This window comes from Grammomys surdaster, unplaced genomic scaffold (assembly GCF_004785775.1).
Source record: "Grammomys surdaster isolate TR1022 unplaced genomic scaffold, NIH_TR_1.0 170, whole genome shotgun sequence".
NCBI classification, from domain to species: Eukaryota; Metazoa; Chordata; class Mammalia; order Rodentia; family Muridae; genus Grammomys; species Grammomys surdaster.
In genome coordinates this window covers 23,484,569-23,555,652 of record NW_021604618.1, presented here as the reverse complement: position 1 = coordinate 23,555,652, position 71,084 = coordinate 23,484,569, and the positions used below count along the sequence as shown (strand labels likewise).

At 42.2% G+C, this 71,084-nt stretch overlaps 4 protein-coding genes across 13 annotated transcripts in view; 2 read left to right on the top strand and 2 right to left on the bottom strand.

Annotated features, from left to right (window-relative positions):
* Positions 1–15,956, bottom strand: part of Tubgcp4 (tubulin gamma complex associated protein 4) — a 31,090-nt gene extending 15,134 nt beyond the window's left edge. For 3 of the 4 annotated variants that reach the window (XR_003711355.1, XM_028766930.1, XM_028766931.1), the window contains exons 1-9: positions 15,654–15,880; positions 13,612–13,740; positions 11,827–11,949; positions 11,471–11,524; positions 10,782–10,838; positions 8,614–8,693; positions 3,250–3,451; positions 2,382–2,547; positions 2,051–2,175 (exon numbers count right to left, since the gene is read on the bottom strand). Coding sequence is in view for 2 of the 4 variants with exons in the window: in XM_028766930.1 (XP_028622763.1) it covers positions 2,051–2,175; positions 2,382–2,547; positions 3,250–3,451; positions 8,614–8,693; positions 10,782–10,838; positions 11,471–11,524; positions 11,827–11,949; positions 13,612–13,740; positions 15,654–15,731 (1,014 nt within the window). In the remaining 2 variants the exon portion in view is untranslated. Of the gene's footprint in view, positions 1–2,050; positions 2,176–2,381; positions 2,548–3,249; positions 3,452–8,613; positions 8,694–10,781; positions 10,839–11,470; positions 11,525–11,826; positions 11,950–13,611; positions 13,741–15,653 lie in introns of all 4 variants that reach the window. The other variant, XR_003711354.1, reaches the window with a different exon arrangement.
* Positions 15,957–17,176: 1,220 nt separating this feature from the next.
* Zscan29 (zinc finger and SCAN domain containing 29) lies at positions 17,177–24,495 on the top strand. Its single transcript, XM_028766846.1, is given in 8 exon segments — positions 17,177–17,223; positions 18,188–18,373; positions 18,375–18,899; positions 20,128–20,249; positions 20,764–21,236; positions 23,193–23,250; positions 23,655–24,203; positions 24,206–24,495. Coding segments are annotated over 8 exon segments (2,250 nt in total).
* A 4,452-nt stretch (positions 24,496–28,947) lies between these two features.
* On the bottom strand, positions 28,948–47,309 carry Adal (adenosine deaminase like). 7 transcript variants are annotated; one of them, XM_028766949.1, is made up of 11 exons: positions 47,121–47,309; positions 45,517–45,732; positions 45,168–45,298; positions 44,608–44,668; positions 41,050–41,137; positions 37,234–37,315; positions 35,146–35,272; positions 34,282–34,362; positions 32,700–32,838; positions 30,399–30,499; positions 28,948–29,900 (listed from the first exon to the last, which is right to left on the bottom strand). In XM_028766949.1, exons 2-11 carry the CDS (start codon positions 45,574–45,576, stop codon positions 29,694–29,696), a joined length of 1,077 nt encoding a protein of 358 aa, XP_028622782.1. In that variant the 5' UTR covers positions 45,577–45,732; positions 47,121–47,309; the 3' UTR covers positions 28,948–29,693. The 7 variants fall into 7 exon arrangements, with proteins under 7 accessions (XP_028622782.1, XP_028622783.1, XP_028622784.1 ...); XM_028766950.1 differs by having other exon boundaries at positions 47,177–47,309; XM_028766951.1 differs by lacking the exon at positions 47,121–47,309 and adding an exon at positions 46,906–46,989.
* Lcmt2 (leucine carboxyl methyltransferase 2) lies at positions 47,141–49,390 on the top strand. The gene has a single exon (XM_028766948.1). It carries the CDS (start codon positions 47,186–47,188, stop codon positions 49,244–49,246), a length of 2,061 nt encoding a protein of 686 aa, XP_028622781.1. The 5' UTR covers positions 47,141–47,185; the 3' UTR covers positions 49,247–49,390.
* The last annotated feature ends 21,694 nt before the right edge of the window (positions 49,391–71,084 follow it).

The window sequence follows — 71,084 nt, the reverse complement described above, 5'->3', positions numbered from 1 at the left end:
GTGAGCTCTTGGTTCAGAAAGATGCTGTCCTAACAAGTAAGGTAGAGAGTGAAAACAGAAGATATCTGAAACTAATCTCTGGTGGTATGCACGGGCACACACAAACACCACACACAATTAATTAATTAATTAATTAATTAATTTCTAGGCAGGGTTTCTCTGTGTAGCCCTGGCTATTGTTCTATAGACCAAGGTGGCCTCAAACGCAAAGATCTACTTGCCTCTGCCTCCCGAATGCTACCACTGACAGGCCACAAAATAATTTTTAAAAGACAAAATTTGAGTAAACAAAATATATTTATAGATAAGCAAGTATTTAAAAAAAATTAAATCTATCTGAAATAGGCAAGTTCCAAAGCTACATTTATCAAAATTGTTACAAGAAGAAATTTTATGGTAGTTTAGTTTTAAAACATACTCAACCCGTAAAGTTTTGCTTCCTAAGAAAGTCTAGCTTAGATCATTTCAGATAAGTTCAAACTTTCAGTAACAATTACTAATACAGACTATTTTTGACAATCAAAAAGAAAAGAAACAAAAGCAGCTACCTAACCCATTCTATAAAGCTTATGTAAAAACTAGCCAAGAATAAGACAGAGGCAATCGTCTTTCTTAACTAGTACATACAGATACAGAAACTTTATGAACTGGAGTCAAGGCAAGAGTGCTCTCCTTCACTAACGGGGCAACTGGCAAAACTGACATAGGACACAAACTCGGTTAACTCGGAAGAGAATACTTTATTAAACTTGCTTCTAGAAGCCTACAGGAAACGTCATAGTAATGCATGAATTCTCTGCATCTCTAAGAGTCAGGAATCAGAGATGTCCAATATTATCTCTGCTGTTTGACACAATTTATGCAAACAAAGCCCACCTGCCCACTGTATCAATAAAGATCCTAGAACAATGTATGGGGGGTGTTAAACATTAGAAGAAATGTTGTAAAACACTTGTCATTTTCAGTTGATGTCATCTTTAGTACATAAAAATTTTATAGTATCAAACCTCAGAATTAAGTTAGTTTCCCAGGGACTGGAGAGATGGCTCAGAGGTTAAGAGCACTGACGGCTCTTTTAGTGGTCCTGAGTTCAATTCCTAGCACCCACATGGTGGCTCACAACCATCTGTAATGGGATCTGATGCCCTCTTATGGGGTGTCTGAAGAGAGCAACAGTGTACTCACATACATAAAATAAATAAACCTTTAAAAAAAAAAAAAGGTTAGCTACACAGAGTTAAGGGGAATGTATAAGATTAGCCAGCAATAAATTAGCATTACCTTGTCTCTGTATAAATAATAAAAAACTTTAGATACAAGAGGTTTTCTCTTACAGATCCAAAATTTTAAAACCTTATTGTCAAAGTAGTGACTATTACACAGAAAAACAAATAAATCACAAACTTACACCTTGAAGTTCACAGTGAATATACCAATCAATATAAGCACCCTCAGCTTAAGATGTACCAGTACCTAGAATCCCTACTCAGACCTTCCCACTTGTTTCAAGGGTCCGGACCACCATCCTATGTGCTTGACTTTCCTCCTAAGACTACTGTGTACAAGTGAAATACATGGTCGATACTAAAACACATACAGACACAAAGCTTTTCCTCACCCAAATTCATGAGTGTTAGAAATTAAACTGAGACTTCCGCTTTAATCTATGATTAAAACACACCAGTGGAAGTTCCATTTCTACCTGAAAAATGGACGTTCTTTTATTTATTTATTTTCATATGTGAGGGTGTTTGCCTGAATGATTATCTGTATCAGTATGTCTGCCTAGTGCCTTTGGAAGTCAGAAGAGGGCACTGGATCTCCTAGAACTGGAGTTACACATGGTTGAAAGCTACTATGTGGGTCCTCGGAATTGAACCTAAGTTGAATCCAGTGCTCTTTCTTAACCAGAGCCATCTCTCCAGCCCCATAGGTTGATTGATCGATCATTCCCTCCCTCCCTCCCTCCCTCTCCCCCTCTTTCTCTCTCTTGCCCTTTAGTGCTCTACAAACTCATTTCTTCTGGAACAATATAAGATAGAAGACAGACCTCAGCCACAGTGCTACGAATCCGATCTACCACCTGTTCAAAATCCACCAGGCTGAAGAGTGGCTGCTGCTTGAGCCGGTGCAGCTCGGCAGCAAAAGTGTCCTCCTGGTTTTTCAAGATGGACCCTGTGGAGTATGACAACATGATCATCACACAGGAATCAGGGCAGACATAGTGGAGGGGACCACAGTGGCCCAGGCAAATCGATCAGAGCTGGTTTGCTGCAGCAGTTCATCACTGTCATCAGTCACGCTAACCCAGCATGCTTTGGGCCAATGTTGCAGATGAAGAGTCTCTGAGGATGTGACCAACAGAACAAGGGGATTCTTACCTTTCCTTGTCAGGTTCACATTTTGATTCTCAAACATCTGGACAGATTCTCCAACAAAGAGGATTTTTTCAGCAACTCTCACTGGAATGTAGGATGGTAAAATCTCTACCCTCAGGGAAAACTGCTTCAGAGATGGGGCCAGCATGTTCTCTTCCTCAATTAGGCGCTAGTTAAGAAAATAACCCGTCAGGCAAGTACGAGTCCTAACTCCCAACCCGTAATCTGTGTTATTGGTAAACAGGGTGGAAATCTGAAGTTACAATTCTTAAATCACCAGCACTGGAAAAGCATTGCATTTCCATGGAGAATACGGCACGGCAGGAAGCACTGAGTCCTTATCTTTTAATTTACCTCTGTGTGTATCAGTGTGGCACACGTGTGCTGTCTTCACATCTTCCCTGAGACCAGGTCTCCTTGTTGTTCTGCTGTGTATGTTAAGCTAGCTAGCCTTTAGGCTTTCAGAGATCCTCCTGTTTCTGCCTCCCATCTCTCTGCAAGAGCACTGAGATAACAGATGTTCACAGTATATAGCATCTGGCTTTTACATGGGTTCTTGGAATTTGAACCCATGTCCTCACACTTAAACAAGCACTTTGGCCAATGGAATCAATCCCCCAGTCTAGCACTGAGTTTTTAAATATAAAACTCATCAGTAAACTTGTAAGAGCATGTAATGTAGAAAGGAGAAACAAGGATTTCAAAATCACTTGCTATTTTGTAGTCTCTAACTACTTAAGAGAAAGCCCCGTGTTTCTAACTACTCCACTCATGGAAGGCAGCCAGGCTGTGAGGAGCCAGGGTCAGCAGGTGAGGTGGGTGCAGATGTTCCTGACAGGTGGCTGCCCTGGGCTTCCTGCTCTGTACTCACCAGGTCCTGCAGTTCTCTCAGTTGTTTTCCTGTCAGGCCTCCAATGCCCAGATCCTCCTCATCCTCTTCCAGCTGGGCACTGATATTACCAGAAGATGGACCCTGTTTGATGAAGAACTCTTCATGCTGGTCTAAAAGGAGTCCATGCAGCATCCAGGCTGAGAGCTGTTTATACATAACTCCATGGCATACAGCCAGGATTCTGAGGAGAGAAGGAAGCAAGAGTTTTACCAGTCTACTTAGAATACTGAGACTGACAGATACATTATCAACTCCACAGAAGCATCATGGGATAAACTTACTTTCTGAAACAATGTCATGCATGTAGTCTTCTTGTTAAAAATGTCTAACCCAAGCCGGGTGGTGGTGGCACACACCTTAAATCCCAGCACTTGGGAGGCAGAGGCAGGCGGATCTCTGAGTTCGAGAGTTCGAGCCTGGTCTACAGAGTGAGTTCCAGGACAGCCAGGGGCTACACAGAGAAACCCTGTCTCGAAAAAAAAAATGTCTAACCCGAATCTAATCACGAAGAAGGAATCAGGAAAGTTTAAACTGTGGGCATCCAACAGATAAGTGTTTAAGAGTTCCTGAATGTTATCATCACAGACAACGGCAACAAAAGGGAAGCTGGCTGTCTCACAGTTCTAAAGGTTTTTAAAATCATTTTTATTTTATGTATATGTGTGCTTTTGTATGTGTATCACAGGCACAAACAGGTGCCTGTGAAAGAGAGGTGACTAATCCTACTAGAGCTGCAGCTAGACAGTTGCCATGTGGGTGCTGAGAACTGAACAATGTCCTGTAAAAAGCAGTAATTGCTCCTAACCACTGAGCTATCACTTCTACTACAAGGAGCTGTTTCAAACTGAAGGAGACTTTAAAAAGCTCAGGAACATGAGGGCTCATGCCTATAATTCTAGCAATTGAAGGCTGAGGCAGGAAGATCACTATGAGTTCAAAGAAGGTCTAGGCTATTGACTGAGACTCTGAATAAAAAACTAAACACACACACACACACACACACACACACACACACTCTCACGCATGGACGCACATCAAGAAAATGAGAAGAATAGAAAGATAGACTTAAAAAGACATAACAAATGCAACATACGAAAATGTAGTAGATTCTGGATTGTGAAAAACAGACCAGCTATACTGGACTTTTGGGGGAACAAATGGAGAAATCTCAAAATATTCTAAGTATCATATTAATTTTTTGTTATATAATACGGTATTGAGGTTATATTTAAAAAGAGAGAATGTCTCACTTCTAAAGAGAGATAAGCTATTTAGGATATCTGCAGCTACTTTCTAATGTCCCAACAACAAAATTGGAAGATGTGTACATACTTCACATGCATATAGGAGAAAGAAAAAAGATAAATTAGACAAAAATGGTAACAATTGGTAAAATTAAAGGACAATTAAGTGCTTTACATTTAATTTCTTTGTAGGATTGATATTTTTCAAAATGAGAGCGGGGGAAAAGGAAATAGAACTTTTTAGTTTACTATTTAAAATACACAAACTCAAAGGAAATTCTTTACTAAAACCAAAACATTAAATAGCACTCTGGCCAGGGAAGCAGGCAGGTAGGCTAACCTCTCCCCTTGCTCTTCCAAATCCAATTCCCCAGTCTCATCCCCAGCTCTGCAGCAGAACACCTGCATCAGCCTCCTTCGCCCTCTATCCCCATCTCCTTTAGTTTACACAGACCTCATCTCCTAACCTCCCTCCCCCAATCACTTTCTCCCAGCCCAACTCCAGCAGCACTCCCTTGGGAACCCACAGGCACTAACTAGGGAAGTGAGTAGGCTAACCCCAGATCTTTGCTATTCCTGTATTCCTCCATATCCAATCCCCCAGTCTCACCTCTAGCTCTGTAGATCTCCTGGTGTGGACTCTCCACACTCTCTGCCTCCATTCCTAGGGGACTAGACAGATCCTGGTGAAGCCCCTCAGTCCCTTCCCCAGCCAATTCTCTTTCCTAAGTGTTAGCTCCCAATATGAGGAATGATATCTTACCTGGAACCCCTAGTGGCCACAACTATCAGGACCCCAGATTTTTCTACCAGACAACACACAGCCACCACACTCTCAAGAACCAGAGAAGCAGAAACCAAAGAACAAAACACCCACTCAACAAAGACAAGACCAGATATCAGTACCTAGAATTACCTAGAATTATAATCTTCCCAAACCCTAGATGTCAGTATGAAAACACAGTAACAGCCAGGACAGGATATCTTCACCAGAGCCCAACTACCCACAGCAGGCCCTGTATTGCAACATAGATGAATCACAAGAAAAAGACCTTCAAATGGCCTATATGAATATGGTAGAGGTCACTAAAGAGGAAATGAATAAATCCCTAAAGAAATCTATGGAGAGATAAAGTGTGGAGCAGAGACAGAAGGAAAAGCTATCCAAAGACTGTCCCAGCTGGGGATCCATCCCAGATATAGTTGCCAAAACCAGATACTATCACAGATGCCAGGAAGTGCTTGCTGATGGGAGCCTGATATAGCTGTCTCCTGAGAGGCTCTGCCAGAGCCTGACAAATACAGAGGTGGATGCCTGCAGCCAACCATTGGACTGAGTGTGGTGGAGTCCCCGATGGGGGAGTTGGAGAAGGGACTGAAGGGGCTGAGGGGCTTTGCAGCCCCATGTAGGGAGCAACAGTGTCAATGGACAGACTCTCTGGAGCTCCCAGGGACTGGACCACCAACCAAAGAGTACACATGGGGGACCCATGGCTCCAGTTGCATATATGGCCTTGTTGGACATAAGTGGGAGGAGTGGCCCTTGGGCCTGAGGGGGTTCGATGACCTAGTGTAGGGGAATGCCAGGGCGAGAAGGCAGGAGTGGGTAGGCAGGTGATGGAGAGGCAGGGGGAGGAAGGATGGGATAGGGGGCTCCAGAAGGGAGACCTGGAGATGGGATAACATTTGAAATGTAAATAAAGAAAATATCCAATTTAAAAATAAAGATATCTATGGAAACACAAACGAATAGTGGAAGGAAATGAATAAAACTGTGCAAGACATGAAAATGGAAATAGAATCAATAAAGAAAACCCAAACTGAGGGAAATCTGGAAATGAAAAATTTAGGAACTGAGACAGGAACCACAGAGGCAAGTCTTATCAACAGAATACAAGAGATAGAAGAGAGACTCTCAGGCATGGAAGACAAGATAGAAGAAATAAATTCCTTGGTCAAAGAAAATGTTAATCTGAAAAACTCCTGGCACAAAACAACCAGAAATCTGGGACATGATGAAAAGACCAAATCTAAAAATAATATAAACAGAGGAAGGAGAAGAAACCAAAGTCAAAGGCATAGACAGCATTTTCAACAAAATCATAGAGGAAAATTCCCCTAACCTAAAGAAGGAGATACCTATCAAGTACAGGAAGTGCACAGAACACAAAATAGACTGGACCAGAAAAGAAAGTCCACCTAGCACATAATAATCAAAACACTAAACCTACAGAGCAAAGAAAGAATATTAAAAGCTACAAGAGAAAAGGAGCAAGTAACATATAAGGTCAGACCCATTAGAATAATGCCTGACTTCTCAAAGGAGACTCAAAAAGCCAGAAGGGCCTGGGCAGATGTGTTATGGATTCTAAGAGACCACAGGTACCAGTCCAGACTACTATACCCAGCAAAACTTCCAGTCACCATTGATGGATAAAACCAGACATTCCATGGTAAAACCAAATTTAAACAATATCTATTTATAAATTCTGCCTCACAGAAGGTGCTAGGAGGAAAACTCCAACCTAAAGAGGTCAACTATACCCAAGAAAACACAAGGAATGAATAATTCTGGACAGCAAATCAAAAAAGAAGAAACACTCACCACCACCACCACCACCACCAGCACCACCAGCACCACCAGCACCACCAGCACCAGCACCACCACCACCACCAAAATAACCAGGATCAACCAATGCTGCTCACCTTATCATCAAGGAAAAGCTGTTCCAAGCAAATGAAGCTAAGAAGCATGGAATGTAGCCATTTTAATATCTGACAAAACAGACTTTAAACCAAAACTAATAAGAAGCAGCAGGGAATACACTACGTACTCATCAAAGGAAAATTCCAAAAAGACACTCAATTCTTAACATCCATGCATCAAACACAAGGACACCCACGTTCATAAAAGAAATACGGCTACAGCTTAAATCACATACCAACCCTCAGACACTAACAGTGGTAAACTTCAATATCCCACTCTCTCCAATAAACAGGTCATCCAGACAAAAACTAAACAGACAAATACTGGAGCTAACTGATGTTATAAACCAAATGGACTTAACAGGTATTTACAGAACATTTCACCCAGTCACAAAAGAATATACCTTCTTCTTGGCGCCTCATAGAACTTTCTCCAAAATTGACCATATACTTGGATACAAAGCAGGTCTCTAGAGTTACAAGAAAATTGAAGTAACACCCTATATCCTATCTGACTATTAAAACTGGATATCAATAATAACAGAAACCTCACAGACTCATAGAAACTAAACAACTCACGACTGAATGAAAAATGGGACAAGACAGAAATTAAAAAAGGAAGACTTTCTAGAATTAAATGAAAATGAATACACAACATATCAAAATTTATAAAATAAAATGGAGGCTATTCTAATGCAAGTTCATAGCATTAAGTGCCTACATAAAAAAACTGGAGAGATAGGGTTGGTGAGATGGCTCAGCAGGTAAGAGCACTGGCTGTTCTTCCAGAGGTTCTGAGTTCAATTCCCAGCAATCACATGGTGGTTTATGACCATCTATAAAGGGTCCTGATGCCCTAACTTGACATGCAGGTGTACCTGCAGATGGAACACTCATATTAAAAAATATAAACAAACAAATAAAATAAGTTATTTGTCACTTATAAAAAAAAAAAAGAAAAGAAAAAAATTGGAGAGATCTCATACTAGTAGCTTATTAGCACACCTGAAGGCTCTAGAACAAAAAGAATTCACATTCAAAAGAAGTAGACAGCAAAAAATAATCATACTCAGGATGAAATCAGTGAAGAGTTCATATCAACACTCCTCCAATTATTTCACAAAATAGAAACAGAAAGAACACTGCCCAATTTGTTTTATGGGGCCAGTTATCTGATCCTCAAACCACATAAACATAAAGACCCATCAAAGAAGGAGAATTACAGACCAATTTCAGTTATGAACATTGATGCAAAAATTCCCAATAATATACTTGCAAACAGAATCCAAGAACACATTAAGATGATCCACCTGCTACGACCTGAAAATAGACCATGAGTAAAGTCACTCGACTCCCTCCTCTATTTGAAGTACTTATGGAAGCCAGGACTTACTTTTCTAATGCGCTTCGAACTGGAGGCAACCCCCCACAGCTATGTCTGTAAACTGTTTCCAGGATTTGACAGCCATGAATCTGTGGAAAATATAGCCTTATCAATCTAGGTTACACAGACTCATATTCTACATCAACCAAGAAAGCACAGTCCAGTACAGAAGGCTAACATAGTCCCTCACAAGATTTCTATATAGCCAATTTGCAAAGGCAAACAGACTCCTCTGCCCTCAGCATCAGTGTTACCTGTTGTCTCAGGTTTCTAAAGCTGTGACAAACACCAGGATTAAAGGCAACTTGTTGGGGAAAGGGCTATTTCAGTTTATAGGTCATTATGAAGGCAAGTAGGGGCAAGAGCTCATGGCAGTAACTGAAGCAAAGGCCATAGGGAAATGCTGCTTACTGGCTTACTGTGCCCCACTCCCACCCCCATGGCTGGCTCAACCTGCCTTATCCAAGACCACCTGCCCAGGTGTGGCACTGCCTGTAGTGACCTGGGCCTCCCACATCAATCATTAATCAAGAAAATGCACTATAAATTTGCCCACAGGTAATCTGATGGAGGTTCCTTTTCTCAAATGATTCTAGTTTATCAAGTTGGTAAAAAAAAAAAAAAAATTAAATAAATGCAAATTTTGGGGGTAAACCTACGGTATAACAAGCATTCTAGGTGCTTGTTAATACATTCTAATAAACACATTAGTTTGAGAGGCAATTCATTGAAGAAACCAGAGTCAACCAGAGGGGAATTGACATTTCAAAACAAAGGAAAAGTCTTACATAAGGTTCAAGTCAGACTACTTATTAGGTAGGAAACCTGCGCCTAATTGGAAGTCTCTATGCCCTCCAGGCTTTTCTTATAAATCACTTTGAGGTATAACTTGTTTATCTTAAATTTACATGCCTATCTTAAGTGTATTATTTAAGCACTTTTAGTAAATTTACAGACTTACACAACCATCACTCTGATACAAGTTTACAATATTCTATCACTCTAAAAGCAATCCCCTTAGGTGAGTCCATTTGCAATTGGTCCCCATTCTCCCCCTCAGCCCAAGGTCTCACACACCTCAGTTTTTACCCGGAGCACCAGCACACTAGTTCCTGTATCACTACCTGGCCAGGTAAGAAGGGTCACTCATCTAAGTCCCTCTAATTGGTCCCCATTCTTCCTGTAGCCAATGGAAGGTGAAAGTCAACTGAGATATGCAGCTAGGCATGGACTTCTGTACACTCACCAGTAACTCCATTCATGTAGGAGGGTCCTACCCATTTCAAGCTTAATAGAGAGGTTAAGAGCCCAGTCTTTGAGTTACACAGATCTTGTTCTCTATGACCCTGATTGAGCATACGTAATTACATATGTAAAGCCCTTAACAAGTGCATGGCACAGAGCAATAACTACTGTACTTTCATGAGGGCAGTCATCTCTGAAGCACTTTCCTACTGGCTTTGCTAGCAGAGTCAATGGAGCAGAGCTTTACATTTCTACACTCACTGAAAAAGTAAAGCAGCTACAGTGTAAGTCAATTGGTCAACTACACTACAAATAACAACCTAAGGCACAGATACTACAGCTAGAAAAACATGGAGAACTGAGCTGAGCATAATCAATTTGTCTACTTAGTCCAATAATTGGTAAACAGAAGAAGAGAATTCCTATAGTATAAAATACCTAAGGCGTTTCCTCATATATATTAACTCCACTCAAAAAAGACAATCTTCTGATGTGGGGAACTTACTTGTGCAATGTGTGAAGAAACTTGTGACAATGGGTGCCATGCATGAACACGACAAGCTGGATTTACCCAGTGATTCTTAACTCTCAGAAAACCATCTTCTTTCTTTCTAAGCAGGTTTCTTGTCCATATTCAACATCAGTGGTTTTAAACCCTTAGTACAACCTGCTTTCACCACCAAACACCCAAAGTATTTTCTCTAACCTCAGCAACATTCTCAGGTAGGTCTACATACTCTACTTTCTCAGTCACAAGGTGTTTAAAGAAATCATAATGTCTTATTCTTGCACATCTGACATTTTGTATGAACTGCAAAGAGATAATGCTAAACAAATAAATTAATATTAAAAGCAGTGTCTTCCAAAAAAGACTGTAAAGTAGCACTGATTATTATTATTTTCTTTGAAGTTTATCATAACAAAGTTCTTACCTTTTGGCTTTTAATTTGCTCCACTACAACCATCACAGAGGGGAAAAGGAGCTGAAACTGCAAAGCAGAGAAAACTCAGGGTGTGAATTAAATACAGGACAAAAAAAAAGATCAACTCAAGATTAAAAGTACACACCTTAATCCTAGCACTAGGGAGGCAGAGGTAGGTGGATCTGTGAAATCGAGGCCAGCCTAGTCTACAGAGTGCTCCAGGACAACCAGGGCTACACAGAGAAACCCTGTCTCAAAAAAATAAAAAACAAACAAAAAACAAAAACGGGCGTGGGGAGAAAAGTAACACTTTTGTTTCCAGATGCAATACCACAGATTAGTCAAGGTGAGCACCCTAAGTCACTCTGACGCTGAAACACTTTGTACTGAGTCTTGTGTCCTTGCCACTACCCATGTCAACAGGACAATATTCACATCACATTAAGGGCTAATTCAATGTAGAACTCTTTTTTGTTCAGGTTTTTTTTTTTTTTTTTTTAAAAAAAAAGCTGGCCTAGAACTCACTGAAGAAAACTTGTAGTCTAGGTTAGCCCCTTCCTCCTGAGCACCAGGATGACAGGCAGACGACACATACACCACACTCTTAAAGCACTTCTCATCTACCAAAGCTCAGCTAATAAAATTCAGAAACTATATTTACTGGGCTCTGACCTTAGGTTCAGCATTCCGAGGCTCACCTGATCTAAGGAGTAATTGACATGTGATATGGAGAGATGCGGGTCAGCCAGGAACTGCAACGAAAGCACACGTGTCAGAATCCTACACAAGCAACTTGAATTGATTTCCTCTATATAAACTATGAGAGAATGTGACAAGGGGCTCAGTGCTGGCTTTAAGCTCTGCAGAACTAATAGATGACAGAGTTACTGTTCAGACGGCAGGTCCGCTCTGTAGCCACCTTGAATACTGTACCCTCTAGCCACACAGCTCACTCTTAACTAGCTGACCTTATCAAAGGCCACTTCCAAGTCAAGAACATGCTCTAATCTGCTATCCCCTCAGGATGCTGTTTTCTATATTACCTCCTTCTCACCTCTTGTTCCAAATCAAGCAGTGCTTGGCGATAAGGCTGCAAAACTGAATCCAGCCCTGTGCAGAAGGCTCTCAGGTAGATCCCATGCAGTCCGCCCTGGCCCTGCTGGGACGGATGGTGATCCTGCAAATAAACAAAGAAAAAGGCAACGTCTCAGCTCAGATCCAGAAACCCAAGAAGACACTGTCTTTTACTAGTAGTACTTATATCTTTTATAAATAATTCCATATCAAAGCAGTGCTTTGGCAGAAGAAAGAGGATAAATGACTGAAGATAAAGTATATTTGAGGGGGCTCATAAAGAAGCACTGACATGACCTCTCCATGGTCATAGTACGGTTAAGGGGAAAGGTTTTCTTGTAGGATTTGGTTCCTAGTGTCTGTTGTTTGACAAGATTTTTCTTGAAGAAATACAATACACACACACACACACACACACACACACACACACACACACCCTCCTCTAGTCACTAGATGGGGAGCCAAGACAGACCAAACTATAGATACCACTGTGAACCAATCAGTTTTATTTGGGTTATTTACAGGAATATGATTGAGGGGCTACTCACCAAACCCCAGCCTAACATGGTTGACAGCTCACAAATCTGAGAACCTGGAGCACACTGCATAGCCTACAGGCAGCTCAACAGGTTGGATTATCCTGTCCAGGTAGCTCAGTTGGTCTGAGCGTCTTCTAAGCTGGTTTCTACTTCTTTTGGGCTGCTTCAAAGGGAGGGGTCTGGATTTAGGGACTTCCTGAAGATATTCTAAGTTGCTGACTTTCTGTCTTAAGGTGTTTCTCCCAGTGGTAGCTCATAACTACTGGTAATTCTAGTTCCTGGGGGATTCAATACCTTCTGGCCTGGGCAGGTACAAGACATGCACATGGTGCACATATATGCAGCAAACAGAACTCATACTCATGAAATAAAAACATGAAATCTTAAAAACATTAAGACTCTCATTGAGGGGTTATATAAAATATGGTTTGTCTTTCAGGAATCTTTCAGGTTGTTTGGTTGGTCCCTGCTGCTCTCCAGGCAGCTTGGCTTGACCGAGTCTTCTCTGTAGCTGGGCTTGTCTGAGAGTGACTCAGTAGTCTTTATTTTTTATTTTTTGGAGGGAGGAGCCTAGTGAATCTGGTCAGTTTCATATAAAACTTCTCATATAGTTTTATATGAGGAAGTAATGAGTAACAGTTAGCTAGAGTCTATAAGGGAGGTAGAGATCTGGGTAACCAGGCTCTCAGAGTACAGAAGTACAGAATTCCGTACCAGATGTGTTACAGAAGCTTGGGTTCAGAGGTTAGAAAACACAATGTAGTCAGCCAGAAGATGCTACAAAAAATACCAGAAGGATCCTGAAGTTCCTAAAGAGAAATGTTCATAGAATGGGCGTGAGACCAGACTGGTTTATGACCAGCCAATTTTATTCTGCTTTTATGGTATTAAAGAAAACCAGAACGTGTCTTCATTTATCACTCATTAACACAAATGTTGTTACTGTTATTAAAAAAAAAAAAGCACCATAGGACTTTAGAACTTGAGAAGTAGGAATTCTCATGCAATCTCATTATACAAAAACCTGTGTAAGAACACAAGTAGAGAATTTTTGTTGTTACCCAAGAAAATCCAATCAGCAATCTTGCCTTCCCTTGAGCATTTCCAGTGATTCATAAACTCAGGAGTATTCCAGAAATTCCTCATTTACTTTACCAGTGACTTCCCTGAGAGCCCTGATACACTCCTGCCCTGTAGAAGCCCATCTCCAGAGAACAGAACCCCACCTGTTGCTGCACATGGCCCGTGTACTGCTCAATGAACTCGGTGAATCGAATGTAGTCTGTGCCAAGCCGGCAGAGTCGATTCAGGACACTAGTCTCACTGGGGTGAAGAAATGGAAAATCCTGGGAAACCTGCAAGAAGAGAGATAGTCACAAAGAAAGCTAATGCCTGCTAGTCACCAAGCAAGGTTCTTTAGGGCTTAAAATGCTTTACATTCTCTTTTCTATGTCCTTTCCTTAAGGTGCCCATGGTTTTTACTTGGCTTTAACTTTCCTTGTTACTGGGTTGGTAATTCTGATTAACAAGGTATTGTTACACTATTACAAGGTAGTATTTCTCATCCAGATGTAATTGCTTGTTCTTAAAATAGGTAATCTAGAGTACAGAATTCACACAACAGAGGCTGGAAAGATGTTCTGGGACTCTCATAGTAGAAAATTCTTGCAAGTTATCTGACTTATGCAGAGGGGGAGAGGGGAGAGGAGAGAGAGGACAGACAGAGAGATAGGGACAGAGACTCCCTTGGCTTGTATCTTCAGATTATGTTTTGCTTGAAAGCTTAGGCAAGTTATGTTATGGCACCTCTCAATGTCTTAGTTTTCATAAGTAAAAAGTAGAGATAACTGTGATAATTAGATAATATATATAGCCAGGCAGTGGTGGCGCACGCCTTTAATCCCAGCACTTGGGAGGCAGAGACAGGCGGATTTCTGAGTTCGAGGCCAGCCTGGTCTACAGAGTGAGTTCCAGGACAGCCAGGGCTACAGGAAACCCTGTCTCGGAAAAAAAAAAAATAGATAATATATATAAATGATAGGTGTTAATCACAGTTAAGTGTTCAATATATGTGTGCGTGTGCCTGCCTTTTATTACTGATGACATTTCTACACAGTTATCATCAAATCTGAACACTTCTTGTTTACAGAGTTTTAGAAAAGTTCTAGGTTTAAGATCAGTGAAATGGCTCAGTGGGTCAGTCACTGGCTACACAAACCTGAAGACCTGAATTCAATTCCTGAAACCTACATAAGGGTGGAAAGAGAGAAGTGAGTCTACAAAGTTGGCCTCTTCATACTCTCTGTGACATGTATGCCCACACTCACACGACATACACACATACTCTAGTTTAAAAAAAATCTAGTTTAGGCTTAATTACCTTGAAAAAGTAAACTCCACCTTGAAGGTAGTGATACCATTTTACACAACACACTTAGAGAGCCCCACTTGTCTCTGCCTCTCTCTGCCCTCTGTTTTCCTTTTTTTCTCTCTGTCTTTTTTGAGAGAGGGTTCCACACTGAAGCCCAGGCGGGACTTGAATCACAGCAATAATCCTACCTCGGGCTCCCAGAGGCTGGGGTTACGGGCACAGACATTATGTCTGTCTCCAAGTCAGTCTATTAAACTCAGTGTTGCCAATTTTGTTTCAGCGAAATATTGAGTATCATGCTACATCTGGGTTTCTCACAGGGGGAGAGGGGGAGAGAAAGAAAGGAGAAGGGGAGAGGAAGAGAAAACAACTAATCGGTACATTTCCCTTATACTCATCTAATTACAGGAAAACTCCTTTCAAGTTCTTCATCTGACACAGAAGTTTCCGAAGAAAGGAGGGAAACACCATATGCTTACAAATACATTTTTTGCATCCAACACAATTTACTGAGTCTTGAGCTCTTTGTATATATCCCCACTACTTTCAAAATTCAATTTGAATCAATGCAAACGTGAATACACAGGAGTGCCCTATCCCTCTCCCCTTTTCCCCAAATAACAAACGATCATCTAATTCCAGCTACACATTTAGGGATGCAGTTTAACAACAAATTTATATGCAGTGAAAAGAAGTATAGTTCTAGCCACTCCTAGTGGTTCCCTAGTAGGAGTCGCGGGACCGAAGGGACCCCAAAGCCGGAGCTACATAGGGTTGGTCCTCAGTTTCTCTGCGCTCGAGGGCGCCGGTAGTCGGAGTCCCCCGGGTCCCGCCCCTCCGCGGCGGCTCAGCTGCACCCGCCCCGCTGCAGCGCCTCGTCTCCGACCCCATGCATACCTGCAGGCCACTCCGCTTGTTCCAGGTGAAAATAGACCCTGGGTACCCACTCAGGGCCAAGAGCAGTTCGTGAATCATTTCTGGGGCAGCTCCGGGGACCCCAGATCTACCGCCTTCTCTTTCTGCGCCTCTACGGGCGCCCACTCACACCCAGCTGGATCTCTCGCCCTCAATCCGCGCTGTGCACCAAACTAGCAGATTCCACAGAGCCCCGCGCCGCGTCCCGGAAGTGCGCGCGGCTGAAGCGCCCACCGGCTCGCTCCCGCCGCGGAGCCCGGAGGAGGCGCCGGGGCCATCGCGCATGCGTCCTGGCCGCCCGGAGAGGCCCGCTCGTACTTCCGGCTTGAGAACCGGACTGGGGCTGTTAGAGGGAGAAACTGTTGTACCTGGACCATGAGGCTGGCCCAGGGAAAGGGATGCGAGTGAGCTGACAAGCTGGTTGAGAGTGACGCGGCCAGGGTGGGCCAGAGGGAGTCCTCAGGACGCCTTGGCAGGGTCTGAGGCATTTTCACCGACTGCCGACGTCTCCCAGTGACCCGGCCGGAGGGAAGAAAACAAAGCCAGAACTTGGCAGCCGCCGCTGTGGAGCTGTGCTCTAAGCACTGTATTTCTTCCTTTGATAAGGCTACCTAGTTTTTATCACAATCAGAATACTTTTATTTCTGGGGACAGATGCTTATTTTCTAGACACACTCTTTTCTATACTGAAGACACTTTTGTTCTAGTTGGTTTTCTTTCCCTCTGTTATCTCCATTCTTTGGATCTAAGCTCTTATTCTCTACATTGGAATCTGGAAGTTCTCTAAATACTTGATTGTGGAGAAAGCAATTATATCTGTATTATTCCTGTGAGATGTTGTTGTAAAGTTGTAAGAATTTTACTTCAGAATTTTGCAACCTCCTGCAGTACAGCCCAGCATATGACTACAGAATGATCTTTGTTCACCTGGTAATGCCATGACTCTTAGCCTTCCTCAGTGCCTTTGGACCCAGTCACTTATTCATTTTGTAGAACTTGTTTTTCTTCTTTGTGCTCTATTGAAGTATATTTTGTTTATTATTATTTAAAACTTATTGAGGTTCTTTTGAATTCTGATCTTATCATCCAATATGACCAGTAATAGCATTCTTGGTTAGTTTGATAATAGTCTTTAGTCATCCATTGGAAGTACCTCAACCTTGATATAAGGACTTGCAGAATCAATCTTACTGTGTGCTGCAGGGTACATACACTGTGGTAAGAAAAGGCACCCGTCGGCCAACAAGCTGGCTCAGCTGATAATGGTATTTTTTACACAAGCCTGATGACCGTAGTAGAAGCCACCATGAAGTTGTCCTCAACCTCCAAATGCACTGTAGCCCCATATACATCATGCATACACAATGAAAGCTTTGTTAAAGTACCTGTTATCAGAGAGCTTACTTACAATAATTTAAGAGCACACAGAGAATTATGAACATGTACTGAACTGTCTAGAAAAAGTGTTAAGGACTTGCTCGGTTGTCCTGTAGGGGTTTGGTAGTATGGCCATGAGATGGGGTTCTAGGGAACAGCTCCTGAGGGCATTTTGGTAAAGATGCTTCCCAAAGGATGGGTGGGTGCCAACAGGAGGGAGGCACAGAGGTGAATAAAAGTGTACAGTGTTGTTGAGAGAACAGGAATGGACAGAACTAGTCACTAAGGTTAGAGTTCAGCAGGCTAGCATGTGAGCTGAGGAGCAGTTAGCACAGGACTGTTGAGTACTGGTTACGGGAAGATAAAGAGTCAGCACATGAATGGAAAGGAGGAACATGATGACTGAGTGTAAAGGACTTCCCCCTCCCAACCTCTTGAAATCACTGAATTTAATTCTCAGGTCTGAAGTCAAACAAAACAAGTAGAGGAGACAGGAGTGACTGACTGAGAAGTGAAACCTCTACAACAAGTAGTGTAGAGGCTTAGGGAGCACCCTGGGATGGAGATACCTGCTCGAAACACACCACAGAACACTTTCTTCTCTTGTTCTGCTTTAGAAGACAAAATTAAGTTCTTTCTCATCCTGTGAGGTTTCCTGTATTTTCTATTCTTCAACCCATTGAACTTTCTGAAAACATTTCCTTTATAATTCTGTTTTTTAAGACAGGGTTTCTCTCTGTAATCCTCACTGCCCTGGAACTCACTCTAGGCCAGACTGGCCTAGAACTCAGAGATCCACCTGCCTCTGCCCCCTGAGTGCTGGGGGCATTAAAGGTGTGTCACCACTGCCCTTCTCCTGTATAATCTTTTGGATAGAGGCTGTGAATGTAGCTCGGTTTGTAGAATGCCCTGTACACCAGGTCTCATTTGGTCCCCGGCACAGGATGAAACTCTGCCAGGTGCTGCATACTTGTAATCCCAACATTTAGGTGGAGTCAGGACGATCAGAAGCACAAGGTCATCCTCCACTATGCAGCCTCATTCAGACTAGTATGGGCTAGATGAGACCCTATTTCAAACAAAGAAGATAAAATCTCTTGACTGAAAGAGGAAAGACTTTTTGTTGTTTGTACAATCAGGCCAAACTGTGTGATACTTTGGTTTGCTTCCCTGAAAACAGGATTTCTATTTCCTAAACCCAATGTGGTGTCCAGGTTGGATCAAGGAGAGCCATTGATCTCTTATCTGCTTAGCTCCAAGGAGAAGGATGTCCCAAAAGGCAACAGCACGGGAGCCAGTCTATTACCATCCAAGAGAGAGAATTGGCTGGATGGAACAGGATTACTGGGTCTTTGATGACAAGAAGATGGTAGCTGTGCACTGGGGCTATAAAGAGACTAGAACACTCCTAGCAATTCTCAGTCAGACTGAATTTTATGAAGCCCTCCAAAACTGCCACAGGAACAGCCAAGTGTATGGGGCTGTAGCTGAGAGGCTGCATGAGTATGATTTCCTCCGGACCCTGGAACAGTGTCGAATCAAGTTCAAAGGCCTTCAGAAGAGCTACAGGAAGGTCAAGAGTGGTCATCCACCCGATACCTGCCACTTCTTTGAAGAGATGGAAGCCCTGATGAGTGCCCAGGTCATTTCATTGCCCATTAATGGCCTGGAAGAGGCAGCCTCCTATTCTGGCCAGGCTGGCAGTGATGCTGAGACTGAGGAACCAGGACAGAGAGACTGGCAACATAAAGATGGAGAAGAGGTTATAGCTGAAAGGTTGGACAGTGATGACCTGGAGATAACCCCCCAGGACCCTGACAACCCACCTGCATCTGTCCTGTTCCCAAAGCCCAAGTGGTAAGAAGCTTTTCTTGGGCTTTGGGATTAGGTTTGAGGAGCAATGAAACTGGATGTCGAACCTGCCATTGTCACTTGCCAGCTTGGCCATTTTAATAGGAAACAATACAGAATACAACTCTGTATTGTATTTTCTTCTGTGAACAAATCATGAGATAATAGTAAGAGAATAGATTGTTTTTTCTCTTTTTAGTGCTTGGAATCAAACTTGGAGCCTTACACAATGTTAGGCAAACACAACACCGTTGAGCTACATCTCAAATTTCAGATTTAATTTTTCAAAGAAATATATCTAAATAAAGTGTCTTCGGAGGGATAATGTTTTAAATTAAAATCCATTTTCCTATTTAGGAAATAAAATAAAAAACTTCATCCCCCGATTCTTAAAATAAATAAATCATGGCTGAAACAAAATGTTTTTTCATTATCTTTGTTTTCATCTTTTCCTGCCTTTCTAGTTTTCCTCTGGTCTTTTGGTTCTTCCCTGTTTTCCTTTCCTCCCAGTAAGTAGAAAATAATGAAAAGAGATGTTCTTAGATGGGAACTGTCTGAACCTTCCCTCTCTTTCCCTGAGTACCTTCAGGCAGTAGAGGATATAACCATCCTCTGTTCCTTTGCTAAAAGCACTAAAGTGAGACCTGCAGTGAGCATGTGTCAGGTTGAAAATACACTATTGTTGCTTCTTTCCTCATTCTGGTTTCTGCAGTCCTCCATCCTGCAGGTCAAGTACATGACTGTAAGACCTGCAGGCCTTTGCTCTTGCTGGGGTTGTTTAATGGAGATAGTAACAGATGAAGGCAAGCCATGATGGGAATTTGGCAGCAGTGTGATTCTGAAAGAGGCAGTTCCTTAGAATTTTAAGTTATTATTTTTTAAAATTATTTACAATTTTATGAATTTTACTTAAAAACTTATAAATTAAAAACAAAATAATAACAATATCCCACTCAAACTAACCAGAACTGGTTTGACTGTTGGTTCTGAAGTCATGGAGCATCCCATTGGAGTTTACACTTTCATTTTCCAATACTGAATCATTCTATAGGGAACAGAGAAGTAAGGGATGACACATTGTGGCTGACAGAAGCTGTGGGTCTTTTTTTTTTTCCCTAACAAGTGACTTTTCTAGTTGGGATCAGAATTCTAGAGAATTAGTAAACGGGACGGGGTCTGCACTGTGCGCATGTACCTGTGTATCTACACTAGTTGTTTTTCTTGTTGTGACAATGCCCGATGAGGATAACTTAAGGAAGGTTTATTCTGGCTCACAGTCCGAGTGTGTGCATTCTGCTGGGAAAGACACAGTGTTGAGAGCTGCTCTCAGTGTGGCAGTAGGAGCTGGAAGTAGCTGGTTATGCTGCTGCATCTGTAGTCAGGAAGCAGAGGAAGTGATGCATGCTGCTGCTCAGCTTGCTTCTTATTCTACCTTTTAATTCAGTCTGGTACCCTAGCCCATGAGATGGTGTCACACAGTCTTCCCTTAGTGAAACTTTTCTGGAAACACCCTCACAGACATGCCTAGAGTATATCTATTCAAGTTGATAATGAAGATTAACCATCACAGGGCATAATGACTGTTCCAATGATCATTAAAATCACTGAATTCACTAAAGGATGCAGAAACAAAACTATAATTCATGTATAGGTTTGGGGATACACCTAGGAACCTGAGCTTGGATGGCCTACCTCTGTCTCTCCTTTGCTTATAAATTGGTCCCCAGGCCTCTTGTATGTTTACAGTACACTCTGAACTAGTGTCTCCAGCTTAACTAGTTTTCCTAGAAGCTGGCAGTAAGACTGAAGAGTTGAGGCTCTAAAGCTCTGGGTTAGGTGATGCTGAACTCTCTCTTCTGTGCAGGTGTACACTGGGGCTATGAAGAAACCAAGACTTACCTTGCAATTCTTAGTGAGACTCAGTTCTATGAAGCCCTCCAGAACTGTCACTGCAACAGCTAGTTATATGGAACAGTTGCTGAGAGATTGCGGGAATATGGCTTCATTAGAACTCCAGAGCAATGTCGTACCAAATTTAAAAGCCTAAAAACCAGCTATTGGAAAGTCAAGAATGGTCAAGCACCAGAAACCTGCCCCTTCTTTGAAGAAATGGATGCTTTGGTGAGTGCCCAAGTTGCTGCCCCACCTATTAATGACCAGGAAAAAGAAACAGCTTCTTGCTGCCTCCAGAGAACCAGTGAGGCTGAACCTGAGAAGCAAGATGAGGACACAGTAGAAGATTCAGATGATGACGATGATACTGAGATACCTCCAGGGGCTGTTATAACCCATGCCCTAGTTATAACCCATGCCCCAGTCTTATTCCAGAGCCCAGTGGTAAGGTTCTTTATTTATACTTTCTGAGACAGAGGCTTTGTTTGCTTTTTTTTTTTTTTAAGCCTTGAACTCACTGCATACCCAAGGATGTCCTTAAACTCCTGATTCTTCTGTCTCTACTTCCTAAATGGTGGTATTACAGGTGTGTGGCTCCATGTTCAACTAAGAGTCTTTCAGTTCTCATAGTATAAATAGCAAAAGAGATGCTAGAGAATTTAGGAGAAAAACATTGAGATTGAGAGCTGGCCACTATTATACCGAGCTCTCCCAAGTTCTTATCTTTCTTCCTATGTTTGCTATCTATTAAAACAGCTCAGTGAGAAGATGCAAATTATTAATGTGGCTTCCTTCATCACACTACAGCATCACTTGAGATAGCTGCAAACTTTGTAGATTTACTGTTATTTTCATGTGCTGCTGAGGTGTTTTAGTGCAAGTAACTTTATTTATTTGAGTATGCTATAGCTGTCTTCAGAAAAGGGCATCAGATCCCATTACAGATGGTTGTGATCCACCATGAGGTTGCTGGGAATTGAACTCAGGACCTCTGGAAGAACAGTCAGTGCTCTTAAACGCTGAGACATCTCTCCAGCCCCTACTGCAAGTATCTTAACCCCTATATTTGCTAAGCATTAAGACCTTGACCTGGAGGTATAGTTTAGAGGTAGAGTGTGTTTGCTTGTTCAACATGCCCCAGCCTCTAGATTCACATTGTAAATAAAACAAAAACTACATTACAAGGTCATAACTGGGTTACTGAGGTACTGTGTGAAGTATCCGCCACAGTGCTAGGCACATAGTAGGTATTCAATAAATAATAGTTACCACTTTCATAAGTCTTTAAATCAGCATTCTGATGTTGCATTGAATGTTAGTATTTTACTAAAAATGTTGACTTCTGGGTTTGGGAAATGTTAAATAATCCTCTTGGAGGTGCATAATACACTTTCACATATTAAAGATTCTAAACATACTAAAGATTCTAAGATCTCAGTCAATTCAGCAAATCTCTATTTTATGGCCCACCTTAGTGTTAAGCTTCTAGGAAATACAAACACAGGCTGACACTCAGTATTCTTTTGCTCATAGATTTAGCCCTAGGAATTCAGGAGCAAAAGTTAACCTGAAACACGTAAATGAGTGTAAATTTTCATAGTTTAGGATAAAAGGCTGGCATTTGCTTTTTTGAATGTTAAAAATGTTTCTTAATTGGGCTAAATTACAGTGTTTTTTGCAACATTTAGGTTTTGGAGAATTTCTAGAGATGCTTCTCTTTTGAGGTCCTTTGTTCTTTAACAGATGCTAAGTATTTTTTTTCTTCCCTGTTTTTCCCCACCTCTAACATACATTGGAGTGTGAGGGGGAGGGGACTTATCAAAAACTGCTTCTAGATATAAAAAAATTCCAGGAAATGTTCCTGAGTGTTTCCTTCTAATCCCTTTAATCACTGGCAGAGGACAAGACCACAGTAAGCCCCAGAGGTGGTAGAATGATAATGTGGAAAGTATCTTTCTGTAAACCTAGAAATCGTCTTCTTTAAAAGCCTGGTGACTTCTTACTGCTCTGAGTTTTTCTGCAGATACTGGGTATTCAGAAAGGGTTGAACATTAACCAGCTTCTATTATAGACTATGTAGACAAAAGGTTTGTGATAGTATAACATAGGGAAGAAAAACACTAGAATTTTAATAATTTTAATATAATAGTAATTTGGGGACAAGAGCTTTTCTATTTTGTTTTATTATTATTAGAGACAGGGGCTCTCATTATGCAGTCCTGGCTGGCTTGGAACTTGCTTTGTAGACCAGGCTGGCTTCAAATTCATCGAGATCATTCTGCCTGCCTCTTTTCCCCAAGTGCTAGGATTAAAGGTGTATGCCACCCAGTTTAAAAAATTTTCTAAATACTTAAAAAAATTATGTCTGTGCATGTGTGGACTATGTGCATGTGACTACAGGTGTCCAAGAAAGCCAGAGATGTCAGAGTTGGAGTCATTGGAGCTGGAGTTACAGATGGTTGTGAGCCCATATTGGTGCTGGAAACTGAACTCAGGTCCTCTGCAAAAGCAGTATGTCCTTGACCTCTGAGCCATTTCTCTAGCACCTCTCATGTTTTTATTTATGGGGCACATATGCCATGGCACATGTTTGGAGGTCAATTCATGGAACTGGTTTTCTCATTCCCCTGTGTGGGTTCCAGGAATTGAACTCATGTCATCAGACTGAGGAACCAGCACCTTTACCTGATAAATCCTTTCACACCCCACCCCCAACATACTTTATGAATTCAAAATGTGGCACTCACTGACCATTTATCTGTAATCCTTTAAGGTAATACTTGTTTCTTGCAGTACTTTGCTTTGTTGTGGTACATATGATTAAGGAAATGAGTAACTTTTCAAATTATGTTCTTGTATTAGGTTTTGAGGCTGGATTTGATAATGAAGAGAATTCAAAACGGGATATTTCTGAGGAAGTGCAGCTTCATAGGACATTACTTGCAAGGTCTGAAAGGAAAATTCCCCATCATGTTAATCAGAGTAAAGCTAGTAAGAATGAATTTTCATCAGAAAGCCAGTGGGGAAAGACTCAAAAAGAAAAAAAAAGACAATTGGCATTCCCAGAGAAGAGTATAGGTAAAGTCCTGACTTATCAGAGGCCAGGCTTGGAAGACAGACCTTATAAATATCTCAGCAAAGGCAAAAGCTTTGGCTCAAACTCCCATCTTGTGCATCAGGACTCCCATGAGGTAGAGAACCCATATAAATGTACTGACTGTGGGAAAGGCTTCAGTCGGAGTGCACGCCTCATTAGACACCGAAGAATCCACACTGGAGAAAAACCGTGTAAGTGTCTTGACTGTGGGAAAGGCTTCCGTAACAGTTCCAATTTTATTACCCATTGGAGAATCCACACAGGAGAGAAACCTTATCAGTGTGGTGAATATGGAAAATGATTCAATCAGAGCTCAAGCAGAGAACCCACACAGGAGAAAAGCCTTATCAGTGTGAAGAGTGTGGGAAAGGCTTCACTAACAGTTCTCATTTCAGTGCACGCAGGAGGGTACACACAGGAGAGAGACCCCATGAATGTACTGACTGTGGTAAGAGTTTTAGCAAGAATTCTGACTTACGTGCACATCACAGAACCCACACAGGAGAGAAACCTTATGGGTGCCATGACTATGGCAAGTGCTTCAGTAAGAGCTCTGCCCTTAATAAACACCGAGAGATTCATACAACAGAAAAGCTGCTGTCATAGTCAGTGCTTAAGTAAGCTCCCGAGGAAAGGCCTCAGTAAGTGTATCACTTGCAAAGTCCTTTCCTGTTTTGTACCCAGATGGCCTAGAAGCACTCCTCAGGATTTTTGCCACTTTATTTCTTTATGTTTCCCAGATCTAGATGAGGCCAATGCTAGTGCCTTCAAGATTAAAAAGCAGAGTTTGGTCTGAACTGATGGTACTACCTCTTCCCTCTCAGTGCTTGTGTTGTTCCCTGAGAGGATATGGTAGTATATGCTGTGGATCTCACCTATATCCTTCACTCACACTGTCATTTAGTGCATGTCAACTGGAAAACCCATTTCAGCAGTTTTTCAAGAAGCTGTGAGACTTGGGCCATTTTGCTCATTTAAACCTGTGTATACTCTTCATTTATCTTTAGAGTTTAAAGTCCATCTCGATTCTATCTTTTCCCAAGAAACTGGAGCTGGGGAGATAGCTCAGTGGTAAAGCACTTGCCTAGTATGCACAGGGCCCTGAGTTCAAACCACACACACACACACACACACACACACACACACACACACACACGAACTCGCACATGTGGGGGATGGGGGCAGATAGTGAAACAATATAAGTTTTCTATAAACACTGAATTTCTTAGTTTCTTCCAGATTCTACAAGGACTCTGGAAGTGTATTCTACAATAGAATATACTGCATTTATAGCATCTTGATTTTTTTTCCTTTCTTTTCCTTCCTTGCCTCCTCCTCCTCTCCATCTAAATTTCATCTGTCCCTTGTGGACTAGCAGTCAAAAGAGCAAACTAGAGATGTGGTGATAGAAAAAGCAGTTAAAGCTGCTAGCGGGAGTCATCTGTTTCTCCTACACTCCACACACCTAGTATAGAGCCATGCAGCCTATTGGTGCTCAATACTAGTTGCAAGAAGCAGAACCACTGCCATTTCCCCAAGTATAGGTAAAACACATTTTACCCTAAACAACAAGGAAAGTGGTGGAGCTACCAGTCTACACACACACACACACACACACATACACACACACACTCAAGTGTATATAAATAAAAGTATCTATTTAAGCACAAAAGTAATTACAGATTTTCACAATCAAGTGGTATTGCATTAATTCCCACATATTCATAGATGTCCAATAAAGCCCTGGACAGTACAAGTGAAAACGGTTAATACATAGACATATAGGCACAAATACATAGTTGCAACATTACTTTTTTTTTACATTTCTCACTATGTAGCCCTGGTGACCTGTAGCTTACTATGGAGATTACACAGCCCTTTATCTCATAGAGATCCGACTGCCTCAGTTTTCAAAATGCTAGTAGTAAAGGTGCACATCACCAGGTAAGGTGGCAGCTGTTTTAAAGGATTTAGTACGCTTAGTAGTGTTACTACACAAGACACACATTTCAACATAACTTGCTCTGAGAAAAATCTGGAAAGTATTTTTTTTTTCAGGAAACAGTAAGCATTCAAAGGAAGGAAAGTAACTGGGTAAATCAGAGTGGGGCAGACTTTCCAAAACTAGTTATAAAACTGATGCTAGGTGGGTGAGAAATGGGAAAACAGCAAAGCAAAAGATGAAAAGATATAAAGCTCATTAAAGCTTGAAGCAGGAAGAACCTTATGAATGCATAATATAGCCACACAGTTAGCAAAGAATCAATTAGCAGCCGGGCAGTGGTGGCACACGCCTTTGATCCCAGCACTTGGGAGGCAGAGGCAGGTGGATTTCTGAGTTCGAGGCCAGCCTGGTCTACAGAGTGAGTTCCAGGATAGCCAGGGCTATACAGAGAAACCCTGTCTCGAAAAACAAAAAAACAAAAAACAAAAACAAAAACAAAACAAAACAAAACAAAAAAGAATCAATGAGCAGAGACTGGAAATGCTAGAGGGAGACCCTGAGTTGTACTGTGCTGTGAATACTGATGAGAGGAAGCACCATGGCTCTAGGAAAAATGAGTTTAGGAGACTAAGCTCCTTAGGGAGATAAACGGCAGAAATTACTGTCTATTGAAGATACTTTGATGAGTAGGTCAGAGAAAAGATGACCATGGCCAGATGGCCAAGACCTTGAATAACTGATTTTCACATTTATTAGATATCCATGACTATATTAAGATCTGAGATAATAGTGAGGAGAAAGACTATCTTAAAATTTATTAAGATGAATAATTAGGGTTCTGGTACTGAGGAACTGTAAACAAAGAACTAACATTAGCAATTAAGGGAAAATGGTATCTCAATTATGCTGCCTAAGCAAGCAAGAAGGTATAAGAAATCCCCGTCTAAAGCAGGGTCTCAGGATCTGAGATGGCTTTGGAAGTGAGCTGCAATGTCAAGGAAAATGAGATTATCTTTAGTATTAATCTGTCTATGTATAGTATTGTGGAAAAGCCATAAGGGTATTAGCAGACAGATGGTTCCAAATGTCTTGTATCTTAAACAGCTTCTGTTTCTCTTCCTGTAAAGAAGAATAATGTTTATACCTAGTCTGCCTCTCAGGGATATCATGTTAATAAATGTTATGTCCATAATGTGCTCTGTTTTTCTTCAGATGTTTCAGTGCAAATTTTATATATGCAAATTATATAAAATTATTAGCTTGGTCATAAGTTCTTATGATCAAGTTGTGGATGGCAGGAGAATAAATTCTCTGACATTTTTCTTCTTGTTCTTTTAAGTTACCTGTCTGAACCTTTATACTGTAGGCAAAGGAACAAATTAAAATCATATCAAGTTAACTGGGCAAGGTTTTAAATTATACTCTCATTACTAGAGGAAGAACCAGTTTATCTCAAACTACCTCACAAACAAATACTGCCAATGCTGAGGATGGACAGAAGCAAAAGTAAAGCCTAAGAGAAAGCACTAAGAGGGAGCAAGAGGAGCAGGCTCTAACCGTTTCGTGTCTACACTACAGCCTTTGAGGAAGAGGCGTGCACAGAAATGTGTATTAGTAGAAACAATACTGTCATCTGCTCCCATCATGTTTCCTTAGCACTGTTACTACTTTTCCATATTTTCTCACCAAATAGGTTATACATCCTAATTTTCTGTCAACTTTTATTCTATAACACTTTGAAAGGCTATAAAATGCATACATTGAGGGTGAAGATGTATCTCTGTGGTAGTGTGCTTGCCCAGCATGTGCAAGGCCCTGGATTCAATTCCCCAGCACAGTAAAGAAAAAAGATTACATTTTATAGATTTTATTTGTGTAAGTGGATATAGTTAGAAATATAAGGTTATAAAGCAATATCTAAGAACTTTGAAAGTTTAAATACTTTCTTTTATCATGTACCCTAAAAGGCAGACACAAAAATCTCAATCTTAATAATTGAATTAAGGGTGCCATCAGGTTTCTTCTCTGAGATCAGGGAAACCATTATAAGGAGAGCAATTCAAGTATACTTTATTGTTTTAGTGTTTTCAATGCTGTGATAAAACAACATAACCAAAAGTAACTTAAGGAGGAAAGGGTTTATTTCCTCTTACAATTTGTAGTCCATCATCTTGGGAAGCTGAGGCAGGAACGTAAGCTGAAGCCATAGAGGAGAGCTGCCTATGGCTTGCTCCTCATGCCTTGTTCCATTTCCTTCACTTTCCACCCAGAACCATATCCCTATGGGTGGCATCACCTTCAGTGGCATGGGCCCACAAACTGATCAAGCACTGATTAGGCTAATCTTGTGGGAGCATTTTCTCAGTTGAGGGTCCCTCTTCCCAAATGACTCTAGCTTGGGAAAAAAAAAAACTAACCAAAAGATTTTTTTTTTATCTGTTAAAGTCTTTTTCTTTGCATTCAGAATCAATCTTAGATGTCCCCTATCTTTGGCTAATGTGTGTTTATGTAAGTCTCCCTGTAGGCCATTATGTGGGCATGGGATTACTGGTGATCTAAGAACCCTAGAAGCCACAGTGCTACCATTACTACAAAGATCTTTTAAGGGAGTCCTAGCACTCTAGAGGTCCTGGTAGCTTCCACAAAAGAAGCCAAATAGAAGCTGATTTTAAACCAAAAGCTCAGGCTATGTGTCTTACTTCAAGCCAGTCGTTTTTTTTTTTTTCTTTTCTTTTCTTAAACTGAAGTGTTTCTTAAGTTTCTTAAACTCCAACCCCCTTTATATAGTTCTAAAGATATTATGAGAAGGGCAAAGTCAGATTCTAGCTTTGTACTAGTCACCTAACAACCAGGCACCCATACTTACGATAAAGGTGTGCACTGTGGCCTAACATCAACAGTCTTAAAAAATAATACTTGGAAGAGTAAAAAGAAGTGGAAGGAATCTGATTAAACCGAGATTTCCCTGAAGACAAAGAGTTTCAACTTCTCAGAAGGTTTACGATAACCAATGTCAAAAGAGCTCTAAGTGAAAAAACAGAGTCACTAGTGAAAGACCCCTCCAAGGGGGGACCCAGGAAGGACGTGACCCCCAAAGACACTCTAGAGACCTCTTGCTGTAATAACATTAGTCAGGTCTTTATTTGTGGAAGCTTTGGGTCGACACATGCCTCACGCAGGAGGTAGGGGTTATCGACCCTGAGACCTAATGGCTTAGGGTTTTTAAAGGCAAAGTCTGGGGGGAAGGAGAGGGTTGTGGGTAATCACACACAATTGGTTATTTCAATTGTCTGCAATGTGTGTAAGCATATCCCAAGCAGAGGTTTGACAAATCTCACGAGAATAGTCTCTGGTCCCTGTGGCCTTGGGACTCAGTGTGAATGCTTATCTGAGCCAACAGACCATCTGGCTGAATTTAATTCGAAAGTCCTTGGGACCTCTGGTAGGAGTTTCTCCAGATGAGGCTAAGTCAGGCACTACAGGAACAGATTCTCGGAACACTCAATTGACCTTTGTTTCTCTGTTCTGCATTCCCTGTAACAGCCTTGGGTTAGCAAGCTAGCTGACCTGTAGTTTTTAACTATTTGTATTCCTGTTAAACTATTTAACTAACTTACAATTCCTCTTTCAACTAGGAAATGAGGGTTTAACAACCCTTCAGCAAGCAGCATGGAGGCACAGCCATGCAAGACCTCAAGGCTCCTAGTCTGAGATTTACTGAACACTTACCATGTGAAGGTGCTGGAGTTAGCCCCCATATATACTTGGCTACCAAACTTCAAGGGAAGTTATTTCGAGTGGGCAGTAACTGAGTGGGATACAAGGGCAGGAAGATGTTGATTACAACATATAATCAGAACTAGTTCACCTCATTACAATTTAACACTTTCTGCTTCAGGTGAGTCCACTTTTTTTTCAGTTCAGATCTGGTATTGTCAGAGGCAAAGATGCAGTTGATGGAGTCATAAGACAGATCCCACACCTGAGATGGGGTCAAATTAAATGTTTCTGCTGCCAGTTGATATTCTTGAGAAAGGTATGTCGCAAAAACACCTTTATCATCGGTCTGCCGTGTAAACAAAAACAGTTCAAAATAAGATGCTTTGTAAAAATTAACTTTTTTGTGGTTCAGAATCTTATTTTCCCATTTCAGGAGTCTAAACAAGAACTTATAAGTGCACATCTGTAAAAAACTTGTTTATATTAAAAGAAAAAAAAAAAAGACCAGAGTGCTTCAACCCTGGCTGCATGTTAAAAGCACATAAAGAGTTTTAAAAGCATATTCATGCCCAAGACTCATCCAAGATCAAATAAATCGAGAATCCTGTGGCATGGGTCCTGGGCACCAGCATTTTTTTAAAGCTTCCCCAAATATTGCCCTACTGCTTCTCAGAACCAAATGGGAATCAGCTGAGCCCTCTGCAGCCTCTCCTCCTCCATCCCCTCTAGCTCTGCTACTGGGACATTTCCTGCAGGTACTCAGGGAAGGCAACCAGCAAGATACTAAATATATGACTTAATTCAATGTAGCAAGTTAAAGAAGCAGAACTATAATACTTCTTACACAGATCACAGAAGGATGAGCAACGCTGTACCAGAATCCAAAGTGATGCTGGTCATAAGAAGGAACTGTCTGGCTTTTGATGTTTGAGGTCAAACAAAGTTCTAGAAGAAAGGGGGAAAATCCTTTTATTAAAAGCAAGTAAGTTGAAAAAAAAGAAAAAAAAAAAAAAGCAAGTAAGTGAACTCAGTCAGTGACCACCATGCAGATTCACAAGAAACCTTCCAACCTCTGCTGATTTAAGCAGTTTCATTACTTCACAAAATGTATTGTTCATTATTTGTGATGTGAAGTTGTAGCTCTGAGTTGGGATGTACCTTAGCAGAAGAGGGCCTACCCTACAAAGCTCTGCATTTGCTTCCAACACTACATAGAAATACACAAAGTGTACTTCAGCTAATGCACTTGTACAGAGGTATTTATTATTGCTATGACCGCCACTATACCCAACAAGGAGTTAATGCTTTCTTCACAGTGATTTGCTTCCCTTGCTTTACCAAGATGGAGAGAAAGATTATAGGCCTGAAATATAATCAGCCTGTCAACAATCCTTCATAGGGCTTCACATCCATTGTTTTTGGTTTGTTGTTGTTTTTTTTTTTTTTTTTTTTTTAAAAAAAAAAAAGGTCTCGTTATATATCCCTGGCTGGCCTGGAACTTATGATGTAGACCAGACTGGCCTTGAACTCACAGAGCTCTGCCTGCCTTGCAGTGCTGGGATTAAAGGTGTGCTATCATGCCTGGCCTAACACTGACTTTTTTTGAGATACAGTTTTTGTCTCCTGATGAGTTCTTACAAAGGAAACTGTCTACTTTGTTTACTGTTTTATTCTCAGCAAATGGTGTAGTGACTGCAACAAAGTTATAACCTCATAAACATTCACAAGCAAGTGTGCAATGGTTGGTCAGTATGGAAAAATAGATTTACCATTTTCCTAATTTCTTTTTTTTTTTTTTGGTTTTTGGAGACAGGGTTTCTCTGTGTAGCCCTGGCTGTCCTGGAACTCACTTTGTAGACCAGGCTAGCCTCGAACTCTCGAACTCAGAAATCCGCCTGCCTCTGCCTCCCAAGTGCTGGGATCAAAGGCGTGTGCCACCACTGCCTGGCCCATTTTCCTAATTTCTTAGCAAGTTTTTAAATTTTATTTTCTATGTCAGATGATTTGCCTGTGTATGTCTATGTGTCACTCGTATGCCTGGGACCTGAGGAGGGAAGCCAGAAGATAGCGTTGATCGCCTGAGGTTACAGAGAGTTGTGTGCTCTCATGTGGGTTCTGGATATTGAACCTGGGGCCTCTGGAAGAGCACCATTGCTCTTAACCACTAAGCCACGTCTTCACACCAATTTCCCTAGTTTTTGAGACATTTCCCTAATTAATCTAGGATATTTTCACTAGTAATCCTCCCGCCTCAGCCTCCTACATGGTAGGATTATAGGCCTGTGCCACTATGCCTGGTTGTAATTCTTAAGTAAATGTTATACATTTCCATAACACTAATTTTATATTTTTTGTGTTTATTTAGAGATAGGGAGAGAGGGATAAAGGGAGAGAGGGAGAGAGGGAGAGAGGGAGAGAGGGAGAGAGAGAAAATATGAATGAATGAGAGGAGTGAGTCTCCAGATAGAACTCAGGTCATCACGGTTGGCAGGATACTTGTGAACCATCTCACTGGACCTATGTGTTAATTTTATTATAGTCATCTTCAAAATTCTAAATGACCTTTATTTTTAAAATTTTCTGTGTATGAGTATATGCACATGAGTGCAAGCCCTTGAAGAGCTCAGAAGAGGGTGCCAGATCCCCTGGAGCTGGAGTTGCAGGTGGTTGTAAGCTGCCTGACATGGCTGCTGGGAACAGAACTCTGTTAAAACACTGAGCCATCTCTCCAGCTAACCTTTATTTCTTAAATAAACAAACCAACAACAAAACAACAGAAAACTGAGTTCCCAACACTAGGGACTGGAGCAGTCAGTAAGATGAACACAGAGACAAAGACAGAGACAGAAAAAGGGAAAGGGAGAAAAAGAGAAGGAGAGGGAGAAGAGCAAGGAAACAGAGGGAGAGAGACATAGAGAGAGAGAGAAAGATAGAGACAGAGATCTGCCCTCCTAAAACTTACTTTCTAATAGAATCTAAAAGATCCACCACTTAAATGAGACCCAGAAAGCACACACACCATATATTTTACTTTGTAAATATCTGAATTATAGATTAGTATTTTTTCATATAAATCTTGCAATCCAGGGCCTGGAGAAAGAAAGGCTAAAGTGTTGTCTAGGCAACATAACATTCTAAGTCTTACCGAGAGGTATCTGGTGTTGCCTCACAAAGTTCACCTGATCCAGGGACCCTGCCTCGGAAGCACTGAGGAATGTTCCGTGCCCAATTCTGTCAGGAAGCAGATCCAGTAGCATCTGTGTTTCTTTTTCCTTATTTGGAATCTTCAGAAAAATGAGAAGAGGGGATCAGTGACCTCTACTGGTAACCAAGGTATTTTATTCTCCCCTCTGAGTAGTGAATGCTAACATTCTTAGAAAACATAATTACTTAAACCTTCTTAAATCTTCCTAGGTGTACCAGTCATTTACAACATAATAATAATCTTATGAAGTGTGAACATAAAGAAATAAAAGCTAAGAAAAATGAATTTCCACACACAAAATAGAGACCCTAATTCTATATGTATATATGTGTGTACATGTATTCACATATATTAGGAAAAAAGGAGAGAATTACATACATTAAATTTAATGTCATCTCTTGGGAGGATTTTACATCCTTTTCCTTTGGTGCTGTAATTCCTTATACTTGAAGTTTCTTCAGGCACATAAAACTTTTAGTCAAAAAAGTGTTTTTGAAAACACCCTGATTCGCTGGGCGGTGGTGGCACACGCCTTTAATCCCAGCACTTGGGAGGCAGAGGCAGGCGGATTTCTGAGTTCGAGAGTTCGAGGCTAGCCTGGTCTACAGAGTGAGTTCCAGGACAGCCAGAGCTACACAGAGAAACGCTGTCTCAAAAAAACAAAAAACAAAAAACAAAACAAAAAAGAAAACACCCTGATTCACAGTCTGGGATGGTGGAGCTAAGGGTGCAAGTCTAACTTCGTGAGACTCCACAGCCTCATGCTTCTCCCAGTGCGCTCATGCTGTATACTGGCAAGGTTATCCATGGTCATACTACAATCAGGAAACGGACAGCTATGCTCATTTTCTCTTAGATGGACTAGAAGGCACATGACAAGAACATTTTTTTTTTCTTTTTCGGGGGGTGGTGGTGGTCAGGAAGGGTTAAAGACAGGGTGCTACAGGAACCCTGGAACTTACTTTGTAGATTAGGCTGGCCTTAAACTCAGAGATACGCCTGCCTCTGCCTACTGAGATTAAAGTGCAGAGATAAAAGGCCACCACTGTTCAGCTGGCCAGAACATTTTTAAATGAACTATTTTATACTCAATGTAGCAAATAAGAAACTAAGATACCAAGCAGGTTCTGATCCTAAGAACAGGCCAGAGATAACTGGTTACAAAATAATGGGAACCGTAAAAACTTAGAAACAGTAACATGAAAGCAAATCAGGCCTTAATGTTTTAATTAACATTTAAAAATACTTCTTACTCCCCCTTTTAAAGATGTCCTCTAAATAGCATTGTGACACATGCCAGAAACCCTTGCACTTGGGAGGTGGAGGCAGAAGGATCAGAAGTTCAAGGTGAATCTTGGCTACAAAGTGAATTCCAGGCCAGTCTGGGTTACATGAGACCATACCTCATAAAAAGAAAAGGAAAAAAAAAGTTTTCCCCAAGATAAGCTTATTTCTAGTTACTTACAAACAGCTCTACTTTTAAAATTATAATCTGCCCTTTCCACTCTATAACAGTATTTACCTCTGCAAGATGCAATGCCAACTTCAGACCTGCCTTTTTAGCTTCTAAAAGAGGTTCCAAGAAGTCTTTTGCTTGTCCTATCTTGAAGATAAAATGAGGGTGCATGAGAAGTCTGAGCACACAGAAGGATCTTGGGTTCTACCCCAATAAAGGAGTAAAATGATGGCACACTGGTTTCTGCTGAACCTCTTCCTTATAGAGAGCTTTAACGTGTTGGACACTTTAGGGAACACACCATGGAAGGGAAATCCCTGGCCTTGAATCTTAAGTGCAGTACCAGTAAGCTAAGTTTAGTATGTAAGTTGGATACGACAGGCCAAAATTTTTATTTCTAAAAGACAAATAGATGTTTAGTATTATGGAGAACTTACTTGGTTTGGAAAGCTTTCATAATTATAAAAAACACACACACACATACATAAATCACAAAAACAGACAAACATCAAAGACAGGTCACAACAAAAAATTATTTGGCCCCAAGTATCAAGACTTTTGTTTGAGTCTTTCACTCGGGAAGCTCACGAAACCTTTCTTTCTAGGGGGTTTGTGGCATAATTACACTCTCAACACCTTTCCCTATGTATCATACATAATGCAATTAACTTCTGCACACAGAGACTGCTACTAGTTGTATACTGTCTTTAGAAAAATGGAGAATGGTCATATCCAATAATATCTATAATCTATTTTTATGGTATTTCTTTTAAAAACCCTTAAGAAAAGCCATGTATTCTGGTGGTCTAGGGCAGAATCCTAGGGCTTCATTTGGTGTCTGCTGGACACCAATGCATGCTATGATGCTCCAAACTATTCCTCGCCCCACTGTCTGACTCTGCCATTAGGAAAGAAAATATAGTAACTTACGGTTGGATCTCCACTGAGGTCAAGGCCAAGAACTGTATCCTCAGTAGAGAGGAAGAACTCTCTAGCAAGTTTAACAGTCTCCTTGGCTATTGCTGGGCCACCTCTTCTGTCAATTGCCATCAAATACCTTTAATATAAGAAAAATACAGTTGATACTAACTTGGCAGGAAGATATTATGATCAAGAAAACCACAGATGAAGCCAGGCATAGGTGCATATATGCTTATATTCAAAAGATACGGAAGGTGGATGCAGGAGGATCACCCTTGGCTACAATGTGAGTTCAAGGCCAGTAAGGGATGCAAGAGAATTGTCTCAGAAAAACCAAACTAAAACAAAAACCTCTACCAATTTCAAACCAACTAATCCCAGGAAAAGTTACTTTAATCATACGCCTTCTCCTTGCTCAGCTGCTTCACTGAGGTCACTTAGCACAAAGCTACTTGGAGAGTAAGGGCGACTCAGAACCACAAAATTACCAGAGAATGGGGAGTTTGAGGCCAGCCTGGGCCACATTAGACCATGTCTAGAACCTGTCTAAAAGAAAACAAAGCAACAACCCCAAATCCACATTTGAAAAACTAGTAATGCATATAAAAAAGACATTTCGGAATACTGCCAGGGAAAGAGTGGCGGCTACCTGGCTATGGCTTACTATGTAAAGTAGTGAGTCTAAACATGGCTCCGTACCGATACACAGAACAAGACATGAATGCCTAAGTAGTATTGCTGTCTAGTATTCAAATTTCCAATTACCTCACTTTTTTCCCTGTCTTTGGTGTGTGTGTGTGTGTGTGTATTGTTTGAGTTTGAATCAGGACCTAAATGAAGTCAGTACTTTGTTAATCACTGTATCTCATATCTTTTTTAAAGTGTATTTTTTGTATAGATGTGGACATGTTCACTTGTAGGAATGCAAGTACAGGTAGGATGTGCATTTTGAGCTCATGAAACTCAGAAGACAATTGGAGGTGGATTCTCAAGGATCTTTTGTCTGAAAAAGTCTCATCGGCCTGGAACTTCCTCATGTAGGCCGCACTAGCTGGCCTGTGAACTTCCAGGGATCTTCCTGTCTCCAACTCCTATCCCACCGTCTCTAGGATTCCAGCATGGGCATCTGGCTTTTCATGGGGGTTCTAGGGATTTGAACTCATGTCCTCATATTTGCTAGGCAAGTCTTTTATCAATTGAGCCATCTCCCCACCCCCTTAAGTCTCTTTTAATCTAGCCAGTTCTCTTCCATTCTCATTTCCATCCTAACTCTTTTCTTGTAATTAGTTTAAAAAAAAAAAAAAAGGTTCTCCTACAAAGCTTCTCACAGTCTGGATTTGTAAAGGCAGGAGGATCCGGAGTTCAAAGACAACCTTATCTATATAGCAAGTTACAGGCCCATCTGAGTTACTTGACCCTGTCTCAAAAGACAAAACATCATCAGAAGGCTGACTTTGTTCAAAGAACTGGAGATATACTAATGAATCAACAACAAGGTCTCTCGTGTCTCTGAACTTACACTCCAGTCAAAGGGTGGATGTACTTCATGACAATACAAATTAATGTCATAGAGGACCATGGTGAGGAGGGGATTTGGGGGCCAGACTGGTCAAGATGGCCTCTTTGAGGAAATAACAGCCAAACTGAGACCTGAATAGTTATGTAAGGACATGGTAGAAGGCATAAGTGCCTATAAGTGCAAGGCACTGAGATGGATAGTCAGCCTATAGCAAAGAGAGTAAGCTAATATAGACTAAGAGGAGTGGTTTAGACAGTGATTGACGAAAGGCAGCCAGATCATGTGGGACTATGCAGGTAGCTATAAAAAGTCCACTTCAGCATAACAGCAGTGAGAAATCATACTCAACTTGAGCAAAAATACTAGAATTTTACTGCCAGATGACTAAATCCAGTATTGTGTTCTCATCTTAAGCAATAGAGTTCTTGATTCTATTTATTTGTATTGTAGGTAAAAATCAGATAATAGTTGATGTAAAAAATCCATCCTAAAAAAATCCGTCTAACCTTTATAAGACATTAAAACATCACATTCCGTTTTTTAAAGGAGTAACTATTATTGATATACCATCTTCTTACCTAACATCAATATCTAAGTTTTCTTGTTTGCATTGTTTTATGCCTTCAAGTACAGATTCCACGTAAGTCTTCCTAGTCATTCCTTGAAAGAACAGAGTAACACATGTAAAGACATTATCACCTATTGAATCCTTCAAACAACACCACTGAATGAACGCCACTGTATGCCATGCTAGGGCCTGGGTAAACGTGAATGGAGCATGACCTTTAGGGAAATTTTATTGTAAAATATTTTATCTTGTTTGAGTGTGCACATGCACAGATGTGTATGAGTGCCCACAGAGGCCAGAAGAGGCCTGGAGCTAGAGTTACGCGTTGTGGTTAGCCACCTGATATGGGTGCTGAGAGCCAAACTGGTTCTCTGCAAGAGCAGATAGGTTCTTAAATCCTGAGCCAACTCTCTGGCCTCCAAGGAGAAACATTTTAGTATAGTATTCTTTGTCTGTGGACCTGTAAACTGAACCTAAGACATCATGATTGCTAGGCAAATGCTCTACCACTAAGTCACAGTCCTATTCCCTAAAAGATGTGGCCCAGGCTGAGTTCAAATTCATGATCCTCCAGCTTCTACCTCTTCATTATATGGTATCACAGCAGTTAATGATAACTATTTCAATAAAATTGAAAGGACAGAGTTTAAAAGGTGAAGAAAAACCAAAATCAACTTTAGGGATAAGTGCTTTATAAAAGTGTTCATAAGTGGGCTGGACAGATAGCTCAGCAGTTAAGAGCACTGACTGCTCTTCCAGAAGTCCTGAGTTCAAATCCCAGCTCACAGCTATCTGTAAAGGTATCTGATGTCCTCTTCTGTTATGTCTTAAGAAAGCTACAGTGTACTCATATACATAAAATAATAAAAATCTTTTTAAAAAATGTTCAGCCGGACGGTGGTGGTGCACACCTTCAATCCCAGCACTTGGGAGGCAGAGGCAGGAGGATTTCTGAGTTCAAGACCAGCCTGGTCTACAGAGTGAGTTCCAGGACAGCCAGGGCTACACAGAGAAACCCTGTCTCGAAAAACCAGGAAAAAAAATGTTCATAAGCAAACATAAAAGTAATGAAAGACAGAAAATTAAAAAAATACCAAATGACAAGCAAGACAAGCCCAAAGGAAAATTAATCCTGTGGGGAGGGGCTCTGTGAGGGAGGGTCCAGGATGGGGGAGGAGCTCTACGAGGGAGGAGCCAGGCAGCATTTGGGATGGTAAGAGAAAAAGAAAAAAAGAAAGAAGGAAAACTAATCTTTGTCTTCTAACTTCCACATGTGTGCTATAGCATGTTTCTTGTACAATAGTAATAATTTTTTAACTTAAAAAGTAATTGCCAGCATGGTGGTACCACTGTATTCTTGGCATCTGGGGGTCTAAGGGAGGAAGACCTTAAGTTTTAGACCAGCCTAGTCTACAAAGACCATTTCAAAATACCAAATAAATAAATAAAAAGATTGTTTTTCACTTAACAGGATTTTTTTCTAGTTTAGAGAAAAGAAAAAAAAATCTCAAGTTTCTTTCCCTCAGCCCTGATCAGGATGAGCTTCATACCCAGGGCCTTGGAGATGTCAATCCAAGTCTCTGAGTATACAAGTCTCTCCCTGGGACACCTTGCAAGACTGTTCCAAAACAGCTTCTAAAATTGTTTTTTACTTGTCATAAATGCTTGTTTTCATGGAAAACTTTCAGTATAACAGAACATTATAAAGAATAAAAAGCAGTAAGCAGGATCCCACTACTGATCAGTAACTACACCGTATTTACTCTTGTGTATACATGTATATGTTTAGCATACAAAATACTACTAGCTTTATATGTTCATTAATTTAACACTGCATTGGTAATCCCACCTGGAAGTGTCTTTGTAAATAGATTTTTTTTTTTTTGAGACAGAGTTTCACTATGTAGCTGGCTGGCCTGGAACTCCCTATGTAGATCTGACTGGCTTTGAACTCACAGAGATCTACCTGCCTCTACCTCAAAAGTGCTGGGATTAGAGGTGTATACCTCCACATCTGGCTGCAACTATTTTTTCTTAGTTTTATTTGTGCTTGTATGTGTGTATGTTACCATACATGGGTATGCACATGCCACACTGTATAACTTGAAACTGATTCTACAATTTAAAACTGTGAGATTAGAACCTGTATTTTCCATTTCAACATTTATTTGACTAGCTTCAAATTTTAGTCCTTAATTGACTATATACCTCATGGTGTAAGATAACCTAAGTCTCTTCAGGCCAAGAGAGATTCAGTGATAATATTTAATATCTCCTAATGAAAAACACAGAACAAAACAAATCAACAAGCTCCCCAGCCCCCAAGCAGAAACTCAGTATTCTCTCAGTTTTGAGTGTTACATGTGAGAGGTCTATGCCTGGCCTGATACAGTTCTCATGAAAGTTCTATGAAATTCCTACACACCCTAACCAGTTCAACTCTGTCCCCAGAGGGTTTATCTTGCTTCTAACCTAATATTACCAATCTCTAAAGAGTCTCTGAGTATCAGACTTTCCAGTGAGTCCCATATAATATAGTACATTATAGCTACTCAATGACATTATTTCACAAGGTAGGAACAAGAACAGCCTTTGCTGGAGACAAGGGAAAGGCGATGTCCTTTGTGACTATGTGTGTACATGGCTACAGTTTCATTGACTGTTTGTGTGTATATGCAAATCTGTGTGGAGGCCAGAGGACAACCTGTTGGGGGTTGGTCTGGTGCTGCTATATATTCAAATACTAAATATTGGCCCCCAAGATCTGGTTACAGTCCCAATGACAGATTCTCACATATGCCAAATGATGTTGTAAAAACTTTGCTCACCTATATTCTCTGACTGGTTAAATAAAGGAAGCTACAGCCAATTACTGGGGAGAATAGAAGTAGGTGGGGTTTTGGTTACCAGACTGGGAGTCACAGGTAGGGACCATGAGGAGACAAGAAGAGAGAAGGAGAGAGCAGGAGGTCTCTATTAGATTCAATGGACTAGGAGTCCATGGCTGAGTGAAATGCCCCTGAGGACAGACTGCTGGAACAGAAAGAACCCAGGCAAGACTCAACAGCAAGTACTCGGAGAGCACAGCTGGATATTGGTCAGTCTGGCATATAGAAAGTAGATTAGGGGTAATTCGCCCATTAATTGTTCTGAGACTGATTAAACAAATCTAATAGTTTTAGTCTCATCCATTCGGAAGCTAGCCAGGAATAAAGATAAATATTTCCTTTTATAAACCCAATTATAACAACCTAAGATAGTCCTCTGGTGCCATTCAACTTGCCTTCTGAGACAGACTCTCGCTGGCAGAGGGCTGAGCTGATGACTGGCTGGCCATCAAGCCCCAGGAATTTGCCTGTCTCCATTTCCCTAGTGCTGAGGTTGCAAGAGCACCATGCCCTGCCTTTTTACATGAGTTCTGGGTCTTGAATTCAGGTCCTCATGCTTGCAAAGCAAGTACTTTACTAACTGAGCCATCTCCCCATATGCTATGTCCTTTTGTTGAAGAAAACAAAACCAAGGAAGATTAGATTAAAAGAGGGGCTATTTCCCAAGTAGGCTTCATACTTATTCAAGAATAACTTATGAATGTTGGACATCGCTGTGGCTCAGTAGTATGTCACTGGCCTATGGTGTGTGAGGTACTGGACTTGAAACTCAGCTCCACTTATACTTTTAAGAAGCCATTGAAGCATCGCTAATGTACAATCGCTAATGTACACTGTAAGATATTTGTTGTTGAATAACGGACACAAATAGGAACCTTGTATGATCAGGACACATGGAAACAGAACAGGACATTCACTCAGGACTAATTAAATTTTACCAGTAGCATTTTCTCCTCTGGGAGTGCTTCTCAGCTCCAGGTACTTGACTCCATCATCTGCAAATTCCTTAATGACATCTTTTGTGACCTGATAATAAAGGCAATGTACACAATGTTGATAATGCTATAGGAAGGTGCCCAATGGGATGGCCAAGTGCCAGTTTCATTTCATTTATTAAACTTCATTGACAAAGCCTGTTGGAAATCTCCCAGGTAGTAGGGACTGCCTACCTCTTCCATCCTTAGTGCAGACTACGTTGGTTCAGCAACAGTTTCCTTGATCCCATTCCCATCTGAAAATTAGGTCTGCACACCTGCCGCTCTGTTCTTTACTTTCCTTCCTTCCTTTTTTCTTTCTTTCTTTTTTGAGACAGGGTCTCAGATATTCTAGGTGAACCTTACACTTACCTCATTCTCCTGCCATTCCTTGACTTCCAAGTGTTTACAATAGCAGATAAAACAGAAAAATGAGTCAAAGCCACTGAGCTGTGCAATGTTTTAACCGTGCTGGGGAGTGGGGAATGGACAGACAGAAGTAAACAGCTCTGTGAATATGACATTTAGACATCACCTACGTGCCAGCTACAGTCATGTTTTATGCAAGTTACTTAGGAATGCCTTGTATTTTTCATCAAATTCCAGCAAAGCTAACTTTTTCTCTGAAGTATTTGGGGAAACTTCCCTTAGACAAAAAATTGTGTGTTAAAGCAGAACTGTCTAATACAGTACACATTTTCCTTTCCTGACACCAATCCTAAGAATTATCAAATTTAGATGGGAAAAAGACCAGACTGAGGATCCCACAGGTCTGTCCTAGTTACCTTCAGCTGTTATGTCAATCTTCATCTTCTTTGACTGTGTGCAAGGTCAGGGTCTTAACACAGAAACAGTGTTGTCTGATTCTACAGACAGTACCTAAGGGACAGCACTTACAGGAGTCATGACAGTACAATGTCTGTACCCACCTTTTTTGCCCTTACGAAAACCAAAAATGATCCCCACTCCCCACAAACTGGTTTTTCCAAGATAGGGTTTCTCTGCATAGCCCTGTCTGTCCTAGAACTAGCTCTATAGATCAGGCTGGCTTTAAACTCAAAGATCTTCTTGCCTCTACCTCCCCAGTGCTGGGATTAAAGTCTTGTGCCACTACTGCCTGGCCCAAAAAGGGATTTTTTTTGTTTGTTTTAGTTTTTCAGGAAAGGGTTTCCCTGTGTAGCCCTGGCTGTCCTAAAACTAGATTTGTAGACCAGGCTGACCTCAAACTCACAGAGATCCACCTGCCTCTGTCCCTCAAATGCCAGGACTAAAAGTGTGTACCGCCATGCATGGCCCTGGTAGAACACCTTATTTTTCATATATACTCCAGTCCTGACTCTTTTACATTATACATAGGTCACCTTGACCAGGGTTTACACGAACCTCGTGTCTTAGTTAGGGTTTCTATTGCTTTAATAAAACACTATGACTAAAGGCAACTTGGGGATATAAGGATTTATGTAAGCTTACAACTGTTAACTCCTGCTCCATCAATGAGAGAAGTCCAGGTGGGAACCTGGGGGCAGGGACCTGGAGGCAGCCAGAAACTAAGTAGAAGCCATGGAGAGCTGCCGACTGGCTTACTTCTCATGGTTTGCTCAGCAGGGGTACAGTGTCCACGGCAGGCTAGGCCCTGCCACATGACTTATTAACCAAAAACTACCCAGTTGGCTTGCCTACAGACCAATCTTAAGGAGGCATTTTATCAATGAAGACTCCCTCTTTCCAGGTCTATCTAGGTTTGCACCAAGTTAACAAAAACCAGCCAGGATGACCCACAGTCTCACTTCTATAGCAAATGATCTCTTAGTCCTATAGACGTTCATGTGGTATATGGCTGTTATCACCTGTAGATGCTTGTGCCAGGAACACTAAGCCAAATACACAGAATCTTTATGCCTCATCTCATTTAAGAGCTTTCCACCAACTGTCAATCTGAAACACAGTGAAGCAGGTAAGTAGCATTACTCTACTCATAGCATATCAAACTCTCAAAACCCAGAATGTCATTATTTTCCCTGCAATATCCATTGATAAAGTAAGCTCTGAGCTCTTGTGGTAGACTGTGCTCCCTGGCATCTGCTGAGCACATAATGAGACTGCATCCTTTTGGACGTCTATAAATCGCTATTTCTGTCTCCAACAGAGAGCTTATTGAATTCCATGGATCCATCTACTAACAAAGCCCCAGAGGCAGGGACTGTGTCTAGGTCTCTTTATATCCCCCTATATATTTGGTACAGTGACTGATACATTGGCAATACACACTCAACTTTTGCTGAACAGATTATTTTCTTAATGACAATTCTTTTAAAAATCAGTGTAAGATATTAGCCTAACAGCTAATATAAAGTCTGTTGTTGTTTAAAAAAATGAAGAAGTGAGTGAAAGGAAAAAGGAGGAAGTGAGGAAATTATTAAATTATCAAAGTTAATTCTTCTCTATAAGGAAACCAATACAATTAACATGCTTATTCCAAAGAGGAAAAAACCTGACTACTTCAAAGTTAATTCTCCAGAACACAGATTGTATTTATTTATTTATTTATTTGGTATGCATGTGGTAAGGATCAAACCAAACCCAGGGTCTCCTTTATACTAGGCAAGCCCTCTACCTACCTTGCAACATTTTTGTCCTTTTCTGTATCTGTTTCCTTCCTTCCTTTACTGTGCATGCCTTTCTCTCCCCTCCCTCCTTATCCTTTCCCTCCCCCTTCCCTTCTCTCTCTCTCTCTCTCTCTCACTCACTAAATCTTGCCATGCAGTCCAGGCTAACCTTGAACTTGTGGTCCTCTTGAGTGCAGGAAGACTAGGAATTCAAGGCCTCAGCTACAGAGAAAATATGAGATTAGTCTGGGCTCCATGAAAAGGTAGAGAGAGAGAAACAGATAAGAACATAATGCCTATCTGAGGACAAATATTTCTCTTTTTTAAAAATTTATTTTTATTTTGTGTGCACAAACGTTTTTCCTGCATATATGCCTGCATACCATGTGTGTGCAGTGCTACAGAGGTCAGAGAGGATGACAGATGCTTGGAACTGGAGTTACAGAGAGGTCCCAGTGTCATGTGGGTGCTGGGAATCAAACCCAGGTCCTCTGCTAGAGCAACCAGTGCTCTTAGCCACTGGGCATCCCTCTAGCTCCCAGCTATTTCTTATGACCTGTCCTGTCTGGACAGCAGGGTCAGGTTTCCCTGCCTGGACTCACTGTCCAATACAAGGTGCTGACCTTGGTTGTTTCCTTGCTTCCTGTTTTCCTTCCACCGTTTCCTTCCTGTTTTTTAAAAACAACAACAGACTTTATATTAATTCTTAGGCCAATGTCTTACACTGGTTTTTAAAAGAGTTGTCATGGAAAAAAATCTATAAATTAATAGAAAAAGAAAGGAAAAAATAAAGGAGGGTAAGGGGAAAAAAGAAGCATTTTCATTAGAGCGTTGATGAAAGCAAAAGGCCATGTGCAAGGTGAGCTGCGCACTGCTTTGAAAATTCACACCATTCTAACCCTCCTCCATGTCTCACCATCAGGATGTCCTCAGCACTAGTAGTAAGCTGGTGAATAACCTGGAACATCTGGAAACATCTATAAATGAAAAAAATGTTTTAATACACTTTAATCAACAAAAACTTGTTACTCAAGAAAAACTCTCAGAATGGAATTAATTAGTAAATTTGAGGTTAACAGTAAGTATATACTTAAATTTACAAAGAACTACAGGGTACATTTTTTTTCAAAATTACATTGATCTAAAAAAGACAATTTGAATAGCTAAGATATTATTTATTTATATTGAAAAGTATGAATTAGTCATTCCTATTCTTCAATCCTGCCAGGAATAGCAAATAGAGAAAAATCAATCTGTCTTTATTTTCAAATCTAAGGAACAACTCAATATAATAAACAATATAAATAACTAGACATATTGTCATGTCAGTAGTCTGACAGCTGGAAAAACACTGTATGTTAAGTTATATATTTCATGCCAGATGTCTACCTTATTTAAGTATTAAAAATGTGATTCTTATATATTATAATCTCAAAATACAGACATGAAAAATTTCCACAACCTCCTCAAACTCACTCTTCTAAAGTCCTTTTCTTTCCCTTGTCAATCATGGTCATGTGACCATGAACTTTAAGATGTGGCTTCTTGGCTATTAATCTCTTCATGGTACTGGAACTGATGGAGCCATTCAAGTGGGCATGAAGCTCCTAAAACAAGAGTACAATCAGTTAACAAGTGTCTATTAGATTCATAGCCCCATACCAGGCCTTGGTTGCCTGGTTCCTAGTTGTACTTTATACTAGACAAGCTACTCGGCTTAGCTATACCTCTTCTACAGTTTCTACCCATAAACTTCACTTCTCTTTTGTGGAAAACAATGCAAAAGCCATTATACAATAACGAGAATTCTGTAGTTAATTCTTACCACTTTTGGCAATTGCACGTAGAAGTCTGTCTCCCCCGGCCACTGCTGTACGGCCTCCATCACTTTAGTAAAGGGAAAGTTTCTCTTTACTCTTATTCCTGGATTGAACTTATCAAAGGACTTATCAAAGTCAGAATTCCTGAGGTGCTGGACTTTCTTCAGATTGTCATATTTTATCAAGACTTGCTCTGTGTGCAGCTGTGGGATCACTTTCACCTATATTAACAAATGTAACTGTTTTCAGATCTATCATACAAAATAGAAACACTACTGCTGATATCTTCGTTTTACACCTCCCACCCCCCAACTCCCACTAAGTCAAGCAAAGCTAACTTAGGCTATGTCTGCAGTGGGGAAATGACTAATAAAAAAAATGAACAAGAAAAAAAAAGGAAAACTAAAAATCCAGAGTTATTCTTTAACTCTACTGGGTAATGTCAGACTAACTTGCACATGTAGCATGTTATTTGCTTTCACAAGAAAACACTTTTTCTTTCCCATTCATGTTGCACAAACTCTTTCCTTAAGTGGGCTGGGTCTGTCAGGCCCAGATCCTGTCTTTGGATGGAAGCTAGTCTCCTGTCTCTGCTCCTCCTGGGAGACTAGATGCCTTTATTGACATGTACTCGCTGAATCGTTCTGCCACAGAATCTGCTCTTCTAAGCTCACTAATGAGCTCCTAACACCAAAACATTTTCCAATAACCGAATCTTCATAGAAATTTTTTCTTGATCCACCTGGACTCCAAAACTCATACTCTCAACCATTACATTCTACTACTCTGAGTTAACCCTTCTTAAAGTTTTTCTAATTTCCTTTCCTAATCCAGCTAGACACCAAATTAGTAAATGATAAAGTTTCTACATATCTCTGGAAGTGATTTCTTACTGATATCTCCTAGGTACCCAACGTAGAAACTTTCTTTAAAACTCCAACCTGGGTTGCTTTAAAAAAGCGGGAAGGAGAAACTCAACACGACACAGGGAATAATCACATCTCTTCCGAAGCTATTTTCAGCGGACATAAAACCACGTAAGAATCACAGAGTCTTGGAAGTGGAGGGGAGTGTCATTTTATAAGTGAAGTCATGCAGAATACTTTACTCACTGTAGACCTAGCACAGAACTTAGAATGCATGAGAATAAATAGCATGTACCGGGGCAGGGGAGTTAAATTATCAGTAATTATCTGTAAAGGTCTCTTTCTTCACTTTCCATATGGCCTAATTTAAGATTTAAATGAGTTCTCCCTCGCAACGAGAACATTCAATAAAGGAAAAACTGTTATTTTCGTGCAAGAACAATCTATTATTGACTGCTAAAGATCCGAGGTGCTGGTCCTCTTTTGCCGGACCAAACTGATATCATCAGGTCGCAGCCTCCGACTCACCTAACAATGTTCTCAAATATGAGGGTCTACATAAGTTTTTTTTTTTTTTTCCTGTAGAAAATGCCTGTACAAAGTAGTAACTGCTCCCAAGCGCTAGCTGTTAATGAGGCAGAGGGCAAGTACCCGGGAAAACGTAATTTGCAAGGAAAAAAAGTAAAAAAAAAAAATCTCTCGCGGTTTTTTGGCAGTGAGCGTTCAGCCCGGAAGTGACGCACCCTGAGCGGATGAGCTGGAGCTTGGTAAGTGTTCTGTGTGGAGTATTGCGGAGCACCTTCTGGTCATGGGCCCGCGAAGCCGCCAGCGCCGGGCGGGAACGGTCCAAAGCACCAACGACAGCAGCTCCCTCAGCAAGCGATCGCTAGCTGCACACGGATATGTGCGCGATGCCTTCGCGGCGCTGCTGGTCCCGGGGCCCGTGCGACGCACGCCGCTTATCCACCGCGGCTATTACGTGCGCGCGCGCGCCGTGCGTCACTGCGTGCGCGCCTTCCTCGAACTTACTGGCGCGCTCCCGTCCCCGACCAGGGCACAGGTCCTGTCATTGGGCTCAGGCTACGACTCGCTTTATTTTCGTTTGAAAGCTGCGGGCCTGCTGGCCCGAGCTGCCGTCTGGGAGGTTGACTTTCCGGATGTGTCTCGGCTGAAGGCGAAGAGGATCGAGGAGACCCCGGAGCTGTGCGCGCAGACCGGTCCTTTCAAGATCGGAGACTCGGTGTCAACTCTGTGCTTTGAGAGCTCGGACTACCGCATTCTGGGCGCTGACCTGCGGGAGCTCCAGCGATTAGACGAGGCCCTGGACGGCGCTGGCCTGAACGCCACCTCCCCCACGCTGCTCCTGGCCGAGGCGGTGCTGACGTATCTGGAGCCCTCCAGTGCTGCAGCCCTCATCGCCTGGGCTGCCCATCGTTTCCCCGACGCTCTTTTCGTGATCTATGAGCAGATGAAGCCGGACGATGCCTTTGGGCAAATCATGCTGCAGCACTTTGAGCGCTTGCACTCACCCCTGCATGGCCTGGAGCTGTTTCCCGACGTGGAGGCCCAGCGCCAGCGCTTCCTTCAAGCTGGCTGGACTGCCTGCAGCGCCCTGGACCTGAACGAGTTCTATCGCTGCCTTCTCCCAGCAGATGAGCGCCAGCGAGTCGAGACGCTTGAGCCGTTTGATGAATATGAGGAGTGGCATCTGAAGTGTTCTCACTATTTCATCCTGGCAGCATCTAGGGGAGACATTCTGTCAAAAACTCCAGTGTTTCTGCCCTCAGAGGCTTCTTTTCAGATAGATCCTGCTTCGCCTTCAGGGTTTCTTTCTGCCAGAGTAGTCACTAGTGATCACCAGCACTCAAGCCTGAAGCGATATGGCCACACCTCTGTCCTCTTGAGCCCTGACGTTATTTTTAGTGCGGGAGGCTTTGGAGAACAAGAGGGACGACACTGCCGAGTGAGCAAGTTTCACTTGCTCTCAAGATCCTGTGACTCTGAATGGAAAGGCTGCCAAATAAGTACTTTAGGGACTGAAGGCCAGTGGGATGGACGCCTTTATCACACCATGACAAGGCTTTCTGATACTCGGGTTTTGGTTCTTGGAGGGAGACTATCCCCAGTAAGTCCAGCCTCTGGGGCTCTCCAACTTGATTTATACAAAAGTGAGGATCATTGCCCTGAGGGCCAAAATGTAATGGTAACTAAGGCTGCCTTGGAAGAAGGTTCCATGTTGTCACGTTGGCGGCATTCAACAACAGAAGTATACTATCAGAATCAAAGATACTTATTTGTGTATGGTGGCCGAAGTGTGGCAGAACCTGTGCTAAGTGACTGTCACTTTTTACATGTAGAGACAATGGCTTGGGTCAGAATCCCAGTACAAGGTGCATCCCCCAGAGGTCGGCATTCCCATAGCGCCTGCAGTTGGCAAGGGGGAGTACTTGTCGCTGGAGGTCTTGGGGCTTCTGAGGAACCGCTGAGCTCTGTACTCTTTCTCAGACCAATGTCCTCTGGATTCCTCTGGGAATCAATAGATATCCAGCCCTCCATTACCCCAAGATACTCTCACACCGCTCATGTATTTAATGGAAAGCTGCTTCTGGTTGGAGGGGTCTGGATTCATTCCTCCTCGGTTCCTGGAGTGACTGTCATCAGTTTGACCACAGGGTCTAGCTCTGAATATCAGATTGATACAGCGTCTGTGCCATGGCCATTCATGTTGCACAACCACAGCAGTGCCCTCCTCCCTGAAGAGCAGCAGCTCCTGCTTGTTGGAGGTGGAGGGAACTGCTTTTCCTTTGGTACTTATTTCAACCCCCACACAGTGGCATTAGATCTTTCTTCCTTAAGTTCAGGGCAATAAAGACTTTGATATATTCAGGACCTAAGGATGAATTTGGTTGTATTGCTATGCTTCTAACACATACACCTTTCTTCCTTACCACACTATTGAGCATAAACCATGGAAATGATTAAAATACAGACCAACAGTGAGTATAAAAACAAAGCAGTCAAAAGAGTGGCATATGTCCTAAGGGCCTCAGCATCATGTGTCCAGTTTTCTGGGATTCTGCCAACTTTCGGGTCCTAGCCATTTATTGAGTCACAACCTTTAGCCTAAGGGGGAAAAAAAAATCCCAAACTTGGGTCTTGTGATCTACATTATATTTTGGAAAAAGTTCCACACAGATCCTTGGTAAAAATACACAGTTGAATATAGTTCAGGAATATAGTGTTGACCTGTTCCAATAGGCAAACAGTCTGAAATGAACACTGCAGTTTAAAGACTCGTGCTTTTAGTTTGAACACAGAGAACTTTAACAATGAGAAAAAGTACAACTTGAAAATTGTGCTTTTGATTACTTTTTTGCTAATATTTTTATATTTATCTAGCTTTATTAGTGCTAATAAACCAGACATTTAATGCCTTAAGTTTGTACCTGGTATAATGAATGATGTTTGTTCCAGGCTATCTCTCATTGTCAGCTGTCACTGGAGCCCCCCAAGCAGCTTAGATAGGCAGCCTCAGTCCACAAGTCAGATAAGTACCATACTATACAATACTGTACTATACACAAGTACTATAAGAATGGGATGTGTGTCATGGGAAGGGGGAGCAGGAAGTGAGCCACAGTAGGTGTGGCTTTTCCTCTGCTAGTCTACAGGTTGACATTGTGCATTCTGCCAAGGCCATAGGTGCCTGTATGGTAAGGCAGAACACTAATACTGCATTGCTGCATTGCTTAAGGTTTTAGGAGTTGTTCCTTTTCCTTAACCTCCTCAGACCTAGCAGTTGTGCTGGCCCCTTGTTAGAGCTGAGCTGCATTACCCAATACTCTGTATTAATTGTTTTTCTTACTTTACTGTGAAGAGACAGCATAACCAAGGCAACTTAAGGAAGGGTTTATTGGACTTTTAGTTCCAGAGATAGATCATCCTGATGTGGTGGCTAGAAGCAAGAACGCTGAAAACTCACATTCTTTATCATAAGCACAGAACAGCAACCTACAAATAGGGAGAAGTCTTAAGCTCTGAAAGCACCCCCCACCCCCCCACACACACTGTCTCATTCCCACCCAGTGCGTGCTTCCTTTAGCAAAGACACAGCCTCCCCAAACAGCACCACCATCTGAGGACCAAGTCTTCATGAGCCTGTATGGGAAATTCTCATTCAAACCACCACAAGTAGCAATTAGCAACTTATAAAAATTTAAAACATTAAAGAATGTTGGGATTGTAGTGTATCTTGTAATCTACAGCCATTAGACTCCCTTGAGTTATCCCTTAAATGATTAGACAATCTGTTCCTATTAAGTTTTGAAGATAGTAATGACATTTCTTAAGTTTTGAGTCTTAGTCTGTCATGTAAGTTGTATATATCATGACCTTCATAACTTAGAGGTAGTGGCATGATAGAACTGTTACACTAGTATGATCCTAGATACAGTAGCATCTTGAGATTCTCTAAGTATCCAACTAATTATTATTAACTGGTAATCTTAACTTTTAGTGGACTTCATGATTTAAGTCTCTTTTCTCTTATTTTTTTTAATGACTTTGCACATAAAATGGATGTGAAGGGTAGTTAATATAAAAACTGAATAAGACTGTAGATTAACATAAACTTTCCTGAAACTTTATAATGGCCCTTTCTGGAAAACTCATTGGTTATGGCATGAGTCTTGAAATACAGGGGAGCATCTGACAAGGCTCTCAGTGGCCCAAGTATTAGCTAATTGACTGTAGCATGACGGATACATTTCTTGTGAGTTTACCACAGCCTACCACCAGCTTTCAGGAGCAAGTCCCAGGAGACCGTTTAGAATTCATGTTCTCAACTGTGTAGCAGATAGTACCAGAAGTCTAATCAGACCTGACTAAACTTATTTCATTTAGCAATCATTATAATTTCATTACTGTGGGTATAAAAAGGTAGAGGGGGGTCATCAAGAGAATGTTGGTTTATGCCAGACAGAAATCAGTGCAGTAGGGCCTATTATGTCAGGCAGCCCATTATGAGTAATTGGGCCTGGACTTGTTCCTTCAAGAGAACTAACTTGTGTTTTCTCAAAGTAATTATAAGATTTAGCATGCCTTCCAACTTTAACCCTATTTTTGCAACATGCTTAGTTAAATTATCTCTTAAAACTCTTCTTAATTAGAACATATAGAAATTTTTACCAGAGAAGAATTCTGCATGTACTGGTCACGAATGAGTGCTGGGTCAGTTTTATTAATGGCAGTCTGCAGCAGCTGATTAAATTGGAAGAGAACTTTTGCTTCTTGTAATTTTGAAAAGTTTTGTTCTAAAATTCTATTATCAGACTTTGGTATAGTTTTGAGAGTGTTTTTTTCTTCTTCAAGATTTATTTATTTATTTTATGTATATGAGTTGAGTACACTATAGCTGTCTTCAGACACACCAGAAGAGGGCATCAGACCCCATTACAGATGGTTGTGAGCCACCACGTGGTTGCTGGGAATTAAACTCAGGACCTCTGGAAGAACAACCAATGCTTTTAACCAATAAGCCATTTCTCCAGCCCTTGAGAGTTATTTTTAGTGATTGTCTTCCCTCTTTACATGATTTTTCTTCCTAGGCCAGAAAAACTATTAAGGAAAGAGAAGAATCTTTCCTCTGGGTCTCATAAGCAGTACATTCTATTAGAATAAGAAAACAAGGCTGCAGGGATGGCTCAGCAGTTAAAGAGCACTGGCTGCTCTTCCAGAGGACCCAAGTTTGACTCATAGCACCCATATGGAGGCTCACAGCCATCAGTAATTCCAGTTCCCAGGGATCCAATGCCCTCTTCTGGCAGGCAGCACACATGCTAACATTGGAATGATACAATGAAGACAAGCCTGGGTCCCATGCAAGAATGACAAGAAAACACAACATGAGAAGCAACAAACAACACACAAAACCCACAACAGTTCTTGGATATGAACTGTCCTTCAGAGGCTAAGCTAACACTTTTTTGTCTGCCTTCAGTGTTTTAGTGAGAGCCAGGCCAATCCAGTGCTTCTCTCAGAGGCCCTAATGAAAGGACATCAGGAACCTAGCTCTGTGTCATTGGCCAAAACCAGACTTTGCAGAGCCAGTCTGGGGCTGGTGGCCAGGGCCTCAAAGGAGTTAAGGTTTTGGTTCCTGGGAATTTGGCTTTCCCCTCTGTGGAGACTGGAGTTAGCTAGCTCTCAGTCAGTCCTAAGGCTGCTGTGTGCTAGGTCTGTAAGGCTCTTGAACCACCCTGTGTTCCTTTTCTGCAACTCTGCTTGATTTGCTTTCTGTTGACGTTGTCTGGTTGAATGATATTCTCTGCAGACTCTGCCCCATTTCTCCCCTGGTTGTAGATGCTGCACTTCCGAATAAAGCTTGCAAGTCATCAGTTTGTCCAATACTTCCTATTGCCAAACTTTTCCTGTCTTCATCTTCTGATGTCCTGGCCCTTCCACTTAGGACCCTGTCACTGAAGAATGATCTCCTGGTCCAGATCAGTCCACCTTTTATCTTTCTGGAGCTTTAATCCTTCTGAGTGTCCTTAGGGAGATAGATCAGATATGTTCCCATGCATCTTTTCCAGTGTGCACGCATCTCCTTGGTGGTCTTTTCAGACCGTGAAGTCCTAGTTTATTGTTTATGCATTTTGTGATCCCAAACCCAACCCCCTAGAAAGCCATGCTTCCTCTCAAGCTCATTCCACGAGGACACCAAATGTACCCAACCTTCCCTCGGATAAGAGAAGTGTATTTTCTGTGGAAATTTGATAAATATGAGAACAAGTTACTAAGGTGAGCTACTAAGCATAGGCTGTATCCAGTAATGTCTAGTTTGACATCAAGGCTTGTTGGGAGTAGTGGTACATACCTGTAATCTCAAGCAGCTGGGAGATTGAGACAGGTGGATTGTGACAAGTTCCAGACAAGGCAGTTATACATCAAGACCCCAGTATCAAAACAAACAAAGAACAACAAAACTGCACAAACCTTACTATTGTAAAAACTGCTTTTCTGCCGGGCGGTGGTGGCGCACGCCTTTAATCCCAGCACTTGGGAGGCAGAGGCAGGCGGATTTCTGAGTTCGAGGCCAGCCTGGTCTACAGAGTGAGTTCCAGGACAGCCAGGGCTATACAGAGAAACCCTGTCTCGAAAAACCAAAAAAAAAAAAAAAACAAAACAAAACAAAAAAAAACTGCTTTTCTGGGGGAGATGTGAACATCAAAGTGCAAGCCCATTAGAGTTCACCCTGGGAACCAATGAGTTTCTGGGGTTTATATCAATCAGAACACGGTGACCTCAAAGCAGCCACAGTGCAGAATCATCATCTCACTTTCCAGTTTGAGATGGAGTCTCTTTGTTGTTTGCTGCTGTATAAGTCAGGTTAGCTAGTCCACGAGCCTCTTGGGATTCTTCTGTCTTCACCTTCCATCTCACTGTAAGAACACTGGAATTAGAGATGTGTACTGCCAGGCCAGGATTTCTGTGGATTCTTCATGCACTTTGCCTACTGTGCCATCTTCCCCAAGTCCCAAGTCCCAGCCCCAGTACTTTTAAGTTCAACTTTCTTAGCCTGATTAAGGAGGTTAAACTTCCTGATGTCACTCCTGGCTTTACTTTATCTATCTATCTATCTATCCATCCATCCATCCATCCATCATCTATCTATCTATCTATCTATCTATCTATCTATCTATCTGTGTATTTATTTATTTGTATATGTGTGTGTGTGTGTACACCCACATGACGAAGTGCTACAATGCACATGTAAAGGCCAGAGGTTAACTTGCAACAATCAGTTCTCTCCAACTTTGTGAGTTCCAACAACTGAATAGGTCATCAGGCTTAGCAGCAAATGCCTTTACCCTATAAGCCATATCACAAGCCCACTCATGGCTTTATGGAATGGATCCAAACCTCTTGGATTGCAATTTCCAGATGATGTTTGGCCTTCTTTGCTTAACAATGGTCCACGGTTACCCCATATCCTTTGGAGATGGACTGAATTAACTTGGCCATAAAGCTAACCTGAAAGACCAAGAACATGCCATTACAGATACCTGTGAGCACATTCAGGAGCTTCCCAGAAAGCTGTGGTGCTTCACTGGGCATGGCCTGGTGTGTAATCTCAGTGTAAGTTAAATAGAGGAGAAAGCCTTGTCCTCATGTATATGTGCAAAGTCATTTGCTACCTGACTGGATGAATAAGGCTGCTAAGGAAATTGTAATGAGAATGGTTTGGCGATATTGTGCAACCCATTGCCTCTGTAATTTCTTAGCTTATTCATATTTTCAGGCTTTCTATCAGAGTTCCAACCTTAGATTTATATCTGTTACCTCAAAGAAAGCTAAGTCAAGCTGATCATTTTGTTTATGAATAAACCAGAAACTTAGCTTATATATGCAACTCCTTTCTTTCTTCTCACAAATAATTAAAAAGAAAAGATACCCCAATCTATCAAATTTACATTTAAGTAACTGAGTCCAAACACAATAGTTTTATTACTAGAGCACAGCACAGTAAGTGTGCTAAAATTTAAATCACACAAGTGGATAGGTGGTTTAGTTAAGCTAAAATCAATAATGAATTAATAGCAAATTATAATTTTGTTTTATTTTATTTTGTTTTGTTTTTTGAGACAGGATTTCTCTGTGTAGCCCTGGCTGTCATGAAACTCACTCTGTAGACCAGGCTGGCTTTGGACTCAGAAATCCACCTGCCTCTGCCTCCCAAGTGCTGGGATTAAAGCCATGCACCACCACTGCCCGACACAAATTATAATGTTTAAAGCAGACTGTCATATGACTGTGCATATAACAACCCTCGGTTGAGACAGAAGGATTATAAATTTGAGGTCAGTTTGGGAAACTTTGAGATTCTGCCTTAAACAAACAACAACAATGAAAGACCCTTGGGCTGGGCGTGTAGATTAGTTGGTAGATTGCTTGCCTAGCATGTCCAAAGCCCTGGATTCTATCTTTAGCACCACATAAGAGTCAGGGGTGGTGGTACACATCTGTCCTCCCAGCAACATAGGCAGTGAAGGTAGAGGCAGGAAGAGCAGAAGTTCAAATCCAACTTCTGCTATAGAGTGAATTTGAGACAGCATGATCACTGTAGTTTTATTTTCAGGTGATAATCTCTCATTTTCCCACATTTTATTTTAACATCACGTATGTGTGTGTGTGTGTGTGCCTGTGCATATGTGTATAGGTTCTGGTGTGGGTGTGTGTATAAGTTTGTGTGTGTGTGTACATGTGTGGAAGTCAGAGGAGAATGTGTGGGAGTCAGTTCTTTGCTTTCACTGTGTGGGTCCTGGAAATTAAACTTGGGTCCTCAGGTTTGGTGGCAAGCACCTTTATTCAGAGCCTTGATCATTTAGATAGTGATTTGCTTCCTCCTTGGAGAAATCTCTCTCTGTCTCTCTGTCTCTGTTTCTGTCTCTGTCTCTGTCTCTGTCTCTCTTTCCCTCTCTCTCTCTCTCTCTCTCTCTCTCTCTCTCTCTCTCTTGTTTTTTTTTGTTTTTTGTTTTTTGTTTTTTTGAGACAGTTTCCCTGTGTAGCTCTGGCTAAAACTCAAAACTTCCTGCCTCTGCCTCTCTGCCTCTGCCTCTGCCTCTGCCTCTCTCCCTCTCTGCCTCTCTCTGCCTCTCTGCCTCTCTCTCTGCCTCTCTGCCTCTCTGCCTCTCTCTGCCTCTCTGCCTCTCTGCCTCTCTGCCTCTCAGCCTCTCTGCCTCTGCCTCTCTGCCTCTCTGCCTCTCTGCCTCTCTGCCTCTCTGCCTCTCTGCCTCTCTGCCTCTCTGCCTCTCCCTCTGCCTCTGATGGGATTAAAAGCATCCCTGCAATTAAGCATAGATCTTGGTATACCAGCATGTATTTGTAACTCCAGCCCTAACAAGAGCCTAAATTAGGAGGATGTAGAGTTCAAAGCCAGCTTGGACTATGCTGTATGATCCCCAGCACCCACATGGTAGAGGGAAAAAACCAACTCCCACAGATAGTCCTCTGGCCTCCACATGTGAGCTGTGGCATTTGTGCATATCATGTGTGTGTATGCACATGCACTCACATACGTGCAACATAAAAAAAGACCGTCCAATGTGAATGATGGAATATAATACATTCTGAACGTCATTTTTATGAGATGAGGAATGTGGTCTGCAACCTGGCAGGGGCGGCAGAGAAGCAGTACTGAGTGAGGAAAGTACAGCTACTTTGGGGAGAAGAGAAGCAAATATACAAACTTGAAAGCAAGTTTGGGTGAGGTATGGTCAGTGACAGCCTCAACTAATGTTTGAAGATCTAACTAGAAAGAACTGAAAAACTCACACTGGGCAGCTGAGGCAATGGTACCTGTGAAAGGAGTGGTTTAAAACCAGGGGACTTGGAGTCAGATAGACCGAGGTTGGAGCCCTAGTTGCTTCTTGGGAAAATTACTTAATCTCTCTAATTCATAGTTCCTAGACCTGCCAAAGGTACACAATAATGGTACTAATTATAAACCAATGAGAAAATTGGATAAGATAATGTGAATACATTATGTAGCACAATGTAAGGGATAGTCTACAATCTCTCTCAAGTGCTTTGTCCCCAAAGTTTAATCAGTAAACACAGTATTCAGTGACTGTTTAATATTGTGTTAGGCCTGTGGGAGGAAACATAGTCTCTACCCACAAGAACACATGAAGCTCACAATCAAACAAACATCAATATCCTGAAGGAACAGGAACAGCTGGTATGGACACATGGTCAAAGAGTTAGAGGAAATAAGAAGTTTAAAAAATTACTATGATTGTGTGTATGTGTGTGTTTGATGTGTATGTGTGTGTTTGATGTGTATGTGTGTGCAAGAGCGCACTTGATGTGTGTGTGCATGTGTATGCTTGATGCGTATGTACATATGCATGTGTTTGATGTGTGTGTGCATATGGGTGCTTGATGCATATGTATGTGTGTATGCCGTAAATACGTGGAAGTCAGAAGTCAGCTTTAGTTCTCTCCCTCTGGTGTGGACCCAATTCAAGTCATCTGGCTTGCACGGCATGCCCTTTTAACCACTAAGTCATCTTGCCTGCTCCAGATAGGCTCTAATAGTCATTTCTAAGGGCATAAAGATATGAATAAGCATCATAGTCTCCACAGCTGGTGTGTGGCATGAAACAGAAGTTCCTTAATAAAGGAGAAAAATTACAAAAGTACTGAGTTATCAGTTATGTGGACCAGCAAGGGCCTGGAGTCAGGCCAAGGGAAGCCGCAGAGGACGAATCATAGGCATTGATGAAAGAAAGAGGGATCCAGCACAATGTTCATATAACAAAAGTAGATGCCTAAGCCTTAGCAGAAACTAACACAGGACATGGCAGGATTGAACCAGGCAAGTGATATCCAAGAGCAGAGAGAAGCCAGAGAACTGTGCTCCTGTGAGGGTGTGTAAGCTCCCTCTATGCTCAAAGTCCATCTTAGAAAGAAAGTAATGAGTGAAAAAGTCTTCTAAGTAAAGAAGTAGCCTGTATAGAGTTTCTGAGCTAACCAAGGACACATAGTAACAGGCGCATGGGTTACATAGTTAGCAAACAATGTTCCAGAGCCTGTATCCTCCATCAACACACTACAGCAGACTGGTCTGGGTAAATTCTCAAATGCTTGGAAAATGCCCAGAAAAGTGCAGGTTGCAAGCTAAAGGTATAGGGAGGGAACCATTGTGGAATGATCTGGAGACTTCCTTTGTGTTTTAGGAAGTAGTCTATCGGAGCTCTGTGAGATGGGATGAGGAGCGTCAAAAACAGAACAAAACATTAAGCAGGAATGTGGGTAACCCAGGCTAAAGTAACAGCTGAAAGCAGAGCTGTGGCAATAAACGTATTCCAGTCATTTGTAATCAGAAAATAGTAACAGCCTGCACCCAGGACTATGTACCAACCTCATGCTGAAAACAATCTCATTTGGTTATCCTGGCCATCTTAACTCTGATATCTTCCCTGTTTTGCATATGAGGAGGTTAAAAAAAAAAAAGAGTAAAGGCCACATGGTTGCAAGTGGGGGAGGAACACTTCAAACTCAGGAAGCCTGATAATGGAGTCCAGGGTTTTAGCCAGTCTGCTTGGCCATGGTGCATTAACGCTGATTCCTCACCACAGGGGAAAGAAGATGGAAGACTCAGAGACCATAGCAAGCATGTGAGAGTGAAAAATAGGAGTTCCGGGTCTGGGAAGATAGCTCAGTTGGTAAAGTGCTAGCAGATCTGAGTCTGAGATCCAGAGGTTCATCTAGAAGGCTGTGCTCTAGTTATCCTGCTGCTGGCTGTGAAGGTATGCCCTTGTAATCCCAGTGCTGAGGCTCACTGACCACACAATCTCCGCTATGTGACAAGTTCCAGGCCAGTGAGAGACCTTGCTCCAAGAAAAATGTGGCTGGCACATGATGACACCAAGTTTGTTCTGTCACTGTGGCGCACGCGCGCGCGCGCACACACACACACACGAGAGAGAAAGGTGGGGTGGAGGGAGAGAAGGAGAGAGGCAGGGGTAAGCTGTTGATAGAAATAGAAAGGAGAGGCATCGCCAGGCAGTGGTGGTGCATGCCTTTAATCCCAGCACTTGGGAGGCAGAGGCAGGCGGATTTCTGAGTTCAAGGCCAGCCTGGTCTATAGAGTAAGTTCCAGGACAGCCCGGGCTACACAGAGAAACCCTGTCTCGACCCCCCCCCCCAAAAAAAAAAGAAAGAAAGAAAGAAAGAAAGAAAGAAAGACAGAAGGAAGGAGAGGCATCATAAGAGGACATGACCTTGTTAAAAACGGGGGTGGGGAGACTAAGCTCAGCAACAGGCGCCTACTCTCGACTCTTAAGTGTCTGTGTTTCTCTCTCTGTCTTTTGTTTTCACTTTAGGCTGGCGAGCATGGTGTGTCAGCTGGAAAGCCTCTGGTCTGGTTCGGTGGTCAGTTGTGGTGGGAAGATGTGCCTTAACTCTGTGACCGTGGGGAGTCTGGAGGACTCTTCAACCCCCTCCCGCCTCTCCCCCAGGGAGTCAGGAGAACTCTGCTCCTTTTGGAGCCTACCGAGTCTTGATATAACCTGGTTTCTGCGCCCATAGCAGGGGCGAACTGTCTGTGTGTTGATTGTCTTTCTCTGTGTTCTTGGACTTGGATTTTGGACTGAATCCACTCTGTTAAAAATCGTAGTTGACCACTGTAGGAACGTTAGGGAGAGAGGAGAGAACTTGTCAGTAGTAGTAAAGAAGTAAGTTACGCTCTGCTTCTCTGAATGGCACACCTTCAGAGTAGGGTGGCCACCCATAGGGACCTTCAACTTGCAGGAGAAAAAAAAAAAGCAGTAGAGGAAAGAGTCTTTAAGCCAGGATTCCTGGGGCACTCAGACCAAGTGCCCTATATAGTTACCTGGAGGAAGCTAGTGGACGACCCCCACCCCCCACCCAGGGATAAAAGCATTTCTTTCTGGAAGACCCACCTCGAAGGTTCTGGCTTCAGAACCCTCAGAAGGTTCAGGAAGAAGGAAACATGGGAGGAGGGATCCAGACCTGAGAAGAAGTTGATTCTCCAAGACCCTTCAACAGGAGACCTGTTGCTCTAAAACCCTCCTGCTCCATATCCCTCTACCCTTTCCTCCATGGCCCCCGCCAGTGCCAGCACCAGGCCTGGGATCCTTAGCCCATACGGGACTGAGGCCATTGTACCCCTCCTTTACCAGAGGGAGGAGTGGGAAGAGACCCCCCAACTTCCTGGCCCCACAATGGGGTCCCAAAGTCTGAGAGTCACCTCCCCTGATACCATGGAAACTCTCCTGCTGAGGGCATATGATTCAGCCTCTAGATAAGGGCAATCAGGGTACGAAATATTGGCCCTTCTCTAAGGCTGACTTGTACAACTGAAGGCCCAACCCTCCCCCCCTTTAGATAACCCCAAGGGGCTGATTAATTTCTTTGAGACTTTTATTTACTCATTAGCCCACCTGGGATGATATCCAACAACTTATGAGAGTGCTCTTCACTACTGAAGAGCTAGAGACAATAATGTAGGAAGTCAGAAAGAATGTCCCCTCAGACATGGTGGCACCATTGATTGACCAGGCTGTCATTGACAGCGGGTTTCTCCTGACTAGACCTGACTGGGACTTTAATATGGCAGAAGGTAAGGGGCACCTGAAAGTCTACCACCAGGCTCCGTTGGCAGGCCTCAAGGGGCCCGCACGATTACTCACCAATTTGACCAAGATACGTGAGGTTAAGCAGGGTCCAGATGACTCACCCGATGCCTTTCTAGAGCAACTCATGGAAGCATTCTGTCAGTATACACCCTATGATCCCAGCAGTGAGGAGCACAAAGCTACTGTGACTATGGCTTTTATAGACCAGGCTAGTAGAGATATCTGGCTTTTATAGACCAGGCTAGTAGAGATATCAGGAAAAAGCCCTTAGGTCCAGAGGCTAGAGGGACTACAGGATAAGTCATTGAGGGATTTAGTGTACCTTGCTGAGAAAGTCTGCCATAACATGCAGACAGAGGAGGAGAAGGAGCAGAGAAAGAGAAAGGAAGAGGATGGAAGGGAGATGAAAAAAAGAAATGCAACAGGAAAGGAATTTATAGAGAATCTTGGCTACAGTAGTTAGGGAAAGCAGATAAGAGAGACTTCAAAGAGAGGCAGAAAACCCCTTGAAAAGGACCAGTGCAGATATTGCAAGGAGGGGGGGCCACTGGGCCTGAGTCTGCCCCAACAAACGGAAGCCAGAGGTGGGAAATCCCAGGCCTTGGGAAAAGCATCCCCAAAATGGCGAAGGTGTTAATGGGTGAAGACAGTGATTAGGGTAGATGGGGTTCGGATCCTTCTCCCTGAACCCAGAGTAGCTCTGAGAGTGGAGGGGAAACCCACTCAGTTCTTAGTGGACACAGGGGCTCAACACTTGGTCCTCTTCCAAGCCGATGGCCCAGTTTCCAAGAAAAATTCTTGGGTCCAAGGAGTCACTGGCACCAAAATGTATTCATGAACTACTCTAAGAACAGTGAACCTAGGGATGGGCCAGATATCCCATTCATTTGTGGTCATCCCAGACTGTCCCTACCCTCTGTTGGGGCGAGACTTAAGCTCCAAGATGGGAGCCCAGATATACTTCCTGCCCGACTGGCCACAACTAACTGGCCCAAAAGGAGAGCTCATGGTGGAGGAAAGACCTCGCCAACTGACCCCTGCTGAGAACTAAGGCTACCTGGTTTACAGACAGTTTTTTCCACGAAGGTCAGAGACAAGCAGGTGCTACCATGGTGGATGGCACAAATGTCATCTGGGCTGAACCTCTACCCCCCTGGCACATCGGCTCAGAAAGTGGAGGTAATTGCCCTCACCAAAGCCTTGGAACTTGGGGCTGGAAAGCAAATTAACATCTACAAGCATAACGGGTATGCCTTTGTCACAGCTCATGTCCATGGGGTTATATACCAAGAGAGAGGGCTGCTTACATCAGAGGGAAAAGAAATTAAAAAACAAACAGGAAACCTTGGATCTCTTGGATGCCCTGATGAATCTGGCAACTGTATTATTTGTTGCCCAGGACATTAGAAGGGAAGAGACTCAGTGTCCCCGGGGCAATAACCAGGCAGATCAAGTGGCTCAGAAGTGGCTATGCAGGAGCCTATCCTGGTTATGGGCCTGCAAGAGACACCTGCTGGGGAATGGGGCTGGACTAAAGGATGACCCTTAAAATATATGGAAGAAGAGAAGACTCAGATTGCTAGCCACCCTACCAACTATTACCCAGAGAAGGAAGGGCAATGGCACACACAAGAAGGAAAAACTATACTTCCCAGAAAGCAAGCAGAAGACGTACTAGGCCAGATGCACAGATGGACTCATTTGGGGGATAAAAAACTTCTCCAAGCAGTTAAGAGATCTAAAATATATAATGGACCTCAGGTTTTGGCCAGAGAGATAGTAGAACAGTGTAAGGTACACCAGCAATGAATGCTTATGCAGCGAAGAGTAAATAGGGCAAAAGACCCAGGGGAGAACGGCCTGGAGTATATTGGGAAGCTAATTTTACAGAAGTTAAGCCAGGAAAATATGGTTACAAATACCTTCTTGTGTTTGTGGATACTTTCTCTGAGTGGGTTGAGGCTTTCCTTAACAACCAGGAAACAGCTACCATGGTAGCCAAGAAGATAAAGAGGAAATTTCCCCAGGTTCGGAGTGCCCAAGGTAATTGGATCAGACAACGGTCCTGCTTTTGTCTCTAAGGTAAGTCAGGGATTGGCAGAGATTCTGGGGGCTAATTGGAAGCTCTAGTGTGTATGCATATCATCCCCAGAGCTCAGGGCAGGTAGAGAGAATGAACAGAATCCTAAAAGAGACCTTAACTAAATTGTCCTTGGAAACTGGTGCTGACTGGGTGGTGCCCCTTGTCCTGGCCCTGTTTTGAGTCTGGAACACCCTATACCATTTTAACCTGACCTCTTTTGAGATCCTGTATGGGACCCCTACTCCATTGACCCCAGCTCTTGACCTCCACCAGAGTGACTTTTCAGGCTGACAAGGATCTTATGGCTCAATTGCAAGCTTTCCAGATCAACTACCAGGAATTGTGACCTACACTTAGTTCCATGTATAACGCAGGTACCCCAGAGGTTCTACACAAGTACCAAGTTGGAGATTGGGCGTATATTAAGAGGCATCATGCTGAAAACTTAGAAGCAAAGTGAAAAGGGCTGTTCCTGGTGTTGTTAAAGTAGATGGAGTAACTTTCTGGGTTCATGTAACTCAGACCAGCACCTGTGCCTGATGCCAACTGGATAGCAGCCCCCTCAAGCTCAAGATCTCCTGTCCTTCTGCAAGACCAGAGAAACTATGAGATGGCCAGAAGTGGCCTTGGAAGGTGGAGCTTAGGGTGCAGACATCCGAAGCTGAGGAGTGTCCTGCAAGAAACCCCCATATATGTGTGCCCCTGAGATGGGAGAAGCCAGCAGCAGGCCCATCAGTAGGGTAGGGGGGCAACCACATTTTCTGTGCTACCTGGGGGTTTTAAACATCAAGAAGCACATACTGGAGACCATTTGTGGGCAGTTAAGGATTCAATAGCCAAGGTAAGAGACAGACTAGCCAAATGGAAGAGAGAAAGAGAACAGAGTCAGGGCCAGTTCGAGTCTTGGTTTAACTCCTCCCTTTGGTGACCCACCCTCGTATCCACCTTGTTAGAACCCGTAATTGTTCTCCTGCAGTTGTTGACCTTTGGACCCTGCATATTGAACAAGCTTATAGCCTTCATAAAAGAGAGAGTAGGATCAGTACAGCTGGTGGTCCTGTGCCAACAATATGAGACCTGAGGACAGGACCTGAAGAATATGAGTTAGTTACCTAAGATCCCTGAATGTAGCTCCAAGTTTGGAGCTTGTACAAAAAAAAAAAGGAGGAAATGAAGGACTCTACGGGTTTTCATCAGCCTTACACCCATCTGCCTTGGGTCAAGGTTAGGCCAAGTTCCATTCTCCACCCACAGGAACATATTGAGTAAAAATTTCACAGAATGTACTGACTGTACCTGACCCTCTGGAAAATCTCAGGTAGAGTTCAAATGCATGTCATGCTGGCTAGCCAATAGATTTAAAGGTCAATATGCTTAGCCAATAAGTTTGAACTGTAACCTTGCTGATGTAACCTGTACCCCTAAAAAGTATAAAAACTGCTTGTAGTAGCCATTAGGGGGTTGCCTTCTAGTCATCCCCCTTAAGGGACTGATTGAGGGTTGACCCCGACTCGCCAGAAAATAAACCTCTTGCTTTTGCATCGATCTGCATCTCAGTGTCTTGCTTGGGGGCATCTCAAAGTAAGTACCACTGACCAAATGAGGATCAGGGTCTTATAATAGGAACATTTAAGTTAATACACAGGAGATTGTAAAATCAATCTTCAATTTTTTAAAAGACATTATTTTTGTTAGCTCAAGTTCTCTCCATTGTATGATAAATAGGAAAGATGTAGCACATTTTCTCTCCATGACGTCAGAGATCTACCAGGCGACAAGTGAACTTAGGGATCTAAAGCAGAGCATAAGGTACCAGCTTCTGCAGGAAGCCAAGAGCTTTATGAGGCTCCTCTAGTTTCCTCTAGAAACTGGAATAGAGGCTTGTGGTTACTCAGCAGACACCTTTGCTCTCATATCTAGGACTGTGTCAGCAATCCAGAGCTCTGCCTCTTCACTACCACAAACTAAACCTGAGCTGCTTACCTCGAGGGTCACTGACAGTAACTGCCTCAGACAGAAGTGAACTACCCAGGAATGGAATGGAACAATGGTAGGGAGGTACAAGTCCAAGGAGCAGCCTCTGCAAAAACGAGGGAGAGCAAAGCCAGAGCAGAAGTGCAACTTTTAAAAAGATGCATTTATTTATTCATTCATGAATTTATTCATTCACATGTTATATGCATGTCTCTCTGTGTGTACATGTGCTGGTCTCCACGGAGCCTCTGAAGCTGAGTTACAGGCAGCTGTGAACCACCTGATACGGGTGCTGTGAACTGAATGGACTTGGGTCCTCTGCAAGAGCAGCAAGCACTCTCAACGGCTGAGCTGCTGTTTCTCGTGATCACTTGTATTTATCGACTCTGGATCTGGAAGTTGTCCCAGTCCTTTCATGTGTCATCTCTTGTAAACCTCACAGCTCTGAAAAATGATACTATTATCATATCCCCCTTTAAAAAGAAAAGACTGTTCGGTGGTGGTGGTGTACACCTTTAATCCTAGCACTCAGGAGACAGAGTCAAGCAGATCTCTGAGTTTGAGGCCAACCTGGTCTATAAAGCAAGTTCCAGGACAGTCAGGGCTACACAGAGAAACCCTGTCTTGGGTTAAAAAAAAAAAAAAAAAGAAAGATGGGAAAATAATGTTTACAGAGGAGGTTATTTGTTTGTGAACACAGGTTAATGGCAAAGATAGGATTCAAACTCAGCGTTATCTAATGTCAAGGTAGCTCTGAGTTGTAGATTCAATCCAAACACGCTCTACTTGATCTTTTTGCAAGGGCAGCCACTGCTACAGCTCACAGACTGAAAGAGTTGCACCAGCACTCTTGGAATGTGCTGCTGGTCAGACTGGCCATACAGGCAGCATCAAGCCTGTCCTTGAAAAGACCAAACTTCTTTCTTTGCACCGTCAATCAGCAACCTGAAACCTAAACTAAATCTCGAACAGCCTTAGCCTTTTATTTCTTTGCTTCTATTTGTTTTATAGAGTTATGCTATATTGAAATCAAATAAGCAAGGCGCTGGTTTCTGTCAGGGCAGTTTCTGTCATGGCCATTAGAGCGAACCATTGTTCTTTTGTTCAGAACAACTACCCAAGTATGGAAGTATGATAGAAATTTGTAGTATTTCTTGGGGTTGGTGTAACTCTGGGTACCCTGCCTGTGTCTTAACTTAAAGAGTCATGGGGTGGATTGGGGCTGATAGAGGGTTCTGTAGGTATATGTGCTCGCTGCCAAGTATAAGGACTAAAGTTCAGATCTCCAGACCTAAGTAAATGTTAGGTGAGCATCATGCACAGTTCTGATGCTGAGAAGGCAGACATTCAACTGAGAGACCCTGCCTCAAGGAATAAGACAGAGAGACATCAGGAAGATTCCCAACCCCAGCTGGGCAGTGGTGGCGGACGCCTTAAATCCCAGCACTTGGGAGGCAGAGGCAGGCGGATTTCTGAGTTGGAGATCAGCCTGGTCTACAGAGTGAGTTCCAGGACAGCCAAGACTACACAGAAAAACCCTGTCTCGAAAAACCAAAAAAGAAAAAAAGATTCCCAACCCAAGTCCCTCAACACCATGTGTACCCACACAAGGCAGACAGACAGACAGACAGACAGACAGACAGACAGACAGACAGACAGAGGGAAAAAAAGTAACTGAACTGGGCTGACAAAGTTTGAAGATTTATACTAAGAAATGAGTTAGCCTGAGATTTTTCTCTCATCTGGACTTGCCACTATTGTTTACCAAGTGACTTAGGAACCAGACTTTCTGTCTTCTGTCGATAACTTCATTTGGTGTGAGTCAGAAGTGAAGATCAGATGTGGACGTTCAGAGTTTGAGGTAACCATCTATATGGAAGAAACAACTGTCTCAGCAGTGATACTTTGAAAGGCTTCTTACCACTCAAGACAACAGCATCATTTTTGGAAGGAGCCGAGGTGAATCTCTAGCCCAGAGAATGAAGCAGAAACAGCTTCTGTTTTGAAGCCTGGAAGCTTTCTTAGTGGCGCTTGGAGGACACATCACCTGGTCACCATTCAACCTTGAAGCATTGCTGAAACCACCACAAGGCATGCCTAGAACCTTGTCTTAAGCTAAAACACCAACCACCATAGCTGCACACTGTTTCCTATCAGGATACTGTGTTTACAAAGAAACGAGGCTCCTCGTTGTCCCTGCTTCTGACAAATGCCAGGACTTACGAGCTGGGAAGATGGCTCAGTGCTTAAGCGCTTGCTGCTCTTCCAGGGACCCTGAGTTTTGGTTTCTAACACCCTGTTATGTGGCTCACACCGTCTGTAACTTTAGTGCCAGAGGAGCTACCTACTTCACCTGCAATCACATGCCCACACACATCTACATATAATTAAAAATAATAAAAATAAATCTTTTAAAATACCATGACTTTCTTTGTCTATGGAGAAAGTCCATTGAGCTCATTCATTTGCAATTATTTATGGGGTTATGAGGGGTCACAGGGAAAGATGGAGGCAAAACCAGACCAACTGTTTGTAGATGTTATGAAGTTCTTTTTCTGAGCCCCAAACAACAAATGTCCAAAGAATAAAGACATGGCTTGCCTGGAGCTTCCAGTAAGGGCTGAAACAGTGGCACAGCCATCCAGCCAAATGCTGCCCTGGCCTCTTGCCTAGGACAGGGGTTTGGTTAGCCTAGGTTAGCAAGCAGCCACACCTTACCATAATGATTTTTGCACCGTCTGTTCCGACCAACAAAAATCCCAGCCAGAATAACCATTAACCACGTTGAAATCTGACTCATAATGATCTCCACCTGATTTCTTGTCAGCTTCTGAATAAACTTTCCATCACCTAGTCTGAATGCTTGTCTTCTGGCTTAAAAGTTGTTCTGGGAGTTGCTTGGGTTCATTCATCAGGTGAGCCAAACTGTCTTCAAACAACAGGCTGGGAACTGTCAGACGCTGGCAGAGTCTCAGGGCCTGTGACAAGGGCTTAGGAACCCTGGAGCCTTGGGATTGGGATCAGGGATGGAAACTCCATTCATCAAGAATCAGAGGGGTGTTTAGTCACAGACAAAAGCTGTTCACAGAAGTACCGTGTGTACTACTGTAGTTTTTCAGTTAGAGGATACATCTGGAGAGCAGCAAGCTGATCAGAGAGACACGGTTCTTTTCTCACACATTTTGTTTTATTAATTTTTTCTTGTTTATGATTTGAGGATTTCATGAATGCATCATGCTTATATTGTATCCACCCTTCCCTCCCTGTTCAGGTTGTCCTCTGTCCTGCCCCTAAACTGACTTTATGATCTTCTGTAGTCATTTTTGTCATACATGTAACTCACGGAGTCCAAATGGCGTCACTCTTATTTGCATCTGTTTGGGGATAACTACTTAGGACTGAGACTTTGTCGCAGAAAACAACAATCAAACCACTGGATCTCAGCAGCCACTGATGGCCTGTAGCTCTTCATCTGGGGGTGAGGCCTTGTGGAATTTTCCTTCATCCGTGTTGGCAGGTTGGCTGGCGTGTTCTTTGTGGGTCTTATGCAGGCAGCCATATTGCTGCAAGTTCCTGGGAGCAGTGCCCTTGTCCAGAGGATACCATCATGCAACAGTCCTGGCCCTTGGGCTTTATATCCCTCATTTCCATGATGTTCCCTGAGCCTAGATGTGATATAGATGTCGCATGTGGGACTGGGCACCCCTCTGTCACCTGTCCTCTATGTTTTCAACAAGCTGTGGATCTCTCTTCTAGTCTCTGCTGCAAAAAAATCTTTTTATGAGAGGTGAGGGCTTCATTTATTTATAAGTATAAGCATGAGTAGTTAGAAGGCGGTTAGAAACCATTACTTTAGTGATGTCATACAGGGAGGTCAGAGAGACATATCTTTTGTGGAGAATGGGTAAGACCTTTCGAGCAGTCACACGGCAAATAAAAAGATGACAATGTAAGAACCTGGACTCAACTGTGTGACCTGAGAGAAGTCTCATAATCTCTCTAGATAGTTGTTTGTTTGTTTGTTTGTTTGTTTGTTTAAATCTGAAAAATGGGTATGACGGTTTTGTTCTCTGTTTGTTTGTTTTGTTTTGTTTTGGTCAATGACACAAGCTAGGTTTATGTAGGAAGAGGGAACTTCATTTGAGAAAATGTCTCTATCAGTTTAGCCTGAAGGCAAGTGTGTGGGGTATCTTCTTGATTAATGATTGATACGGGAGAGCCTAACCCAATATGGCAGTACCAGTTCTGGGCAAGTGGTCCTGGGCTGTATAATAAAAGATGCTGAGCAAGCCACGAGTAGCAAGCTATTAAGCAGCATTCCTTCATAGGTTCTGCTTCAGGTTCTACTGCCAGGTAGTCACTACCTTGAGGGCTTGCTCTGACTTCATTCATGAGGGACCAATGCTATAAGGCATATATTATATGACTCCACTTGTTTGTTGTATTTAAACAGTATGCTCATAGATCTAGACAACAAATTAGTGGTTTACTGTGACTGGTGGGATGGGAGGAATATAAAGAGATGTTTACTGGGTATGTAGTTCCCATAGGGCATGGTGAAGATGCTCTAGAAGTAGATATAGTGGCAACTGCATAATGTTTTAAAAGTACTAGATTTCATATATATATATATATATATATATATATATATATATATATATATACTGTAAAATTATTAAGATAAATTTTATGTTATAGCGCTAACACGATATGTTCTTTAGCTGGTCACTGCTATGGTCATATGAAGTTCAGTCCTCTGAGGACCCTGGAGGTGCCAGGTAGCATGTATTTCAGAATGGTTTCCCTAAAGGAGACCAGAAAGAGTATTTACCAACAAATCTTGGATGCCAGTGGTTAAAGTTTGCTCACAGAGGTGTGTGTTAATTTCCTTTAAATTTTTGTGGATTTTTTGGAGGGTTGTAGAGAGACAGGGATCTTTCTGTATCGCCCAGCCTAGCCTTAACTTCTTATGGTAGTACATTTTTATGCTCCACCAGTACCCTCTCCTTTGTAAGTGTGAACAGATATGAATCCCTAGCAGGTTAGAGTTCTGCAGTAGAATATGAGATATTCCTGATGAAAGTGTGCTGTCAAGTCACAGCTATAGTTAAGGTAGGTCAAAGGTCAGACATGATACATCTTCATCTCCAAATCCTGCAGGCACAGACACATAGACTAGGAGGTATGTGGGAAGGAGAGAACAGGAAGGAAGCTCAGCGGTTGCCACTCCCTGAGGTTCTCTTGTGATCTAGGCCCGTTGCCTTGTGTTTTAAAAGCAGCTTTGTCTGCAGCCTGTTCTCTCATTCTTTACCACAATGTCAAATTGCTTGAATTTCCTTATTTGCAATACACATTTTATTGGCAAATTGTCATGTGTTGTTTGAGCTCACTGGAAAGCTGGCTCTGGACCAGGGTTGGCTCTACAGATGTAGACCCAAGAATGGATGTCTCAAAGATCCCCTTTTGACAAGAAGAAATAAACAGCCCAAGATTGGAAACATTGTTTCCTTGAAAACTTCTACTTGTAAAGAATTTTCAACTGGAGATTACTATTGTTTATTCCATGACATAAAATGTCTATAGTGGGAAAAAGAAGTCAGAATTTCAGCCATGAGAAGTTCAAAGTTCATCCATGGAGAGAAAGTTCAGCTGGGTACTCTAGGTGGGTTCATTAACCTCTCTGGTGGATGAAACCCTTGCTCATCTCTTGTTTATACTAAGAAACTCTGTCTGTTCTTCCTCCAACTCTTGCTACAAGGAGAAAATGCTAGGCTAACATGTCATCTCTCCCTGTCTCTACATTTCCAGAAACCTACTCACAAATGCCCACCCAGGACCTCAGCTTTTTATTTTATTTTATCTTATCTTATTTTTTTTTATCTTATACAGGCACAATCCCAGCTCCTAGCTCACAGGTCATTACCCTGAGCCCAGGACCCATAAAATCTCCTTGCTTTAGCACAGGCTTATGACTCTATTGACCTCCATCTGTGAGATGGGTGAACTCACCCCAGAGCTGCCTCTCAATAAACCTGCATTTATACTATTGACTTGACTTGAACTGGCTCATTCCATTAGTAGAGAAATCTACTGTTTTCCACTTGGTTTCTGCTGGACAGTCTATGATGTTTCCTTTGTTGGCTTCCTCAGTCAGGACACGCCAGCTCAGCTGGGTGCTGAAAGCTTATTTGATGATTTTTTTTAAAGATTTTTTATTTATTTATATGTAAGTACACTGTAGCTATCTTCAGACACCCATATGAGGGCATCAGATCTCATTGCAGATGGTTGTGAGCCACCATGTGGTTGCTGGGATTTGAACTCATGACCTCTAGAAGAGCAGTCAGTGCTCTTAACCACTAAGCCATCTCACCAGCCCTTGATGATGTTTTTTTTTTTTTTCTGGCCATCTTCTGTTTCTACTCATTATTTGTTCTTTTACTTTTGCTTGTTATATACTCAACAAACTCACTCATTCCAAACCAAAGCAT

What these genes read in the sequence shown, in the direction of transcription:
- Lcmt2 (XM_028766948.1), top strand. Translation starts at nt 47,186, where the DNA reads ATGGGCCCGCGAAGCCGCCAGCGCCGGGCGGGAACGGTCCAAAGCACC.
- Adal (XM_028766949.1), bottom strand. Translation starts at nt 45,576, where the DNA reads ATGGAGGCCGTACAGCAGTGGCCGGGGGAGACAGACTTCTACGTGCAA. An exon ending in AAGAAAAGGACTTTAGAAGA is followed by an intron (nt 44,669 to 45,167) that starts GTGAGTTTGAGG and finishes TTTCATTTATAG; the next exon opens with ATGTTTCCAGATGTTCCAGG. An exon ending in GTGCTGAGGACATCCTGATG is followed by an intron (nt 41,138 to 44,607) that starts GTGAGACATGGA and finishes CTTTATTATCAG; the next exon opens with GTCACAAAAGATGTCATTAA.